The sequence below is a fragment of the Eutrigla gurnardus genome, assembly GCF_963514095.1.
Source record: "Eutrigla gurnardus genome assembly, chromosome: 2".
Taxonomy (NCBI): Eukaryota; Metazoa; Chordata; class Actinopteri; order Perciformes; family Triglidae; genus Eutrigla; species Eutrigla gurnardus.
The window spans coordinates 28715479-28783789 of record NC_139916.1 but is presented as its reverse complement, the minus strand read 5'-3'; the positions used below and the strand labels follow the sequence as shown (position 1 = coordinate 28783789).

At 40.4% G+C, this 68311-nt stretch overlaps 1 protein-coding gene across 2 annotated transcripts; it reads left to right on the top strand.

The window, feature by feature from the left end:
* The first annotated feature begins 8107 nt into the window (after window positions 1-8107).
* sdc4 (syndecan 4) lies at window positions 8108-28280 on the top strand. Of its 2 annotated transcripts, none has more exons than XM_084034854.1 (5): window positions 8108-8399; window positions 23234-23471; window positions 23592-23635; window positions 23954-24146; window positions 24989-28280. In XM_084034854.1, the coding sequence occupies exons 1-5, from the start codon at window positions 8346-8348 to the stop codon at window positions 25138-25140; spliced, it is 681 nt and encodes a 226-aa protein (XP_083890980.1). In that variant the 5' UTR covers window positions 8108-8345; the 3' UTR covers window positions 25141-28280. The 2 variants fall into 2 exon arrangements, with proteins under 2 accessions (XP_083890980.1, XP_083890981.1); XM_084034855.1 differs by having other exon boundaries at window positions 8111-8399; window positions 23237-23471.
* The last annotated feature ends 40031 nt before the right edge of the window (window positions 28281-68311 follow it).

The following is a 68311-nucleotide window of genomic DNA, read 5'->3' as shown; positions in this document are numbered from 1 at the left end:
CACATTAATGCATCAATAGTTAATAGATGTATTTGGATAGCACCCATATTCAACAAAAAGGTGGAATCCAGCAATATTGAGTATAATATGAAATGTTTGGATGGATGGAAAATCCACCTTAACCCCAAAAAGAGACTTTTAAAAGACTTTTAAAAACATAATTAAGTGCTTGTCACAGACAAAGCAAAATATGTTTTTCATTGATTATAATGGGCTGAGGATGAATGTGACTGGTGACAACATTTTGAATGAAATGGTTTTCGGAAAAATAATTAATTACAATGAAAAGGGCTATTTTCAGAAGAATCTGCTCATTTTAAGGGTGATGAACACACTTTGACCAGCAGAGGGCAGTAAAACATCAGCAAACAAAACTCCTGCTTCCTCTCCTCATAATACATTACATTTAACATGAACTCCAGACTGCAGTTTGCCTGCTTTAATCCCATATATACAGTATATATATAAATCTCCTTCTCACCCCTAGTGGGGTGCTATCTGTGTGTCATCCTCAAGCTCGGGTCCTCTACCAGAGGCCTGGGAGTTTGAGGGTTCTGCGCAGTATCTTGGTTGTTCCTAGGACTGCACTCTTCTGGACTGAGGCTTCAGATGTTGTTCCTGGGATCTGTTGGAGCCACTCTCCCAGTTTGGGGGTTACTGCCCAATTCAAATCTCAATGCAAAGAAAACAAGTTAATATTATTTTTTAAACAACACAATACTAATGTGAAGAGTTCAGAAATCAATATTTGGTGGTCTGATTTTTTGAATCACAGCTTTCATGCATCTTGGCGACTCTACACCAGTCTCTCACGTTGCTCCTGGGTAACTTTATGTTGCTCCTGGTGCAAACATGAAACCAGCCTGACTTTGTATGATGGATTATGACCTCCAGCTTCCCCTTGATCACATTCAGGAGGTTTTCAGGGGTTCAGGTCTGGAGATTGGGCTGGCCATGACAGGGTCTTGATCTGGTGGTCCTCCATCCACACCTTGATGGACCTGGCAGTGTGGCATGGAGGCTTGTCCTGCTGGAAGAACCAATCCTGAGTGTTGGGAACATTTCCAGAGCAGAGGGAAACAGCTTTCCTTCCAGGCTGACCTTGTACGAGTCTTGATTCAAGAGTCCTTCACAAAGACAAACCTGCCTGATTCCAGTCTTCCTGAGGACCCCAGATCATCACGATCCTCCAACTAATAACACAGTGGGTGTGAGACAATGTGGCTTGTAGACCTCTCCAGGTCTCCATCTCACCATTAGACCACCAGGTGTTGGACTCATCAGAGAAGATGACCTTCCTCCAGTCGTCTACAGTCCAGTACTGATGGTCTTTGTTAAACCTCAGTCTGCATTCAACAGAGACTAGAATTTAATACCTGCCATACATACAGAGATGCTGATATAAGGAAACATTGGAGCGGTATATCCTGTATAAGGGCACCTTACACTAATGGGTCATGGGGAGTTTTATATAAAAGTTAACCATGGAGTATTAAAGGGTGCTGAGGAAAATTGTACAAAAAGGGTATCAGGGAATATTGCATGAAAAGGGAATATTCTTGTTTTACATGACTTGAAATGGCTGCTCTTTGTGTTGTTTTGGGTGGAGAGCAGGGAGATTAGCGGTCAGTCTGTGGAAGCTAATAGGATCCAAGTGAAGAATAAAGTTTAAAGCCTCAGCTGTATGTATATTTCACGCTTTCTAAAGCATGCTAACACACTAAACCAAGACGGTCAACATGGGAAACATTAGACCTGAAAAGCATCAGCATGCGGATGACCCTGATTACGGCCAGAGGCTGGAAATGAACTTGTCTAGTTCAGTGTTGCTGGAGCTTTGACCTCTGCAAACATCAGCATGCGGGCATGATCATTAGCACGTACACCTCACAGAGCTGCTAGCCTGATAACGTTTTCAGATTCTGCTTGTAGCTCTTCGTCACACGAGAGACCTCAGAGCACATTCTGAAGCTCTCTGTGATTCAGGCATCAGTAAAATGCTTCCTTATCTGTAATTGAGTCATTCGCTCTGATGGATCCCAACCCTCATGATTCAGTTCCTGTTTACACTGGATGCTTTTACCTTGGTCTCGCTCTCATATCTACCACATGCTATTTTTGAAACATGTCAAGTTCAGTTGGTAAATTCCCCGCCTGACTGATGGCCATCTCGACACACTCCGGACGCCTTTCAACCCACAGAAGCCGACCTTGGAGTCCGACTTTGTGGTTTTTGGGCTTTAGGACTTCCTCATACTCATGGGACGATGGATTTCACTTCTGTTTCTCATCTTACTGGTGTCATGGGACCTTCCTAAATGTCATGGAGATATGTGTGCACACTGGCCCCAACCCACACACTTTTACTTTGCCTTTACAGCTTTCACCATCACGGCTCACTGGGATTCCACTTCATACAGGTTTTTTCCCAGCCGGCTTTCACATTTCACTTCCCTGTATAATGCAAACCGCCGCCCGAAAGTACACAAACAACACACAGAAAAGTCCACTGAATCTACATAACAAATAGTTGTGTGCTGGTATATTGTACTCTGAATGTCATACTGAGAACCTCTAACAGTTCAGAGTCATATTTGTGAGTCATATGCGTGAGAAAAACAGACAACACCACGCCACAATGTATCGATCAAAAGCTATACATCCTGCTTAGATCGCCATCAGGTCAACATGTTTATCAAAGCAAAAGACACATAATGCACCAATCAGGAAACAGGCAGCATGACAAAGACAAAGACTTAAATTATTGAGCATGTTAAATCTCTGATGAGAGGGAGGTGATTTAAATAAGCTGTGACTTTCACTTTAAGATCAAACATTTTCTTTAAAACAAATGAGATTTTCTGACAAAATAACACAATAGTTTCGTCATTTCTGATGTTTTCTCATACTGTCTGATTTGTGATGATGATGAATGACGTGAAGTTTGGGGTATGTAGAACCTTTTTTACTTTCCTGAAGTGTTGGTGGACATTTGAACACACCTTGTTTCCTGATTGGTGTGATATGTATAAATCAGGACATGGTTCAGCCCTCGTGCTTCATCGTCCATATTGAATAGTAAATGTCTCCTCAGAAATAAATCAAACAATTCACAGATGAGAAAGTGATTTAACAGTCAGGTGAACAGATTTTTTAAATAACTCAGATATTCACTTGATTTTTTAAACTGAAGTTTTGTAAATTCTATTTTACTCTACTTATATTTTAACATGAATGCTTTAAATGTGATGCAGGTTGTATCTTTCCCTTAGAAAAGTGCCAACTTGGTAAATTTTTACTTATTTACACTGTGTACATTGCCCCAATTTTGCAAAAGCTAAAACATTCAAAGATATTTTCATAGACATTGTCTCTCACATTAATTGGTTTTCAACATGACTTGAACATGAATATTGTATGATGCACTTGGCCCTTTATTATTAGAGAGCCCACAAATGTGATGCTGCATCTCTTCTTTCACACCTGAAAGTCCCGACCAAGGTTGTGTAAATGTTATACATTTGATCCAGTTCAGGCTTCACATTGCAATTTTATGACCATGCATGACCTATCATCACCTACGTGGGCATCTCACTGCATAACCTTTATTGGTTTGTAGACGGCCGTGTGTCTGACGTTGGCGTGGTCTCCATTCTTGTAGTCTATACTTTGTATCAGTGGAGTGTTTTGCATGTCGATATGACAGTAGACATGAGAAACTCTGGAAACACATTTTTGAGCATCTGTTGGGCTGCTCGCCGCTCTCAGAAGTCGAGCCGTCGGTAGACGTTCTTGTTAAAGCTGTGGAGGACTCCGCCACCTTAGCGGGGGAGCTTGTTGGGCGAGTGCCCAGAATGTTATCCGAGTCATCATAAAACGGAAAGCTGTCTTTGCTATTTGTAGACGCTCCGCTTTTACAGATGACATTGCACACCTTGATCTTAACCCTTACTGTTCATTTCATGCCTTCACAGTATTGTTTAAAATAATTCACACATAATAAGAGTTTATACCAACTGTTGAACTGCGGATCTATTTAGAATGCATAAATAGCCTGTCTGGCATGAATAAATGGATGATTAATCCTAATTAATGTTTCAGAGAGCAGGGTGGGTGTATTCTTTGGGTTTTACAACACTCCTTTTTCTTTCAAAAAATCTACTCTGACACAATATCATGTCCCGTTTTTCCTGTTGGCTTCATGTGTGAGTTGTTGATCAGGGCCAGCTGACATATAAGAGAGTGAAAGCAAACTTAGAAGAAAAGACCTCTCTTGTTGCAATCAGAGCGGGTGGCAGTAAGTCTTGCTTCCATAACCTCAGTCACCTCCCACCATGTTGACCTTATTATTTCTCCGACAATAAAAGGTGTTTTTTTTGTTTACCATTGTGCATAACAAAAAAGCCTGTATTGTAACACACCTGGTGGTTCATTCTCACCTGAGCAGGGGTTTTACCTGCCTCCACTGGGAATATTACACAATCCAATCATCTCTCACACACGTCTGGTTTTCCCTCCTCGTCCCCCCGAACAGGGAATTTACCGGCATCGCCGTGTTTAGGCAGCTGCTAATCTGATCGGACTGCAGCGTGAAGACGAGTGGAGCTGCCCGACGGGTGGAACTGCGGACATATACTTAAGAAAGTGTATATTTAAGACCATGTACAGGATTCTCAGCTGAGAACGTTTTCAACCAACTGCTACGTGGCTTGTTGCTAGGACACCGTTGTCATTTGTGAATGTTTTCCATATTAAACAGTGCGACTGGGGGAAGTCCTTTGCTTTCCATTGAGCAGGTGTGACCGACCAGTTAGGAAAACAAAGAGAAGCTGGAAACTCCTTCTTCCTCTTTTATGAATTAACAACACACAGACGATAATTCATTTATGAAGTAACCTCAGCTTCACATTGTGTGCTATGTTAACAAGAAACACACACACACACATACACACAGACACAACCTTTACCTGCAAAATCACTCAAAGAGACACCTACTAACAGGAATAAGCTAAAAATAACCACAAAGGGACAAAAATACCACATAGACACAAAGCAGCTACAGAGAGATATAAAGCAAAGAGACATCAAATAAAACTACAAAGAGAGACAGAATATCTGCAAAGAGACACGAAGCAACTACAAAGAGACACAACAGTACTACAAAGAGATACACAGTGACTACAAAGGGACACAATATGAGACATAAACAAATGCAAAAAGACACAAAAGAACTACAAAGAGACACAAAGCAACTACAACAAGACACAAAACAACTGCAAAGGGACAAAACAACTCCAAGGAGAGGCAAATTAAGTTTGTACATATACGTGAGATTTTGAGTGCAGTACTTTTACTCGTAATCAAGTATTTCTATTTTTTGATACTACAACTTTAACTTTGAATCTCAGTACTTCTTCCACCACAGCATGGTACTCGCAGTACACGGTGACACGCTTAATTTCCTTTCATGAATGTAAACATATCACTCTGCTGATAATGAAAATCTCTGTAAGCATGTACCACAAATAGACAAAGAGTAATTTACACACACACTCATACAGTTTCAGTATGGCTTTGTCTTGGGTTTTTCCAGGTTCACCTTATCTTGTATCTGTATGTGTCTTCTTATCTCTACTTTGTATGTTACATCATCCAGGGCAGAAATCCCCATACTAGCGCCTGAGGCATCTTAATAAAATAGAGAGTAGATAGTAGATATGTATCACAGATAGCTGCCTGACATGCAGCAACGTTGGCCACTTCATTCCACTCTGCTGACACAAACAACATTGAATTTGCATGCACATTTAAATTACAGGCATGTATTAATGAGTCAAAGATGTAGGTTAACCATTAAAACAACTACTTGTCTGTGACCAGTTCATTCAAAATGTAATTTCCCCATTTGCTTTATCTGATTTTATTTGCAAATAAAGCGTAAAGTGGGAATAAATAGAATTGTGAACGTAGACCTTCCTGTCCTGTAATCATCTCGGGATCTCGGATTCCAATGGCTCAAGAATTTTATTTGATTTATCTTATTTAACAATGGTTAAAAATGAATGAGCAATAACTTTGATTAATGAGAAGCGGTTCTTTAAAAGTAAAGTGAAATATTGGAGGTGATTTATAATTACATTAATGTATACCATTGTATGTATACAGGCGGATTAAGAACACGTTTATTTTTCTTCTTTTTTATTATTATTTGTTTGTTTCCTTCCCCCATTTATTACCGTTTTAAATCTAATAGAAAAAAAACTACTAAAAAATATAGATCTTTATAAGATAAATATAAATCAAAGTCTTTCCATTCGAACTTTAGTACAATGTAATTGTCAAATTATGAATATTGCATTTAAATTGAGTAGGACAAGGTGGAGAAGGTGGAGAAGGTCGCCACTGCCCCCGGTCTCCGCTGCACATCAGCGGATCACAGCCAGCGGTCTCGCGCCGACGCCCCTCGCACAGCGCGAGCTTCATCACATTCTGCGTTGAATCCTTCCAGCTGCGCAGGAAACGTGAACACATCGATGATGAAACGCAGTCCAGCGACGGGGAGAGGGGAATGAAAACAGCAACCGTGAGACTGGTGTTGTCACCGGTGAGCTCTGGAAAGTGAAAGCATGTGGGAAGAGAGAGGAACTTTTTACCGGAAGATGTCGTCACGTGAAGAATTTCCATGAAGCAGCAGAAATGCCCGCGAGCATCCAGCTTTCGTTTTACGGAAACGGTAACCTAAGCTGATTTAATGCGCATATTGAAATAGTCCTACATTTACATTTAGGTCATTTAGCAGACGCTTTTGTCCAAAGCCCTTGTGGCAATTTAGACTGTTTGTCTTTTGAGAGTAGTACGCCCTGCTTTATAACTTATAGCTTCATCGGAGATAAGAGACTCATATTTGTTTTATAGCCTGTGTTGTATTTTGATTGGGGAAATAATGTGACAAATGCCGGCTATTGCCCAAAGTAGGATATTTTGTTAGCCATATATGCTTTGGACACCTGCAGTACGGATGACAATGTTTAAACCCATTATTTATCCTCCTCTGGTGGGAAAACATCACCTTTAATCAAAGTCTATAGACATGGAGGGAGATAAGATAACACCCTGTGGCTTATTGGCAAATGGCCTGTAATAAAACGGTCCATAATTATCTCTTTATCAAGTGTTAATGACGACAAACATGAGCATATGTCATTAAAGAAAAATACATCAATCCATCCAATGAAAAACATTACTGAAATAAATATACATGAAATAGATTCAATTCATGGTCAAATCCATCCATCCATCATCTACCGCTTATCCTGTATATAGGGTGGAGCCGATCCCAGCTGTCATTGGGGGAACGCAGGGTACACTCTGGACAGATAACCAGTCTATCACAGGGCTTTATGGTCAAATATCAAATATAAAAAGCTGCGCATATTATGCCAACAACTATTTCGGGAATTATGAATTAATGTTCACCCCAAAGACATTTAATTAGTGTTATAATTCAACCAAGTACAATTTACTCAAGTACTGTACATCCAATTTCAAGGTTCTTGTACTTTCCTAGTGTTTCCATATTCTGCTATAATTTTATACTTCTACTCTATATTTGAGAAGACAATATTGTACTTATTAATCCATTAGATGTATTCGTCATGAACTACTTGTTACATAGCAGATGGAGATGATTAATACAAAATATAAAACAACTAACATATCATTAGGTGTTATTAAGGCCTAGGCAAATGCTAACTTTTACTTGTAATATTTTTACATTGTGTTATTGCTATTCTTACTTGAGCAAATGCATCATGTAATATGCAACGGGCTAAATAACATTTTAAGTTCTAATATTGTGTTGGAAATCAATACATTTCCGGGAAACTGGTTTGTGCTTTTATTTTGCAGCACCAACCGGTGTTTTTCTTGACTGCATCCGGGTAACTTGACTGCGCCATGGGTCCGTGGGCGGGGCCAACCTGTTGAATGTGATGAATTTACCGTAAATTATGAAGAGGCCAGTGAGTGCGTAACGTCATAGCTCGTCGCTGATTGGAGGAGAGTTGGGGGAGAGTGAGCGCGTCCGAAATATAGAGCAGATCAAACCGTGGAGCCCTCAGTAGAAACCGACCAGTCACCGGAGAAGAATAAAGATAGAGAAGACAGTCAATGTGATAAAGTGGACCGTTCCTCAACAACTTCTTGGACTATACTGGGACACAGAAAAAAACCCTGCCCGAAGAACCAGTCATTCACCGCACTGGTTTTAAATCTCTGCGAAGCTAACGCGAAAGCTCAACGACTTAAAACAAAAACAACCGTTAACGCTACCTAAAAGGACAGCCATGCTCAACCTCTGCCTCGTGTTGATTTTGTCTGCATCCGTTTTTTCAGAGTCGGTAAGTTGTTTTACTAAATATTTCTAACTATGACTAAAAGTACAAGTTTGTAAAGTTTGTTTTCCTTCCCTTGGTCAGACTGGCAGCCCGAGATAAAGTAAGGTCCCGCTGCTAGTTTGCCCTGCGAGGATTAGCCGTTAACTCCACTCCGATGTGACCGTTCACACTAACGGCTGGCGCTTTTTCACGTCTGGTGTTGTACGACGTTGATATGGTTACATAGTAGACGTAGCCTCAATGTTGTTAGCCAGCTAGCTTCATGGCAAGAGTCGTGTGTGTGTGTGTTGGGGGAGAAGACTGTGTGTGTGTGTGTGTGTGTGTGTGTGTGTGTGTGTGTGTGTGTGTGTGTGTGTGTGTGTGTGTGTGTGTGTGTGTGTGTGTGTGTGTGTGTGTGTGTGTGTGTGTGTGTGTGTGTGTGTGTGTGTGTGTGTGTGTGTGTGTGTGTGTGTGTGTGTGTGTGTGTGTGTGTGTGTGTGTGTGTGTGTGTGTGTGTGTGTGTGTGGAGAAGACTCGCACACAGGCATCTACAGCCTGCTGCCATTATCCACCATGGGGCCCAGATGGGGGGTAGCTGGCAAGTCACTTTTCCTGATTCTCATGGGCCGATCACTGAGACATTAGGCTTGCTCTTTTAACATGAATGACTCTTTTTGATCAATTAGCCAAAGAAAGCATCTACACACTCGATGTAACCTCCCTCCCCATTCCAGAAAGATGCAGAATGTAGACCTCATGTGTTGTGACTTGAGAGTGTGTGTGTTTTTTCCATAATGTTGTCTACACATGTTATTATCTTTTAAAATCATGGCGACCCAGTCTGGGTTTATTGCCAAGTAGGTTGGCATAAGATAATATTAAAGCAAGTCCTGTGAAAGTTTATATATATATATATATATATATATATATATATATATATATATATATATATATATATATTAGTATCTGTTCAGGAATGTGTATAGTATAAAGAATATGTGGAGATAATAGAAAAATAAAAGTCTAAAAGATGGGTGTTTATGTAACGCATAGAGACAGATGTTGAGGCTCTGTGTTATGTGCACGTTATTCAAAGGATGTCCCACTAAAACTTCCTTCAGGGACCACTAAATGCTTTGGGGATGGGTTAAACAGTGTCTACAAAAAGCTGACTTCATGCTAAGATATTTTTTTTTGTGCCGAGGAACGTCGCACACAAATGTAATTTCCCAAGGACTGGAGTTTCCATGAGTAGTCGCCTGACTTTTAAGAGCCATGCTGTTCAGTTATCATTCAGGAAGTGACCTATTCTGATTATAGAATTCTTATTTGTGTGGGCTTTGACATGTTGTGTCACTTTTATTCTCTTCTCCAGCATTTCTGGATGCATATAGTCTGACTATATACATCTGTATATTATTGACACTTTTATTCAAGCTTGACTTCATTATTAACTATTCATAAAATGTGGGTTATTCAGACACCTGAGAATGTCCTGCTGGACCCAGTCCTGCTCCAACCAAAGGAAAGGAATGCTATGTTAGAATAACATGGGGAGGGGGTGATTACCTTATGTTTTAGTGAGTAATATCTTTGCTATACGTGAAATTAAAATGAACAAAGACAGTAACGTTAACTACTGACCAAATGTCAGTAGTTTCACTTAGATGAAAACAGGACACATTCAATTCAATTTCACATCAACATTTCCTGTATAAAACACATGGATGATTGCAGGAAAATGATTGATGATTTATGCTATGGTGATTACTGTGACTGCTGTCATTTATGTCCTACCTCATCGTCTGCAACCTTTCTAATTGTGTGCATACTTCAGTGCTTATGCAGGCTCTGGATGCCACACACACACACACACACACACACACACACACACACACCATACACACACATCCCCCCTCCCCAGTTAGCCCAGTTGGTCAGTACAAATGGTGTGAATGGCTGCAACGTCATTCCAGGCTGGAGTGCATTCCTTAAATATACCTGAAGGGATTTTAAAAAGGAAGCGCAAGTTCAAACATCTCAATGTTAGACGCTTCACCGGGACATGTTAAAAGTTCCCAACACTCGGGACACTAATCCCCGCTCGGAAAGCTGAGCTGCGTCTGCCTTCAGGCTACTTCTTTCCACCAGCGTGTTGCTGTCATGAGCCAGCGGCTCCCGACGAATCACTCACAGTTGGTTGGATGCACCTCGCCTTTACAATCTGTTACATTCCTCAAAGGCTCGTAGCTTCTGCTTGCTCACTCTGCCTCATCTCGTTGTCACCCCCACCCAACTCCCCTCCCCTGTCCGCTCTTCTTCTTCTTCTTCCCTTTTTTGATTTCCCCACTGGAATGTGACCTTTGGTGACCTTGACCGGCCCTCTTGGGGATTTTGCACACTTGGAGGGATCTCAATAGGGCCCTGGGTCCCTTTCATAAGGGACACTACTTTCCTCTAGTGTAGCTACACCTACAGCTTTCCCACCAAGAAGTGCTATTAGTATTTATGCTCTTTACATGAGCCGTTACTTTCCAGAGTTTGACTGCAGTTTCTGGAGCCGTCACTCTGTCTGTCTGTTCCTTTCAGCCTCTCTGATCAATTGTCACTCTTAGGTCACCCTCGGTGGCTCTCTCTCTCTCTCTCTCTCTCTCTCTCTCTCTCTCTCTCTCTCTCTCTCTCTCTCTCTCTCTCTTGTTGCTGCGCTTCCTTTGATGGATACTTAGCCTCTGAGCTATGACAATCCCTCCCTCCAGCCTTTTCTTCTTCTCTACCCACTGAAGTCATTATTGGTATGTGGGTTTGGCGTTCCCAGCTAATCGATAACAATGTTCTTCTACCTGACAAAAGAACATGCTCTGAAAGCCAAAAAAGCTCTTTGGGGACCCACAGGCATGATTGGAATGTCTTTCTTTTTCAATGGGTCAAGTTATCTGTCTTTCTAAAGAAGATGCCAAGAGACTATAATTTTCTAATCCAGGGAAGTTATTTCTTCACTTAGCAGAGCCTTTTGCAGCCCACGATGGAGCAAGTCGACCATGTTGATCTCTGCAAGATATGCTGACCTGTGGTCAGACTGAGCTCTCGCGGAGTACAGCTTTATCAGTTTGTCCAAGATAGACCAGGCCAAACAAATCCTGTTCTTCATGCCTTTTTTTCTTTTCCATTGACTTCAGCATTTCCTGCCCATGTATGGGAGCACAAGTCACTACAAGTCCTTCATGACAAAGAATCGGGTTAAGGTGAAAGATAGATGTCTTAAACAAAGTAATTCTGTTAGAGTAATTCTCTCTCTGGCAAATGTTTGAGTTTGCATTCAAATTAACTTTGTCAAATCACTTTAATTTACCAAATGCGCTCGTGATTACAACTGTGGTGGTTAATCGGGGTTTAAAAATCCTCTTTACCCAGGTAATCCATGTTGCACCACCAAACCTCAGCTTGTTGCCTTTGGAGACCATTTCTTATATCTTGTTGGAATGTCACTGTTTTTGCTTTTAGCATTTAGCAGTTTTTTGGTGTGTTTTTTTTGCCATGATGGGGTGCATTGAAAGTCCGTGGTGAAAAGAGCACAGGGAAGGAGGGAGGGAAAGCGGGAACATGATAAATGGTATCACAAGGATGTAATAATGGTTCCTGCATTGCTGTCCGCTGGTCTATAAAATCCCTTTGGGCCGAGGAATGTTGGCACAGAAGGAGGAGGTTTTTGTCCTTCCTGCCTGTGATGGAGAGCAGTCGAGAACCTGATTCCCCACCTCCCTCCACCCCCTTCTTACCACCACATATTCTGGCAGTCTTGACGGGAACTATATGAATGCATTTAGGGCAGAAGTTGACCATAAAACCCTCTCTTATTTTGATTATCCAACATTTATGGAATCTTTTGTGCTACAGCCACTTTCTAAACATAGCCTGGACCCTGGAACTATTATTTTCATTATTGATTTTAATCGGTCTTCAAGTTTCTTGCCCAGTACCCAAAGATATTCATTTCATTTATTTACTTTTTGATAATAATCTCAAATTTATGGAGTTCAGTGTTGTCGTTTGAAAAATGGTCATTGAAACTGATCAGTTTTCTGATTGTTTCATGATCAGCAACGATAATGGCTCTCTATCAAAACAAGGGCGTAAGCATTTACTTGCTGAGATCATCGCTATCTTTTTGGACCAATAGACTAATCATTCCAGTTCTGCAGATGTTGGTGTGTATAAACACATTCAGTCCTCATGACTAAATAAACGGTACCTTCTTATTTACGTCGACAGTCTAGGAAACATGCATTGCTTCGGCGCCACCTCCCCTTGTTCTTGACAAGAAAATCTGTTGTGGCTTTGCGGCGGACTAGTGAGAATACAGCGGGCCGTGGCAGAACATGGAATATGAGCCTCGCTGCGTTTCCAATCGGGAAATGTATCGGTGAGCCTGAAGGGAGGCCGTTTGATGTCGGTCCTGCCGTCCCATGACACCCCGTCATACTCTGACAGATGACCGTTCCAGGCCTGAAGCCAGACTGTTAGCAGCTATCAGTGCTGATGCACTCACTGTTTTTTCCCCTTCCTCCCCCCAAGCAGAACACATGTATCTGACATGAAAATTGGAGGGAGGGAGCGTGAAATGTAATAGTCAAAATGCTCCACCCTGGGGCTGGGCAACAAAATCAGATACCTCCAATAATGTGGACTTAATATCCCTCCCTGTAATGTGACAATATTTTAGGGAAGTTTATCGACATTTTCAGTAGACGCCAGTCGTGCCGTTTGCATCCTGTATGGTTGGATGCGTATTGGCATGCTTTTAGTCACGTATCATCTTTAGTTATGTGGACTTCAGCTGCAGTCAAGATTTCACAATACAACTATCATGGCGAAAATAATTCACAAGCCAATATTATCGCAATATCTATTAGAAAAATCAAATTCATCTTTAACTTGGAGAGAGACAGAGAGACGGAGCTTTTGGGTGGTATGAGGGCTTCCCCTTATTCGGGCCTCCTTCCTGACAAATGTCTCCATAATACCACACCTCTTTGATGTGGTGTGTGTACGTGCTTGTACATGTGCCTGTGTCACTCTGTGAATCTGCACTTCTTCTCTATCACCATGTGTGAGGTCAACGTTTCTACATTAGACCACCAGTGGCCCACTGAGCCGGCCAACGTTGGCACCACAGACGCCACACTTTTAGCTATTAAAATGCTAATTTATCACTGCTGAAGCATAACCACAGAGTGTGAGTGCAAGTGTGCGTGTGCATACAATAGCAACTATGTGAACTTTAAGTAAAGTGAAAGGCTATGTATGGGTTCTCCACCTCCAGCAGTGTTGTTGCCACTGCCCATCAGAAAAGATTACAGGGACGTGTGTTAAATAACTTGCTTTTTTAAAAATGCATCAGGAGCCATGCTGCGTCCGTTCGATTCCCTCCCTAGAACTCTGGCTCATTTAAACATACATTAGTCAGAGGGTGGGGCTACTTTGGGTGCTGGCAGATGGTTAAAAACCACTTAACTGCAGGATATCACAGCAGTAGAAGTGGAACCATGAACTTTTTAAAGAACCGTCACAGTGGTGGTTGGTGGCTTGGCCTGAGCTCTTTACTGTGTCTCTCTCTGTGCAGTGAGTGCTATGGCTCCGTTATTGAAAGGAGAGGAATGTGGTGGCTGACTAAGTAGCCAAAGTTTTGGCTACTTAGCTGAGACGCATTCCTCAGTCTGCCAAGCTCAACAGCAGCAAGCACAACTTCACGCAGGCTGCTACAATTGTGAAGTCGCTCGTCTGTTTTCATCTCTCTTTGCATTTATTTATATATGAGAAGTTTGATACTGCTGTCATGTTCGCGCAAGCTACAACCAGGTTAGCATAGCTTAGCTTAGCATAAAGACTTGAAACGACTAATGACCTACAGTCCATCTTGGCCTGCCACAGTTCCATGATGAACTCCTATAGCTTTTCCCTCTGAGTGGGAGGAGCCTCTCCCCAGCAGATGATTTCCCTGTACAGCAGCTATCTTAAGTGGTCAGTAAGGTTATGAATCAATATACTAGAGCACAACATTGTTTTTGTTTTGAAAAAGACAGAAGTTAATATGTAGTTTTTTGTAATTAATCTGTTGTAGAATGGTGGACTCAAGCTTGACAGGAAAAATTCCAGTGCCTCCATCTGTATTGCCGGCTCAACAGTCAAAGTACGCAGCCATCCCCAGTTAATCAGTACCAGAATTTTATACCAAACCATTTCTACGTGTTAAAGTTTTGTCTCTGGCAATCAATCATAATGTGACTTGGCCTGTGTTGTGATTAAGCTGAATATTGAGTTGAGCTGTAACTTAAATTTACATGAGACTTGGTGGTGGTTTGTCTGGCATCTTTCTCCGGAAATACAAAGTCCCTTTTTGTGTCTAAATGAAGCTGATCTGGCGGTTCCTTCCTGGTGTCATGAACTAGAAACTGGGCTGGTCCACAGTTACGACGCATAAAGAGTCGATTTCAGCCTCCTCCTCCTCTTGGACATGAATTGAGCTCTTTGTGACTAATATCACACTATAAATGAATGGGCATCCTCACGTGTCCAAAATCACTATAAAGTATAAATAAGTCTGTTTTACTGGCATGACTCATATATTCATGCTTCTCTTCAGACTTCTAACAAACACTGAGTTGATTTGTCTTAGAAAGCCATTTCCTGTTTCCCTTTTCTTATTATTTCCTGCCATTTAAAGCCCGGAGCTGATCTTTTAGCTGATGATAACTCCTCAGTAGCTTACGTTGAGTCTGTCGGGCTGTAATGTGTTTGATCTAAGGCAGCGATATGCCTGCCTGAGGGAGTAACATCAAAGAGATGGAAGAGTAAGGCAGACATTAGAGAGGCATGGCTTTTTGTAAGAGCTTGACTCGCTGCAGGCATTCGGCTTATTCGTCCATCAGTTATGGATTTGGTAATAACGGGGAATCATCCAGTTGACATGGCAGGATGGCTTCATCGGTGGGCGGAAGAGACCAATAAAGGGCATTACGATAAGGCCGAGGACGTTACCTCAGGAGGCGCTCATCAAAACTCAATTAGGCTTATCAGCGGGAACTGAAGCAACACTGTCCTCTGCACAGCTGGCCCGACTGTACAGCTTCACTGTTATCTGGTCAGGAGAGTAGCCAAATCCTAAAGCCAGTGCTCCAGGTCATTATCAAAGTGGAATCCAACAGTATCACTCACATCACTGAGTAATATTTGTCTTTGTGATAAAGTTAGAAAAGCCCTGATTGACTCGACACGTTCATGACGCGGTGACACGGCGTAGTTCGTAGTTGTTTTGATGCAGCGAGCTAATCAGATTTCTGACGCGCGTTGAATACGTCACATGGACGACGAGTCCATAGACGAGAAGCTGGCCGCAAAGCCGGGTGCTATCTAAACACAGACACCGTTGCGGCGCCACAAACAAAGTTGTATCTAAACGCTCCGGTTGGTGGCACATTTTGACTCACCTTCCCACCATTGCAGCGGAATCGTCTGTCTGAAAGGGGCTATAGATAGAGCGGGCGTAGGTAGAAGGAATCTAGAGCTTGGCTGTCAGAGCAAAAGGCAGAGGTAAGTGTCCTATAATGGAAGTAGTGAATCCGTCGGTTTTCACTACTGTGAGGAATCGTACGTAGGAGCAGCAGCAGGGCTGTGCTCTAAATAAAACACTCAGCTTTATGAGTATAACAAAGTAATGACACCATAATGGATTACTCCTTATGGGGCCCTTTGCATACCATATACTCAGGAAGTGTGTGTGTGTGTGTGTGTGTCAGAGTTACATCAGAGGTCAGAAGTGCGTCTTACAAGCAGATGAGATGACACAATAAATGGTGTGAATCTCGCTTGTTCAAGTATCAGCCGGGAGGGGGGTGAAAGGCAGGATGGGAAATGGAGTGAGTGAAATGTGGAGAGGCAGAGAAGAGGAAGCAGGGGGTTTTATCTTCCAAAACCATATCTTCTCATCATCGGGCCAAAAATGGCAGCTGAATCTCACATGAAATGGGAGGGGGGGAAACAACAACAATTGTCTTTTCTAGAAAAGGTCAAGAGACGTTGGACATCACAAAGAATAAGGAAGCACATTCCTGCGTGCTGGTGTTTCTTTTCTGTCTTTTCATACATTGCACCTCCTCCACGCCGCCGTGTGAATGGACCAGATGCCTCTCTGTGTGCCGGCAGATGGAGGGATTGTTTCCCCAGTTTAATGAAGGGAGGCTGCTGGAGGCTTATCCCCAGTTACCTTGGTCATTGATATGCTCTTGAGGAGTCCACTGGCATTGTTTGGCATCAATGGCAGGGACAGACCCAAAGGCTGGGTGGCGGGTGTCTTGACAGACTGCCTTTCAGTGAATGCGGGCAACTGGGAAACAAGAACGTTTAGGACCTCCATGCTGAGACAGGCAGGATAAACAAGGATGGACAAGAGGCTAGACTGAGGTGTAACGTGTGCAGCAAGACGGGGACACTTTCTAGTGTTTGAGAGCTTTTATGAACTGAAGTCTGACCTGAGAGTTTTAACTGCCAAATATAAGATGCTCTCGAACAAAGGTTCTTGCAGAGTTTATCAAATTACAAGATAAATACTAACATTACCACTCCTTAATTATAATGATGAGAGCTGAAATGGTTGGTTGATCTGCAAAATATTAATCATTTTAATGCCAAACATTCTCTAGTTCTAGCTCCCATTGCTAGATAAAATGCTGCTTTTCTTTATTTTTATTGTGAATACACATTTGAAGACATCTCCTTGTGCTTTTTAGAAAAGGTGTTTATTAATGGAATCAAGTTACAAATCGATTTTTTTTTCATTGTTGTTGGAGAAGAAATAGAAAGTGGTTTGCAACAATTGATTGATTTTCATAGAAAAATACCAACAGTAGAGCTGCTGTAAACGTAAATATGTTGCCTTTCTTTCTTGTATTTTGAACCCCAGTCCAGTGGGGTTCAGCCTGTTTACGGGCCTGCTTGTTATGTCAGATGGAAGGATGTAGAGGTCACATGGTCGACGGTCTCAGGCTGCAGTCTTTTGGGTGTTTGTGCTTCGGCACAGTGAGGCCAGTGAAGCCTGTTATTAAGAGGCTTTAATTAAACAAGGGGAAGCTTTGTTTGAGCTGTTGGATGACTCTGACCTTTTGTGGTAGACCAGGAGTCCCAGAGAAAAGGTCATCTGTGCCGATCATAACTATTTAAAGTCTTTATGAGAGTGGTGATCTCATAAGGAAATGCAAAAAAAAAAAAAAAACTATCACTTTACCCTCGTGAGTTGGAAACGGACTGGTGAGCTCCATTACTGTAGTACAATCAGGGCTCCAGAGTGCGACCATTTTGCGCGGGCCTTCTTCACTGATTGGCTCTGACCCAGTAGTCTTCTTTGCTGAATGTTGGTGGGAAAAATAAATCAGCCGTGTATAAGCCTTAGTATACTGTGTACTCTGTATTTGTTTTGTTGAGATTTAAATGAATAAAAAACATTTATTTAAAAAAAGAAACTTTATTCCTGTTTATAGTAATTTATGTTTTTAAGAAATGACCAGTGTATATGGGAACTGTAAAGAAAAAGTATGTGTATTATTGTGGTGCCATATGGTGCTGTGAAACATTTTGGGTGCACCTAAATTAAGTGCAACCAATGTAAAAAAGTAGGTCTGGAGCCCTCTAAATACTTGATTAAATGCTCAACATGCATCACAACCATAAACGGAAATATTATTTCCCAATTCTCTCCATGAAACCCATTTAGTTTGGCTGTAATCCACATCCGGCTGCACATTAGGCAGATTACATGAGGCTGTGAAACACAGAGGATAAAATGGTGATCTCTAAGTGGCTTTTTAAAGTTTGTGACGAATAATGTGGTCGCGTTAGTTTTTCCTCTGGGGGGAAAAAAATAGAATTTGCTGCAGTGACAGTATTTCAAAGTCTAATGGGCACAATTATGTTTTCCTCTCCCAAAAATGGCGTGCGTTTTAGGAGATCAACATTCTTGGAAATCTTTTGTTAAAAGCATCAACATGACCCTGATGCCTATTTATTGTACATGCAGTATGTTGTTGTTGTTCAGTTGTCCAGGATGTCGTTTGAGCCTTTTGTAGCACCGCAGCTTTAATTACAGCACGTAGCCACTTTGTGTTGCTGAGCCCATTAAGGCTTTGTTTGTTGTCAACGCATTAGGCTCAACATGCGAGGGACCGTTTTTCCTCCGAATGTATTTGGCAGTGATGCACTGGGATGATGATGGTGTTTGATTACACATGCAATCAATGAATGTACATCATTTACAGAGTTAGAGAAGGAATCTTGACATTTCTTTTCTTATATTTTCAGTTTATAAAAAAGAATTAATACTGTTTATTAGATGACACTTGAATCCAATACTAAGCCATCAGGCAGCCATGAATGAATGGATCTGGGTTCAACAAATCTGTCACCCCCTCATTTTAAAATGTGAGCGCTAATTTCCATGTCAACTTGGTTACATAACCGTTCCCTCCTTTCCAGTCTGTGCTGGTTTCGATAATAATATGGACGATAATGCAGGAACACATTACTTCCATCGTTTTGTATGGTTTTTATTTGGTCTTCAGCCCGTGTGTGAAGCAGAGACTTCCTGTTTCATCCTCTGCTCTCTGTTGTGGGTCTGCTGTCTTCCTGAATACTTTCTTGGATTTGGGAACAGTGAGCTTGTTTTCGTCCAGGCAGACTGGGACTTGGCCCGAGTCCCATCCCGGCTTTGCTTCCTGGGAGAACATAGTAAAGATGGAATATCCCCCACATCTGATAGTAAATTTAGCAGCTGCCATCAAAGGAGAAATCCTTCAGGGTTTGATCTGTTTCTTCCTGCTTCTCTTACTGAATCAACCTGGCCTGTTGGGACAGGCCTCAGTCAGCCTGTGAGATGGTATGCTGTTGTTTTAAAGCACACAAGGTCACAATGGTGGAGTTTCTCTCCAGGACACAAATGTACGTCCACATTTCACCGTGGGGGCTTAAAGGTCGGGGGCAGCCAGGAGGAAGGAGTGTATTGACACCCCACCACACCAACAAGGATGAACGTATTGGCTTTCTGTCTTTGCTTATCAGGCGAAATCTGTGTGGAAGTCTTTCACAAATAGGACTTTTGTTTTTAAAACCCTTGAGCTGAACAGAGCGTGTGGTTTGATTAAGATCATCACTTAAAGCAAAAAGCTGATTTACGGGAGGGGTTCCTGGCTTTTGAACCACAAAGTAGTATGCAGTGTAAAACATGCCTCACGGGATGATGTCATGTTTTGTGTTTTGAATGAGCGTGACTCACGCTGACATCCATGATTGAATAAGCCAGACTCCGATGATTCATATTATCATGTGAATGACTTTGATTCCTATAAATTGACTCGGTGGGCTTGGTCCAGCGCGCCGCAGCAGCAGTCGAATGCCATCTGAATGGCAGCGAGGAAATGAGGAGCGAGTAGTCACCATTTTAAGGCTCAGGATTAGGTAGGCACACAGAGGATCACAGCTCCCCTGTGTCCATGTGTAGGGTTTAAATGAGGAAATAATGGAGCACTGATCCCCAACCAGGGGGACTTGTACCCCAGTAGGTTTCTCCTATAGTTGCCAGGGGATACGAGGAAAGAATGTGGAGGACCTCGGCTAAGTTAAAAGAGTTAGAATGATTGTTTTCAGGAGAAAATAAATGCACAAATAGGATTAGTGATTATCTTCTTTTAGTATGTGTCTAATAATTTACCAGCTATGTAAGACTGAATGAACAGTACACCAACCAGTCAGCTGTTCCATGAAAACTAGTTGGCATGCAAACACAGGAGTCCAAATGAGTTGGCTGAACAAAGTAAACAAAGCTTGACCAAACTGAACGAAACATTAAACTGTATGAAACATATTGTAATATGATAAAACAATGTCCGCTGTTATATAATTAATATTGTTAAATAATGCACATTTAGAAGGAATTAAAAAGCAGGTAGGTGACAATATTCTGGGAACCACTGTAATCACGGATATACAGCTACGTTGGATGTTCTTGGTCAGTCTTTGGAAAGAAGAACTCCCAATAATGAAAAGGACTAAAGTCCTGGTCCTTGCTAAGAGGAATCCCAGTAAAATGGCCTCCCTTGTTTGAAGTCCCTGGGCGGCCACAATGGGGCCTTCCCACCCCTCCTCCTTGTCATATAGGCTACTTTTAAAGGCAGAGGGGATTATCTTCAAACACACATCGTTACTATGCCAAGTATTTGAGAGCGCACACATGCATAATGCTTGGAGGCCCACGGAAGGCTTAGCCACCAGCTAACTCTTAAAATGAAGAGTCAGATGGAAGTAATTATGAGAACTCATGATGTCAACACAAGTCCATCTCTGTGTGTGTGTTTGAGGCCGAGGAGACGAGGATGTTGTGGATGGCCAGGCAGCTTTCCAGTCTGATTTGTGGTCAGCATTTGTTCTCAGTTAATGGACGCTTCCATTGAAAAAAAGAAAAGCCTTCCATCTCTCTAGTTTCTTCAGTCTTCTTTCTGTTTGACAATACTTTTTGTCAATCTGTCTGATTGCTTGATTGTAGACAATCAGGCAGTGAGGCCTGCTTCAGTAATGCTTTTCATTCAGAAAGCAGAATCCACTTCATCACATCCTCATGTTGCTAATTATTCGTTTCAATTAATAGCGCGATAATTTAACAATATCTGAAGTTGTACAAATGTCCAAAACTCCCAAGAAGTATCAAATGTTGACATTTAAGAAGCTGAATCCAGACCATATTGGTCATTTCTGCTTTAGAGTAAATCTCTACATTTAAGAAGTGCGACTCATAGAATATCTGCCATTTCTGCCATTTTTTTAAACTACTGAAACTATATACTATATACTGATTTGAAAAACGTATTGCTACCAGCATCCGCATGTTCTGCCAATTTCAGCTCTGCATTGATTGAATTACTTCCTGATTGGATTAAAATGTTTTCGTACCATCTTTACATGTTAACCAGAGAGACACAGCAACATTCTTCTTTCTCAGTTTTACCATTATTTCATCTCAGGTGTCTGATTGGTCATTTTCTCAGAATCCTTGTTTGCTGGTGATTTTCACTCTTACAAAGTAAAAAGCTGCTCTGTTTGTGGTGTGAATGTATGTCAGTATGGATGCAACAACTTGAAAGACTTTAAAGATTTCTGGATGAGCAATTTTCGACCTGATGTTAAGCTTTTTTCGCCTCGTTATATCCCCCCGTCCCTCTGTTTGCCCTAATGGTGTGTGTGTGTGTGCGCGTGTGTGTGTGTCCCACCCATTCAACAGCCCAGTGTTTTAATCCCATTCACACCGCTTACTGAGCAAATGGTCAATGAAATTAAGTGTGCTAATGTGATTAGAGGAGGCTGTCTTCATTATGTTAATCTTCATGGGACTCTCCTATTAATGTGGGGCTGCAACTAACCATTTTCATTATAGCCAGCTCATTTTCACGGTTAATTGTTTCATGTATAGAAAAAAAAAACAATAATTTGCAACGTAACTACTCTTCGCAGCCTTGGATTATTCTGTGGTTTCAACTTCTCAAATATGAATATTTGACAATAGAAATTTAGTTTAAGGGTTGTGTTTTTATTAGGCGTTCGGTTACAGCTTCTACAGTCGATTCCCAGCAGGCCAGTTAACCCTTTCTTTACACATTGTGTCCTATACTGTATATGCTGTGTTTTACATTTCAGGCATTTAACGGACAATCATCCAGTTTGGAAACATACAGGTTTTTATACAACACGGCTTTGTTTCCAATCATAGACGACCTCTACAGTAGTTGCAGCCTCAGCTGTTGCCGAGTAATTGTGGCCTTTTCTTTCCCAAACCTCTGTTTTTGTCTGTGTGTGGCACCTAGATGGCAGCCAGATATGGTTGTGTGTTTTATTTACCCCCACATGTCCGTCTGTTGGTCTTTCACCACATTAATGCATACAAATGAAAGCTGGAGGATCATTTGGCCTTATTTTGATAACCCCATGGTTCTGAATGCTATGGCAGAAACAAATGAAAATCATTTCTTTTAAACTTAAAAAAAAAAAAAAAAAGTGAACGGTGCTCTCTGGTTAGTCTTGTTTTTTCAGGATTTCCGCTTGTCTTGGTCATGTAACCACTATGCAATTGGGAAAAGGTAATCACTGTTTTTCTTCCTTTGGCTGTGTTAGTCGTGTCGTCCAGGGCCTGAGACGTCTCTCTCTCGTCTGTGGTTTAGAGTAGGAAAGGACGTCTAGATGACGCCTGCTTACCTGCCATCATGGCTGGTGGTGAGCAGGTGAACTTTTGGTGGTGAAAAGTCATTTCTCAGTTTGATTATAGAGCCTGGAAAATGGGATTTAAAAAAAAAATCCTCCTTTTGGTTTTAGCTAAAATACTAGCAACTCTTCTATTGGAGTGCAGCCCCCTTAACACATGCACTCCATGTTCAGGAACACTTCCTGCAGGGATCAACACTCAGGGAAATGTTGTCCATGTAAGCTGTAACTTTGTGTGGACAAGCATGTGAAGGATCCGTCTGTTGGGAGACGCTTTCCCGTGTAGAGAGGAAACCAGTCATGTGACGTCTTTGAAACCGCAACCTGAATTGAGACAAAACGTCTCCTCACCTGCCATGCTCTGGAAAAAAATGATGCTGCATTGATATAGACATGTAGATACTGCTGTTTGGATTTGACACACATCTGAACATTTGCAACGGTCAGGTCATCCCAGTAACTTCCCAGCTACTATGCGTGAGGGTGAAGCGTTGGATATCTGAGGTAGAATGTCGGAGCAGCTCCTCCATGTTGCAAACGTCCCCCTGACTCTGTCTCTGGTGTCCCAGCAGGTGAGGGAGACGGAAACATGGATGCCCATGAAGACCACACAGACGGTCGCCATGTCAACACACCGTGACGACCTGGAGTCATCGGGTGACTCCACCAACGGCTCCGACTTCGGCTTCACAGACGACGAAGACAAAGCCGACGGATACGATGGAGACGAAGACGACGACGAAGATGACGACGACGACTACTACGACGAGGACGAGTACGATGAGTTCTCGGGATCCGGCGACGGAGGTCAGTCTCTACAAACATTTCTGAACACTTTTAAATCATTTCAATTGCATCATGTAATTAAGGCTTAAATTTAGATATAAAACGATTAAAATTAAATGAATAATCTGCTTGTTTCCACAGCAACAACTGTGTCACCTGGAAGAGAGTCCAATCCATCCGTTAAGGTGAGAAGTGTTCTTTGATTTAAGCTAAAAATGGAGAATACTGAAGTAGAAAACGATCATTCACCTGATTGCATTTCCATTTTTTTATGTAATTCTGGTTTCAAGTGTTTCATATTTCTCCCCTTCCATTAATCTGCAGCAGAGATCATATTGATAGCAAATCATAGCTTTACCTAAGGTTCACTTCTCACATCATAACTGTGCACTATGCAGCTTTTTTAACATTAAACATTTTTAACATATTGTTGGTAGACTAAATCCAAAGGGTTTAGGGGCAGTGTGATGGTTCTAAGCTTAAATCCCTGTCTTCATCCTTAGCCTGCTGTGAACGACAACAAGATCCCCGAGGAGGAGCGCACAGCGCGGCCAACCATCAACGAGGTGGACCAGAACAGCAACGAAATCCCCCTGCTGACAGCCGAGGCAGAGCCCAGCGACGAGCACCCATCCAACGTCCTCATGTCCCACGCCAGCGAAGACAGCATCTTTAACAAGACGGAGGTCCTCGCAGGTCAGTACCCATCCTGAATGGATGTCCATGTCTTGATGTTTCAAGCAGCGGGGGAAGGAATGGGAAGGGAGCCTCCAAAACATTTTGTGTTTTTAAAGGTGGTTTAAGGACATCAGGCTTCTTATCCAGAATCAAAATAAAACACGCTTATCTAGTGTTTAAAAAGCAAGACAAAAGTCCTTGAGAAATAAGTTCCGAGGGTATCCTGTTATTTACATTTAGGATGAAAACAACCGTATCAAGACGAGAGGAATTTAGAAATCTCTGCAGTTTCTTGTACTTTAATATTAATAGAGATTAAATGCTGTGTGCACATACTTTTCTTCCAACCCAAAGTTATAGTGAGGGATGATCTGATACTTTATATTGGCGGAGTTCATTCCAAAATAAATTCCTTCTGTGCTAAAGGTGTCGTAAAAAATAATGATGTATGTAGCAGCATAAATATGTTTCTGGCACATTGTAATAACAATGGTAGATATGAAATCTGACACTTTCTGAGCTTAAAGTGGAGCTCAAGCATCATCTCCAGAGTCTGTCTTCTGCATGGGGACATTTAATAGTGAAACAGGATAGGAGGCGGGACATAACGTTGATTGGATGGTTGAAAAAATTAGCTCAGCGCCTTCTGTAGCTCTGATTGATCGATGGATGTTATTGGTTGGTACGAGCTGATGTAAGCATGAGTCGTAGTTTGTCTTCCAGGGAGAAAAAGATACTGGATTTTGACATCAAAGTGTTTATAGCCAATATCAATCCATTGATATACGACCACGTCCTCGGGTCACACACCTTAGAACCTCAAGTCACTGAGTATTTTGCATCCTCATTTTCTCTTCCAGCTCTGATCGCGGGCGGCGCCGTCGGCCTGATGTTCGCCATCCTCCTCATCCTCCTCCTCATCTACCGCATGAAGAAGAAGGACGAGGGCAGCTATGAATTGGGGAAGAAGCCCATCTACAAGAAAGCCCCCACCACAGAGATCTACGCATAGATCCTGGACTCCCCACACACACACACACACACACACACACACACACACCTCACCCCCTTAACCCTTAAAAACCCAATCAGGGCCAGCGTCTGGCCTCCCAGTGCCTCATCATCATCATCATCCTCCTCAGACCTCCTCCTCCACTTTTGTTCAGTGGGTTGGCGCTGGCTAACACATCAGGAGAGAAGCCCCGACCACACAATCGATTGACTGACTCCTCCTACCTGATGCATGCTAATATTACTGGTGCTCTCTCAACCAATCCGAGGCATTGTTGGTCCTCTCATCCCTCTTTTGGTTTTGTCAAACATGGAAAAACCGAGCAACAGGAGTGGACTATTTCAGCTGCGGTACACAGTCTTTTGTTTCATATTATTTTGTCCCCATGTCAAGAGAAAAAACAACAACAGAACTTACAACTGAGGACTTGGAGAACTCCTCTTCCTCATTGTTTCCCCTCCTCTTCTTTCCCCACCTTCCAGTTAAAAACACTAACACTGTGCAATGAGTCTTTGTCCAGGTATTTATTTTCCCTCTCCGTTATTCCTCTGAACCCGTTTCTTGGACTGCAGCTTCTCGCATGACTGTAGCAAATGGCTTTTTATGTGAACATTTTTATGAGAATTTTTTTTAAAGAACTCCTTGTAATGCAGAGAGATTTCATTTTTTTTTCTATTAAAGATCCCATCACAATGGGTAAGAATTTAACTCACTTCGTTCAAATTCAGTTTGATTTGAGAAAATGCACGTCACTTGATCGCTGTGTAGATTCATGCTCAGAACGGATGTTGATTTTTATACTTCTGTGATTACAACGAGAGAGAGAGAGAAAGAGAGAGAGGTTGTATTTGCAAATCGTTGTTTTCTGCCTAATTTCGCCTGCACAAAGTACCGAACACCCGTAATATAATTCAGTTCATATTGTGTAAATTCACAGATTCAGTGAGATTTATTAAAACCACCATCAAATACTTTTTTTGTCTTTTAAACCTTCTGGCACGTTTCTTTTTTTTTTTTTTTCGTTCTTTTTTTCATTCTGTGAGTCCCATCGGTCTGTCACGTAGCGCCTGATAAGTAAGCTAAGCTAATCTGGAAAAAGAATTTGCAAATACTGTATGACCCAGGTCACACACACACACACACGGTTGCATTGCAGTGCAGTGTGTTGTCCTTTAAAAACCTGGAGGATGTTTTACCACTATAATGATTACCGCTGTGCCTCCAGGGTCTGTTTTCTGTTATTGTGGTGAACTCGACTGGAGTCGAACCAACATGCTTCTACATGGCGACACACCTACATTCCACACACACACACACACACACACACACACACATACAGTTTGAACACCATGACGCCTGAAGCTGCTGACCCTCAACAACAACACCCGAGCTGAAAGCAATAGTTTGACATTTTGGCGCAGAGTTAAGATGAGACGATATCAATATGACGCTACAGTAAGCAGATGGTTAGCTTAGCAAATGGAGGGGAGCGGCTAACGTGGCTCTGTCCCAACAACCCAAGACAGTTGTATGATCGTCGAGTTAATGATGCGGTATGTTGACAATAGTTAGGAAAATGTTGTTTCCCTTTGAAGTTGTCGTTGTTTGCAAGACGAAAACTTTCAGTCCCGATGCCTCTGATATGACCTTTCTAAGTTAATTAGTAGCACATTTAAAACTTAATAACAAATATAAAAAGCGTTGTAAAAATGACAATTCCCATGATCAAACTATCCATTTCACTCTGCCTCCTATCTGTGAATCTTTCCCCGTCATGGTGCTCACATATTTATCATACATTAACTCTAATATCCATGTATCCAGTAAAGTTTGTGATTATTTTTACAGTGAAAAGACATTTTGCGCTCTGTGATCGGAGAAACTGGTAGTTTTGGTACTTTCTGTTGTTTTGTTGGGTTTTTTTTTTTAAATCATGGGGTTGATTCTTTCTCAATAAGCTAGAGCAGCAGCTTCATAATTCCATGATGGGGTCTGAGCGATCTGAACGCCATGATGAACGGCTTTGATGCTCACATTTCTTCGCTGAAGGCAGCAGCACACAAACTGGTCTACCAAGGATTTGTATATAGTCATTGCATAAAAATAAAACGAAACAAATATGAGCTTGGTACTTAGCCACATCCTGGCAAAAACAGATATCTACCAAATATTTAAAATGCCAAATTGTTTTATTTTGTTTCCCCCCAGCAGTAACGTTCATGTGATTTACTGTAAATGTAAAAACTGTTTTGATACTACCGACGCTAATACTAACGCGCTCCTCTCATTGATCTCCAGTGTTTGTTTGTTTTTTCCTCTAGTAGATCAACTTGTTCCCTTTTTTTTTGTATTAATTTAACTGTCAAATTATTTTATTGCCTTCTTTCAGGTTGGGGTGTTTTCCCCCTTTTTAAGCTGTTGTATATGTGATTTTAAAAGTTTTATATACACTAGTTTGAGATTTTCAGAGGCAAATAGTTTTGAAACTTTTTATTTTGTAAGAGTTTCTATTATCTTTTAGACTGTTTTTTTTTTTGCTTTTGTATTTATGTTTTATTTTGTTTATTTGTAGAAGGATTGCTTATGTGGTTGCCGTTCATCTCGTTGTTCAGGGGATGTGATGAGCCATGTTGTCAAGTAGCAGACCTGAGTTGCTCACTAGCTGGAACAGCTTTTTGGGAGAATGTTGTCTTTGGAGCCAAAATTGATCCTGGTACATTTGCTAATATGTATTTTGAAATTCAACATCTCGATGCTGGAGTTCAAAGCGTTTTACTCCCAAGAAACAAACCGCTTAATCAAGAAAACAGTGCTACTTGTTTCGGCGAGTATCATCTGACCTCAGACAAACGCCGATTAGATTTGGACATGATCTGTCATCGCTGAATCGCTGTCTGTTTTTATGAGGGGTGAACATTTTCAGGAAACAGGGAAAAAAAACTAAGATTTCAGCTGGTAATCATCCGCAGGTCTGGACAGTGAGCATGGAAGAGATACGTATGTTCTGCTGCTTAATGTCACAAACACCACATGTGAATCACCAATGAGTGGAGAAGCCAATGAATCATTGGTTTCTGCATGCAGGTTCTGATTTATTATTGGAAATAAAGCTATTTTTATGCACATTAACATTTCAAAAATGCTGTCTTTGATTTATCTCCTGAGAGACGGGATGCCTCTTGAGTCCTTATCATGTGACTCGTTAACAAAAGTCAACAGAAAATGTCAGGAATTGGAATGGCGACCACTGACCATGTAATTATCAGGCAGAAACCTCTAGTTCTGAAAAGTGAACCCAAAGTGCCTTAAACTTGCTTTCTCCCTTCTGGCCATCAGGGGGCGACTCCTCTGGTTGCCGAAAGATGCTGGACTGCATAGAAGTCTGAGAGAATTATCCTATTTCTCTCTCAACTCAACTCAACTCAAACTTTATTCATAGAGCACATTTTTCATGACCAATGGTTGACCAAAGTGCTGTACAGTTCAGTAAAACAAATACAATACAATACAATGAATAATAAAAATAAATAAATAAAAATATACATAAAATACAGTAGACGGGTGTCATGCTCAGCCTGAATTAAAAGCCATGGAGAACGGGTCTTCAATAGAGACTTAAAAACCTCTAGGGTCTGGGCTTTCAGGAGGAGTTGATCTGCCGACCTCAGCGCTCTGGCTGGATTGTGTAAAAGTTCAGATAAGTATAGTGGTGCCAGTCCATTTAAAGCCTTAAAAAAAAAGGCAAAAGTTTAAAATCAATCCTGAAGCGGACAGGGAGCCAGTGTAGTGAGGCCAAGACTGGTGTAATGTGGTCGCGCGTTCTTTTTCCAGTCAGGAGACGGGCGGCAGCATTTTGCACGAGCTGCAGGCGACGGAGCAACGACTGGTCGACACCAACATACAGAGAATTACAGTAATCTAGCCGTGAAGAAATAAAGGCATGGATCACTCTCTCTAGGTCTTTGGGAGGAAGATAGGCCTTAATCTTGGCTAAGAGTCGAAGCTGGAAGAAACTCGTTTTAACAGAGCTGACCTGCCTGTCAAATTTAAAAGCACTATCTAGTGTTACTCCAAGGTTCGTGACATGAGTGCGGGAGTTAGGAGTAAGTGGGTCCAGAAAACCAGCAGAAAAATCATGAACATTTTGCCCAAACATAATAATCTCAGTTTTGTTTTCGTTAAGATTGAGAAAATTTATGTCCATCTCGATGTATTATCTCAGTAAATATTGTAAACATGAGTTTATGGTCTCAATCTCTAGTTTCAAGTCTTCTTCAATCCAGCATGATGTTCATTTAGTAAATTATGGTCCATTTAGAGTCAAATAAAGCAGGGGATGCATTAGGGCGGGGCTATGCTGTGATTGACAAGTCTCTACCACTACCCACGCTACCAATGCTATTAGCTACTAACATGACTTTAACGCCAAATATGGTCACTTCCTTCACTGGTTGCAAAATTCGTAGATGGTGACAGCCAAAATACTAACTTGAGGATTCAAAACCGTAATCCATAAACCAGTGGGGACAGGGGGGGATTAGCTCAGGAGGTAGAGCGTGTTGGCTGGTAACTGCAAGATTGCCGGTTCGATCCACGATTCGATCCCCGGCTCCTCCTAGCTGAGTGCCTGGTGTCCTAATGGTGATCCTAATTGCTCCTGACGAGCTGGCTGTCGCCCTGCCTGGTTGACTCCACCGTCGGTGTGTGAATGTGTGTGTGAATGTCAGTCATTCCTGTTGTCAGGCTTGGACAAAAGGAGAGGACCCAGATGCAGATAGGAACGGTTTAGACAGGCTTTTATTTCTGAATCAACTTTTGTCTTCTTCAGAAGTAGTGACAAATCAAATACTGCTGCAAAACTCTTGACTCGTCTAGAAGACGAGGGCTTAGAAATTAAAAACCAACAAGAAAGCAATTGAACAGAAAACACTCCAACGGAGGAAAAACTTCTATATCTGCTCTACACTTAGAAAAACACATACGTTATGAAAATTACAAAGAAAGGCGCTCACAAGGAGGATCGAGGTAAACAGGCTACAAACTTAAACTACTCTATTATGCAATATAAAAGGTACAAACAAAAGATCGCTCCACAAGGAGGAAAATCAAAAGGCTGAGAAAAGCTCTACACTGAAACAAAGAAACACTGACCAAAAACTTTATCCAACACAAAATCACTCTTCTTCAGAGGTACAAAAAATGATTACAGAGATACAAACTTGGCGACGAATCTATGGCAAGGCTGTGGTACGTGGCTTGAGGTACTCGACGGGACGAAACACTCTGGCAACGAGACAGGGGAAGACACAGACTATATACACATCAGGAGAGGGAGCACAGGTGAGAACAATCAGGGATTAGGGGAGACATCAGACTGGTGACACAGGAGGAAGGGCAAGTGACCTGAAATGAGAGGAGAGTTACTTTTCAAAATAAAACATAAAATCCACAAGACAGAAAACCCAAGACAGGACGGCCCTCACCGCGGTGTGACACCTGTAAAGTGCTTTGGATAAAAGCACTATTTAAATGAGGACCATTTACAATCACCATGACATACTTCTATTTATATATACAGTCTTCGTAAATATACATTTAATAACACATACAGTAGGTATGATTTCATTAAAAAAAAATCTAATCAATTGCAATGATCAAATATAATAACCTCAGGTGGTGAAAGTAATACTCACTATTTCCACTTTAGTAAAATATCTGAGTTGTGTATTAAAAATGAACTTGAGTTAAGTGATCATTTTACAGAATGGTGCATTTGAGAATAATAAAAAGTGATTATTGGATCGGTCTGTGCTATGGTTTTCTGGGTAGCACTGTGTGGAGTTGGCATGTCTCTACAAGCTGTGATAGACTGGTTACCTGTCTGTCTCTACATGTTGGCCCTGTGATAGACTGGTTACCTGTCTGTCTCTACATGTCGGCCCTGTGATAGACTGGTTACCTGTCTGTCTCTATATATCAGCCCTGTGATAGACTGGTTACCTGTCTGTCTCTACATGTCTCCCTGTGATAGACTGGTTACCTGTCTGTCTCTACATGTTAGCCCTGTGATAGACTGGTTACCTGTCTGTCTCTACATGTCGGCCCTGAGATAGACTGGTTACCTGTCTGTCTCTACATGTCGGCCCTGTGATAGACTGGTTACCTGTCTGTCTCTATATATCAGCCCTGTGATAGACTGGTTACCTGTCTGTCTCTACATGTCTCCCTGTGATAGACTGGTTACCTGTCTGTCTCTACATGTTAGCCCTGTGATAGACTGGTTACCTGTCTGTCTCTACATGTCGGCCCTGAGATAGACTGGTTACCTGTCTGTCTCTACATGTCAGCCATGTGATAGACTGGTTACCTGTCTGTCTCTACATGTTAGTCCTGTGATAGACTGGTTACCTGTCTGTCTCTACATGTCAGCCCTGTGATAGACTGGTTACCTGTCTGTCTCTACCTGTCAGCCCTGTGATAGACTGGTTACCTGTCTGTCTCTACATGTCAGCCATGTGATAGACTGGTTACCTGTCTGTCTCTACATGTCAGCCCTGTGATAGACTGGTTACCTGTCTGTCTCTAAATGTCAGCCCTGTGATAGACTGGTTACCTGTCTGTCTCTACATGTCAGCCCTGTGATAGACTGGTTACCTGTCTGTCTCTACCTGTCAGCCCTGTGATAGACTGGTTACCTGTCTGTCTCTACATGTCAGCCCTGTGATAGACTGGTTACCTGTCTGTCTCTACCTGTCAGCCCTGTGATAGACTGGTTACCTGTCTGTCTCTACATGTCAGTCCTGTGATAGACTGGTTACCTGTCTGTCTCTACATGTCAGTCCTGTGATAGACTGTTTACCTGTCTGTCTCTACATGTTATACAGGATAAGCGGTAGAAGACGGATGGATGGATATTATTGGATCATTATTATTATATCTGCAGCTGGTAAAACTTTTTTCTGATGGTTAGTTTAATCGATTATAATACATTAGTTGATAAGATTTTGTATTGATATTTTGAATCTGCAACGTTTTGAAATGAATGTCGTGGAGTAAATAGTAGGTACACATATGAAATGGAAATACTAATGTATAGGTACCTGGACTTAAGTAACTAGTTATTTTCCACCCCTGAACCTGGGTTTCGTGGTGCATGAGAGTCGCTGCCACATCATGACTTTCCCAGCCCTTTGAGGACATTCCCAGTGTCAGATTTCCTCCATTGTTCCTCGTGGCCAAGACTCACCTGTGTCTTTTTGTCTGAAGTTCGCTGTCACAGACACAAAGGAAGGACAGGAGACGAACTGCAGCAGAAGCATATGGATGTGTTGACAGAAGAAACAGTAAAGAAACTATACCTTGTAGAGATCTTCAGAGATGTACAAAGCTCAGAGGGTGTTGATTTCAACTTATCAGAGCAGCTTTGGGTTACAAACAACACGAAACCCTCCAGTTTCATGAGAAAGACACTGAATCCTGGTCAGCTTCAGGGTCGCTGACCTATGACCTCTACACAAGAGCAAAGTTTCACTTAAAAATGAGACAAGCAATGAAGAAATGAATGTTTTGACAAAAGAAACATTCGTCAAAAAATAACTTTTGGTTATAGGGATCCTCCTGTGATCCTTTGGGACCTTGTTCCATAAAAGAATATGTATGGTAGTCAATGATGAGACACAAATAAAGATTTGGACCTCTTTGAATTTAATTATAAATTACAAATATATTTGTCAATTTAAAGTATTTTCAGAAAGTCCCACAACTTACGTCACCAACACAGCCGTTAGCATGTCTTGCTTGCTAGCTAGCTAGCTAACTTAGCTACGTTCCATCGCTAATTTAACGTTATCTTAGCTGTATTTTATCCGGAGACTCTTTTTATCAGCAGGAAGACAAAGAAGGAGAGACACCTGTTGTTATAGTAACGTTACATCCTGGTACCCAACACACAGAGAGACCTGTTGTTATAGTAACGTTACATCCTGGTACTGAACACACAGAGAGACCTGTTGTTATAGTAACGTTACATCCTGGTACCCACCACACAGAGAGACCTGTTATAGTAACGTTACATCGTGGTGCCCAACACACAGAGAGACCTGTTGTCATAGTAACGTTACATCTTGGTACCCAACACACAGAGAGACCTGTTGTTATAGTAACGTTACATCCTGGTACCCAACACACAGAGAGACCTGTTGTTAGTGTGAGTAACGTTACATCCTGGTACCCAACACACAGAGAGACCTGTTGTTATAGTAACGTTACATCCTGGTACCCAACACACAGAGAGACCTGTTGTTATAGTAACGTCACATCCTGGTACCCAACACACAGAGAGACCTGTTGTTATAGTAACGTTACATCCTGGTACCCAACACACAGAGAGAGACGCCACTCACCTCACTGTTGGTAGAAAGTCTTTAGAATTATGTATTTTCACAGTTTTAGACACTTATATGACTTATTGAGTTGAAAATGTATCTTTTAAATTGACAAACATCATATGTGTATTTCATGGTACAATTCAAACGGGATCAAAAAATTGTTTGTCTCTTGCCACTGACTAAAGTACATATTTCTCCCAAAATAAGGTCCGATGGTGTTTCCATAGGAAGGGGCAGGACTTAACCTCACTACTAGAGGAGGCACTTCTGGTAATGTGTAGGAAACAGTAATAATTATATAATAGTGTATAACCTTAAAGCAGAGATTGAAATAGTTACAGTTAGTGAACAAACATACATCTTGTAGGGACATTTTCTGATCACACTATCAGTGTGGGGACTGGCTTTCCTTTAGGGGACAAAATGTATGTCCCTATAACGTAAATTACCACATTTAAGGCTCAAGGAAATGAATGTAAGTCAATGTAATGTCCCCAAAAGTTATGAAAACACAACTGTGTGTGTGTGTTGGTGTGTGTGTGTGTGTGTGTGTGTGTGTGTGTGTGTGTGTGTGTTATTGACATTCATACAGAGCTAACAGACAAGCTGTGTCCTGTCGTCCTCTTTGCTGCGGGGAAAAACACACTCATAGGTGACGGCAAACACTGACGAATACAACACGCACATACACACACACACACATTCTAGCACAAACATATATTCATACATTGTCTTTCCACACACTCATGCTTTCTTTCATATTAATACACACAAACACACTCAGGTTGAATCAGGTCTGAGGGGCAGACGGGGAAAACTTTGCAGTGGACTTGTTTGTTTGTTCAGACTTTGCCAGAGCCAAAAACAAATAATGACGTAATTTTACATTTTGGTGACATCTTTTTTGGGTGACTTGATTCTCTTTGATCCGGCTCTACCTGGATACGCCTGCACTGCTGCTGTTTGATGCTGAGGAGGTACAGAGCTGAGCAGTACTGTTTGCTCATTCATGTGCATGTTTGCATGTAATTAGTACACTGTATGACAGCAACATTGTCGGGATTCTCCTCCCGTCTGGAAATTTCTTGTCCTCACAAAGTTAATTTGGGGTTTAAGGTTGAGGGCTGTGTTTACAGTTGAGGCAAACAAATTACAAAACATACATGTTCACGGAAAACGCCAGGCAAAATGTTGCCTCACGTTAGGAGGGGATACAGTATTCATTCAAGTATGTATGTACTCTAATTAACAAAAGCTATGCAATGTAACTGCGATAAAAAGGGCTCTCAAATAACTACCTAATGATGGTGATATATAAAAAGGTCTGTCTGAAAGACAACAACCAACTTCCTTGGTGCTAGGCTATGCTAACATTGTAGCTTCTCCATCAACGCTCCAAATAAGGTAATCTGGACATAAATACAGCAGCAACCTTGTTGTTTGGACCACAGACAGTCTCTGGTTTCTCCACATAGTCTGGTCTGGTCTCTGGACTAATGTGAGCTACTATCTAGACCTCTAGGGGACCACAGACAGTCTCTGGTTTCTCCACATAGTCTGGTCTGGTCTGGTCTCTGGACTAGTATGAGCTACTATCATAGCAACAACAAAAATAACAATACAACATGTTAGACAATGTTTGGCAAATATCTGAATTTGCCAAATTCAATTTTACCTTCATGTTCTGAATATTGAAAAAGCAAATCAGAAGTTACACTGCAGTTACTCAGTACATTAGTAGTATTTTTTACTAAATACTTTGTTACTCTTACTCAAGTAACTATTTGGATGACTACTTTTTACTTCAACTTGAGACATATTATTTGAAAGTAACTCTTACTTGAGTACAGTTTTGGTTCCTCTGGGATACTTTGTTGCTGGAGGAACCATCAAAGGATTGTTAAGGATAATCCGATTCATCCCCTGGAGACGATAAATGACCACAACTCATCTAGTGGTTGTTGAGATGTTACAGTTTGAAACAAAGTGGTGGATGCACCAGCGCTGCCGTCCCCAGAGCTGCAGCACCAGCATAGAAACCGTATTGGGTATACTTTGTACGGTTTGTGTTTCGGGCTCTTCACATATAGAATTAACACATTCTTTTCTTATCTCGGTCTGTTTTGACAATCTTTGACAGTAAACACCTTCACACACAATCCCGTGTGTCCTTTTATGGGAATTTCCAAAACATGTCAGAGTGTTGTTTTCTTTTCTTTCTCATGACCTCTTCCATTACTGTGCATCTCAAAGAACATTTCAACATCTCCCCGTCACTTTATCTGCCTCCATCTCTGCTGCTCTCTGCTTTTATAAAGAAGGAAACACGATCCGTCAAGACTCTGCAACTGTTTGATTACACATTGTTTTCCAGAGCCTGGGGCAAACGGAACAAGATGGCAGATCATGAAAACAAATTGCATCAGAATTAATCAAATAATTGTATGTTTTATTGATATTATCTGCAAGATACTTTGTTTAAAATGTTTTTTTTCTTCTTCTCAGCAGTAAAGAGTTACCTCACACTGAACACTAGACGTCTTACTAAACTCACATCTGTGCTTTAGCATTCACATGGACTTATTAGGCTACACATAGCCTAGATTGAGAGCACAGGTTAAATACATCATTAAAAATGTATAAGCCGTTGCAAATAGGTCTTGCCTAAGACTAGACATCTACTAATCCAGAATAACCCATATTCAAACTAAACATATCAAACATAGTTTAGACCTCAAACTTGAAATCAGACTTTAAAATGCTGAAATCTTGTGGCGAGATTCACTTACTTGAATAGAATCTGTGTAGAATACACAGTGGGTCCAAAAAAACACAGGACTTTAACCCAGGAGACCACTGTTCGTGTCCCGTGTGACACAACAAAAAAGTTGATATTTTGTCACGCCAGTTGTGCGTTACATGAATCGTTAACGTTGGTAGTCATGCGACTCGTAAGTCAGTCAAGTTAACATCAACCACGCTCTTTTCCTAATCCAACTAAGTGGTTTCGTCATTTTGTCAACTTCACTTGAAGTTTATTTTAAAAAGACCTTATTCATGTAATGAACGCATATTGACTTAATAAAGTGAAGTGAAAAGGGAATGCAGAGCGTCATAGTTTGAAGCTTTAGAGCTCCGACCAAACTGAAGTATTTGAATCTTTGGAATTGGAGCGTGTTGGATGTAACCCCTGTGATGGGTTGATTATAGGGGTGTGACGATACACTCAGCTCACGAGACGAGACGAGACACGATATTGGGTCCACGAGAACGAGACGAGACGAGATTTTAAGAAAACTACAATGACAAAGTATATGACTGGACTAACAGACTTTAATTTAACAGAGTTGCACATGCATTTTTAAATATTTTATTATAACTCTTTACATGCATCATGTAAGCATGATCTTTTAATAAACTTCTTCTTTCACAAATTTAAACTAAAACTAAAATTTATAAAAGTTAAAATAAAATAAAATATTTCTTTTTCCCAAGTGTAAATATGTGCAAAACCAAATCAAAGTTCTACTTTGTCAATACAGAGTGCAAATAGTGCAAACGGAGTCTGACCAAGTATGTCATGAACAACAGGCTGCAACTACAGCATCTTCAGCATCTCTGACATCACAGCTGTCAAGTGTATCAATGCTTCGGGAGTTTTGTCTTATCTCTGGGCTGGTGATGCTGCTATGGCAGCTTGCTGCTCAAGGTAACGAGCCAGCATATCCAACGTGCCCGTCATTAACTTGTGTGATGGTAATTGTAGCCGTTTCTGCTTGGACATTTTCACCGCGGTAGCCGCTGAACTACGATGAAAAAAAGCAGTCACACGTCTCACCCGCCCGAGTAAACGAGCGACGCGGGGAACACCAAAGCCAGCTTGGGTTGCAAGATTTATAGGGATGCGCAAAACAGATGTGCGACTTCAATCCCGCGTCGCGCACGGCCACGTCCATATTATGTGCATTGTCGGTAACAATAAGCGATGCCGTGGTTGGGTTTTTTAAGCTCCCAGTCAGTAACAGCTGTCTGTAAAACCTCAGCTATGTATAGCTCACAAATCTCGTGAGACAGATTTTTAACGCAACGAGAAATATCGTCGACTTTAATCTCTCACACCCCTAGTTGATTAGCTTACTTAGTCAGGTTTGGGAAAAGAGCCGGGTTGACGTTAACTTGACTGACTAACGAGTCACATGACTATCAATGCTAACGATTCATGTAACTCACGACTAACGTGACTTGACGTAATGTCAACTTTTTTTTCATTTCATACAGGACACTCACGGCGGTCTCTGTCCTGTGTTTGTTTGACCTGCTGTGTGTTAAAGGTCAACAATGTTTACCTTGACATGAAAGGTTTTGCTCTGTTCGTTTTTCCCATGTTCCTCTTGTCTCTTCATGACGTGGATTCGTACAGCTTCCGGATAAGTGCAAAATCTTCACTCCTGTTAAAATATTTCCAGCGCATGCAGACGTGTCCGCTGCCTCAGTTCCTGCCCACCTGGAAGATTTGCATTGTGTTTGTTCTGAACATGCCTCCAGCCACTCTCGTCTCTGACGTCGTCAGCAGGACTGGAGGCCCCTTCTCCGATCGGATGTGTTCTGTCATGTCGGATGTTCTGCAAAGTTTCTGACCTCAGTGAGTTTGACGTCATCTAAAGGGTACCCAGCATGCCCCGATTTGACCGTTATTGATGATTTGCATCTGGGAAAATGACGTCCTTCTTCCTGCTGTGCTAATTTAAATGTGTGGAGGAAGAAAGGGAACAGCTGTTATCACATGTTTATGATAACTTGTTGTCCCTACTGAGGCAAATTCAAGCGTTTTATTATTAACTTTTCCTCATTGCTGGAGATTAAACAGCCTTTCACCTGAAACTGGGACATTCTAGTTTCAGGTTTACAGTTTTGTTCCCACAGACAACCAAACTTAGTAATTTGAACACTTTTGCTGTATTTGTTTCCTCCAGTACACCTTCAATCAGGAGTTCATGTTTCAAACCAAACCCATCAAGAGTAAGCATGGTGATTTTCAAATGGGTCCCTTGACTTCCTTCAGGGGATCTATGGCTTTCCTCATTATTTCTGAGCAGTTTCCACAACAGAATTTCCACAACGTAAAATATGATTTTGTGTTCCTCAACGTCTTGTTGTTTTAATGTGGTATTTGGGGAGATTTTTTTAATTAATTTTCAAGTAGTACAATATTGTTAAATTCAGCACCAAATCAGTGAAATTAATGGTATCATCCCCCAAAAAATGTGCTGCAATTTACGTTTTCAAAATTAATTGTAATTAATTAAATTATTAGTTAGTTTTTTATTTATGATGCGAACAACTTGACAAACATTGCTGCAAGCTGCATCTTAAATTAGGTTCCCAGCTTTCAGATGATGTAGACCACTTCTATGTGGCATCTACTGCTGTCTCCCCCAAAGAAAAAGGCAAAACCAGGTCTATGTGGGTCTGTGTGGGTCTGAAAGGGTCAAAGAGTGAGGAACGTATAGTCGTCTCTTCTCTTCAAAATCAGTGGATGCCGGTGAGAAACGAGAAGCTGCTTTAGTTCACATCTGTCTGCATCAAGGATTGTTTTATAAATTTGAAAAAAATTGCGTACTAATCTCCCTTAGCTCAGCTATCAATTTAAGTCAGATAAAATGTTCCATATCCACAAATTCAAATCAGCAATGACAAAAATATTTGCTGTAAATTGCCACATGTGCAACATCTTAGCCCACATAACTCTGCTTTCTTGTGATAATTAATAAAGCTGTATTAACTTGATGAAAATCGAAATAATCTCTGTAAATGTGTATAAAAGTTACAAAGACCTTCGCTAAAAATATAATTATGGAAATAATTTAGTGCCAATTCAGTTCTGTTCTGTTCAAAACTGCTGCCATGTTTAAAACAACACCTGACAAAAAACAAAACCTGACAGATCTGTTTCACATTACAGCCTCATTACATACATTTTTCCTGCTACATTTGGGGTCACGTAATTTTCCTCAATGAACTTGATCTTACTTTTGAAATTCCCTGCATGTGAAACTAATTCTTTGAAAACCAAGAAATGGAATTTGTGATGTTTTTGTAAGTTTGATTTAATAGTGAGGAGTGAGACCTATTTATGGAGGACATCACACAGACATGGAGGAAGTTGGGGGTCTTAAATCTGTCAACACCCTCTCAGAGGTCAGAGGTCAGGTGACGGGGGATTACAGGAAATGAAGTTGTGTGCAGGCTGAAGGATCAGTGTGTGTGTGTGTGTGTGTTTATATGACTTGATAGCTGCTCCGTAACAACAACATTCAGGCTGAAGAGCAGGGGCCTGTACTACGAAGCGAGTTTAACATACCCAGGGTATCTTTCAGAGATCCAGCTTAAGTAACCCTAACAAAGGCAATCGGAGATAAGCGGTCACATGAAGCTGGTTATCAACTCGTTAAGTCAACCCGGGGTTTACCTGTCCAGCTATGAGCACATGAAAGAGGCGGCGTTTGCAGCATTTGACCAATCACAAACATGGATCAGTCTACAGCAGCGGAGGGGCGTATTTCACGTACGAGGAGCGAACCATAATCTTACAGAAATACGAAGAAGTTAAACATAATACAGGCAAAAGGCAACAGTTTCATCTGCCAAATGCAGGAAGGACAGCTGGCAAAAACTCACCCACTGTGTGAATGCGGAAGTCGTAATAGTATTAGTAGTTGTATAATATGACTGCCCCATCAGAAGGACACTAGAAGATCTGACTGATTGAATGACAACAGTAACTTTGCTGATAGCTTAGTGGTAGAGTTACCACCCCATGTTCTGAGGCTCAATGCAGCGGTCCTGGCTCGAATCCACCCTGCGGCTGTCTTTTAAATCATGTCGTCGCTCTCTCGTCCCTTTAACTCTTATGATGTCCTTCCGCAATAAAATGCCAAACATATAACTTTAAAATAATGAATTTGTTGCTTGGATGTATTCTTATAACGTGGTTTATGACAATATCAGCCTCATTCTTTCAGCTGCAATCCCAGCGGTGTAAAACGGACTTGGGAGCAAATCAAATAAATATAAAAACATAATTCAAAGTGGTAAGTAGGCTGTACGCTGACAAAGAAAAGTATTTCCCTCCGATGAGAATCTGTATCTCTCATATAAAACATCGTCAGACACAGACAAAAGGGTTTTGCCGGTCTCTGTACACTCTATAGTTCTCCTACGAGACCCTCTCACGATCCACCGAGCTTCTTTTTTTTTTTTTTCTTATCCGAGCACCAAGAGAGATGATTGGTCAGTCGGCGGTGTGTTTCTCCACGTTGATTTCTTATCAGGAACATAAGCCGCAGGTTAGCTCCACAGCATAAGTTACCATTGCGATCTACCCCGGTAAAAAGTGAACCAGCGTCGTAGGACGGAAAACCCAGAGTTAACGCTTAAGTTACCTCGCTAAGCCCAAATCCTGCTTCGTAGTACAGGCCCCAGATCTCCATCTACCTTCATTCTCTCAATGCTTTGTTATGAGAATAAGAACAAGAATATAGAGCTGTTTTCTTACCTCATTAAAAGCACAATGTGTAGACAGATGTTAGACCATATAAATAAAATAGGAGTAGAATGGATATTCCCATTCAAATCAATGGTAGTTGGTCACTGTAGCGGGTCACTTTTGTATGAAGTAAACCAACCAAGTAAGTGTTGGACCATCAGTGGAGTAGTAACATAGAGACAACAAAATGTCAAATGACTGACATCATCGTTCTGATCATTTTCTGTAACAAGTGCAACATTTAAGCAGTGGAATAGCAAGCAGCTAGCCAATTGGTGGACAGCTGGCTAGATAGCTATCTTGCTAATTCTTCTACTGTTTCATGCTACACAGGTTACAGAAAATGAGCTGAGCAGCAGGCTGGTGAACAGCAGCAGAGCTGAGTCTAACGGTCCCTCAAACTCACTTCCTGTTGCTCTGGAAGTGGACAGGATACCTAGCCAACTAGCTTCCTAGATAAATAGGTAACTACCGGTAGCTAACTATCAACCTGGCTAACAAGCTACCTAGCTAATGACATACTTAGCTAACTAGCTACCCAGATAACTAGCGATCTAGCTAACTAGCTATAAAGCTAACATGCTAACTATATACTTAGCTAACCAGCTCCCTAGATAAATAGATTAATCTAACAAGCTACCGAGCTAACTAGATACTTAGCTAACTAACTACAGAGATAAATAGCTACTTAGCTAACAAGCTATCTAGCTAACTAGCAACCTAGCTAAAAATCTACCGAGTTAACTAGATACCTAGCTACCTAGCAAACCTCTCCAAAGCTGCGTCCTTTCTTTTCTTTCTTGGTGAGCTTTGACATCACTTTACAGCCTCACCGTTGTGTGTTCTCACCATAACAACTAACAACAATCTAATTTTCTTTTGTACTAGTCACATGGCCACTGGAAAAAGTCCAATGTCCATTCTACTCCTGTTCTAGTTCTGAGTGAGACTGAATAATACCAAAACAATGAACTAAAAGAGGCAAAAAGGCTTTGCAGTATTACACAGTCGGTGACCCCTTAGCCACTTGGCTCATTGTTGATATAACGCATATTACTAAGAGGAGTTTTAAAGATGAGTCAGCTGACTCTAAAGAGTTAGCATGAGGACACATGAATGGAAACAGCTACTGTCAGTCTGTGTGTTGCTTTCTCTCCGTTTCCCTCTCTGTGCCTCATCCTCACTGCCTCTCTTTCCCAGTCATAGGCCACCTTTTGTCTGCATGCAAAAACTCAAATTCCTCCCGGCCTCTGCCCACAGCCACACACACACACACACACACACACACAGACACACATTCACACAGGCATTCCTTTGCCCGGCAACAATGAGGTCTTTGTGTTGCACACCGCCCGTGTTTTCATTTCATTTTTTATTGCTTTTGAACTCCTCGCATGGAGAATTTAATCATCTCTCGGCTGGTTCCTGAGGTTGCTTTTGAAAAGAATTTTTTTCGTTTGACGGCTGGTCGTCAGGGAGGCTGTGCGGTGCATGTTCCCATAATGCACACACACCGATCCCCTCCACAGGGTCCAAGGACAAAAGAAGCTACATGTTTTCAAAGGCACCTGACGTTACTTGTGTTTTTGTTTCACTACTTATCATTAGCGTTCCAAACCAAAAGGTTGAATGCTTTGAAAAGTTGGAGAGGAGAGGAGCGTAGGTTAATTCAAATGTATCAAATACGCTTTCTTGTTGCAAGTTAGATGAGAAGATTGGTAGCATTCTCGTGTGTGTAACGCTAAATATGACACTAGAGCCAGGAGGCAGTTAGCCTAGCTAAAGAATTGAAGCAGGGGGGCAACAGCTAGCCTGGTTTACTGCAAAACTCCACAATTGTGTGAAATTGGTGAATCTGGACTTACCCAGTAAAACAACAAAAAGTTACACAATAGCTGCTTTCCAATTGAGCAGTCGCATCATTTGAAGTGTGCGACATCTTGTCAAGCTATGAACACGAATACAATCGCAACACTTTTGTTTTTGCTACTAATTTTTCATGAGTTGAAATCAAAGATCTCAGACTTTTTCTACGCACTTTTTCTACACAAGTCCTATTTTTCTGAAATGTTGCTCACAAATGTTTGAATCTGTTAGTGAGCGATTCTCCTTCGCCGAGATAATCCATCCACCTGACAGGTGTAGCATATCAAGATGCTGATTGGACAGCATGATTACTGCACAGGTGTGGAGGCTGGTCATGATAAAAGGCCACTCTGATGAGCATATTTCCAAACTGTTCCTTTAAAGGGCGATGTCGAGTTCGAATCTACAGATTGGATTGTTGTAAATGTAAAATCAATGTTTTATGATGTAGTCATTTTTTATTTCAGCTTTAGATGAGACATCCGAAGTTGTACATGTTATATATTGACATTTTACATGTTAAATATTTAAGTTTTACATGTTTTCAACAAAAAATGTACATGTTTAATATTTAAGTTTAATGTCATGTTTTATATTTAATTGTTACATTAATTCAACTAAAATGTTACATGTTTAATATTTAAGTTTAATGTCATGTTTTATATTTAATTGTCACATTAATTCAACTAAAATGTTACATGTTTAATATTTAAGTTTCAAGTCATTTTATACTTTACTATACTATTATTTGTATTGAGTGCTTGCTGGCATATTTTGAGCATATTTCTTAACTGTTCCTTTAAAGGGAGATGTCATGTCAGAAGAACAACAATCTAATCTGTATGTTCCTAATGTAAGATCAGTTTTATAATGTTGTATTTTCTTTTCATTTCAGCATCTGCTGGGAATCCGTGGAGACACGCAAAAAAACCCTGCTAATCTGCAACAATGAGAGCAGCTCATTTTATCATCTATACAAAATGTCTTCCATGAAATGATATTTATAAAGAAACATGCCAATTTTGTCTTCTGGCGATAACTTTATTGTTAATTCTTCTTAAAGGGATAGTTCGGAACTTTGGACATAAGACCTATTTTCCAAGTGAGCCGGTGTGTTTGAGACGTCTGGAGACGTTTTCAAGACATTTCATTCAGTTCTTCTAGTTGCCGAGTTCGCTTATGCTATGGCTAGCGCAAGTCAATGGTTCTTAGCTGGACAGGCATTAAAAACAGTCTAGCCCACTCCACAGTGCACCCGAGGCAAAATCAATTAAAACACTAGACTGTCGATGTACATATCTGTGTTGATAGAATAATATTTGAAACAAAACTAACCTCGCATTGCATGAATCATCCATTTTTTGAGGAACTAGTTTCTCAGCAGCAGCGGAACTTTACTTTGCTCCGTCGGACTCAAAACTCTAAGACGCGCCGCCCGAAATACTGCCCGTAAATAGGGAATCGAACCGGGCCAAACTGTCGGCACTTATACCCCCAAGGCTGTCTGAAAAGCCCTCGGAGCTCACTCAAACACCGGGCAGCCCACGGCCACGCAAAGCCACAATTACGCACCGCGAACCCGGACCACTGCTCCGTCCGGAGAACCATAAACCCTCGGACGCGTTGCGGGGATTCCCTCCGGTAAATAGACACATGAACACAGCCGCATATTCGGGCCTCCTGCCCTCAGAGCTGGGTGAAAAGCCCTTGGACCGCAGACCAACACCGAGCAGCGGGCGGCTCCGCGAATCCACACATGCGGACTCTCCGTCGGACTCAAAACTCTAAGACGCGCCGCCCGGAATACTGCCCGTAAATAGGCAATCGAACCGGGGCGAATTGTCGGGACTCATGCCCTCAGACCTGGGTGAAAAGCGCTTGGACCTCACGCAAACACCGGGCAGCACACGGCCACGCGAACCCACAATTACGCACCGCGAACCCGGACCTCTGCTCCGTCCGTAGACCCGTAAACCCTCGGACACGTTGCAGGGTATTCTCTCCTGGCACCACCAGTCTCCGTTTGTTCGGTCCTGGTTCTCAGCTCCAGCGGGGGCTCTCTCGGTCTCCACAGACGCTCGTTCACGTTCTGTCCTTTGAGCATCCCTCTCGCGCAATTCTTCCTCTGTATATTCAGGCTCGTACAGGTACGGTTGGGTTTGGGTGAAAAAAAACTCCTCATCAGAGTCTTCAAATGTTTCAGTATATTCTCCAAAAGTGTCCATTTCTGTGAGATTGAAGAAACTAGCACTGCAGGCTACTCTGCGTCTGTAGCAATGACAGCAGGTAAACAAACTATTATAGAACCGGTAACTTATAAGTGCTAGGTGATATCACTCCGCCGCTGCCATAGCCTACTAGGAAGAATGACACGCTGCTGCTGCTGCTGAGACATAAATCCTTAAAAATGCAAGGTTGGTTTTATTTCAAACATTCTATCAACACATATGTACATCGATAGTCTGCCGTTACAATGGATTTGCCTCGGGTGCACTGTGGAGTGGGCAAGACTTTTTAATGTCTGTCTACCTAAGAACCATTGACTTGCGCTAGCCATAGCATAAGCGAACTCAGCAACTAGAAGAACTGAATGAAATTTTTTGAAAACGTCTCCAGACGTCTCGAACACACCGGCTGAGTTGGAAAATAGGTCTTATGTCCAAAATACTGAACTATACCTTTAAAGCCCCACCTGCAGTTACACATTTCTCGTTTACAGCAGCAGAGAACAAAGGCAGGTATTTTGATGACAGCTCACCAGTCATTTGGCATTTGGAATTTTAGCATCTACTCAAATAAAGCTCTTTGAGAGATGAGCGCTCGCTCCGTTAATCCGGTTTCTGAGGCGCTGCATATCTGTGGAACTGGTCTTTATGGTCTAAGTCAGACTGTCTTTGACATGATTCAAAAATAATAACAATGAATGAAAATCTTTTCAAAAACATTTTCACTCTGATGAGCTTTTTTCAAGCTGACTGTTGACTTCTATTCTAAAACATGATGTACCATCAACAGACTCACTGAACCTGAACGAACTTCACCATGAACGTGTTTTTCATGTATCACAGAGGAAGTTACATTTTATTCTCATTCCTGACAGAACAGAGATTCACAAGGTCCTGTAGAATTCTTAGGGAACAATGAGTGCTTATTAATGTGGCGTATTTGTAATAAACCTCAGCTACACAGTTTCTCTTCTTTTCACACATTTATGTCTTTATTTGTTCAATCACACGTTTCGCTTTGAAAGAAGATCAGAAATAATGTCCACCCTAGTTTGTGTAATTTGCAGACTGTGAGTCACAATAAAGTACATTTGTCAGGATTTATTCTGAGCTTTAAGTGAGATGGAATAAAAATAAAAGTATACAGTATAATGATTTTAGTTCATTTTGTGTGAAAGGTTTTATGTTGTTTTATTAAAGTTTTATGTCATGTTTTATACTAAACTTCTACATCATGTTTTATATTAAACTTCTACATCACATTTTATAGTAAAGTTGTATGTAATGTTTTATACTTAACTTCTACATCATGTTTTATATTATACTTCTACATCATGTTATATATTAAACTTCTAAATCATGTTTTTTACTAAACTTCAACATCATGTTTTATAGTAAAGTTGTATGTAATGTTTTATAATTAGGTTGTACATCAACTTTTGTACTGTTTGACATGTTTTGGGTCACATCATGCACATCAGGTCATCAGTGTGATGGAGACTCTCTGTGAGGAATTAGAAACAACTGAGACTCCAAACAGGCAACCAGCCAAAACAGAGTCTCAGAGACACGTTGACCTTGAAGACTTCCTCGAGTTTGTAAAGCTGCTTATCTGGATTAAAGAGACACGGCGAGGACCTGGGCGCCTCTCTGTACCAGACAGTGAAAGTGTGCATGTAATTAGCCTACTGCCTGTGTGCACGTGATCGTGTGTGCGACTGAGCATGTGAGTGTAGGTTTAAGGATTTATGTGTGGATCTGCATGCGTGTGAGGGAGTGAAGTGAAGGCGAGTCGAGTCAGCGGGCCTCCAGCAGCAGCTTCACCTCATAATGGTGGAAAGAATGACGAAGCGTCTGCAATAACACGTTATACAGTCTACAATAACACCGTCAGCCTTCTGCTCCACCTGAGGGACTCACCACCTGCTCCTCCTCTACACCCTGCGTGTTCCACATCGCTACATGAAAATACATTCCTCTGTCTGTCTTCCTATGAGCTTTCACACTGGCACTTTCACCATGTGGGAATGAGTTTAATTTAAAAACATGTCCGATTTAAATGCTTCCTTTTTATCAAACCTTTAGCGCTTCTATTATGTGTTGATCACCATTATTGGAAAGTTGTTTTTTGAATACTATTTAATCTGTTAACAAAAATATATTGTGTGGTTGATAATAATAATAATAACAACAACAACAATAATAATAATGGCTAGTTAAAAAGCACTTATGACAGATAACAATAAATGACAGAATACGATGACAGACAGTCAAACATTTGCACATACTGTATGTGTATATGACATTACAAACAACCTGAAGTATGCATTTTAAATCATTTGCCTGCACTCTAACTCCCTTCCTCCCGGCAGTAAGCCCTGTTCCCGCCATCACCGGCTTGCCCCGCCCACCTGCTCACCTGATCCCACTTCCCTCATTTTATCCCTGCAGGATAAATACCAGCTCATTTCCAGCTGCTATAAATATTTCTAGCTCTTGGGTTTGCTTGCAGGCGCTGCAGCCGACTGCACATGCTCAGTAGTGTTTCTCTTCCACATCCAAAGTCATGCCATCACACGCATAATGTGATGGCATATAAAACAGAAACAATTGGTCTCATCTGCACTTCAAGGTCTCTTATATAATGGAGGTTTATGGGGGAGATGTTTTGCAGGCTGCAGCCTGCTCTCCTAAAAGTAACATTCACACATTGTGAATTACAGTTTGAGGTATTTTGTCCTTGATTATGTTTGCTCTTGACGTATCACAAATAAGTTTCAAAGGATTCTGCGGAGGTCCAGGTAGGGAGGAGGTCTCGGTGGTGGATGGGTCAAAAACACTTGATTTTCAACTGTGACTGATGTTACTGTCCTGTTAGAACCAAGAAGTTTTGAGGTGTTTTTGTTTTGTTTGAATTTCAGAGTAATTTTAATCTAAACCATGATGTTTCTTACTAAACCTAACCAAGTAGTTTTGCTGCCTGAACCTTAATTCAGTTTTGTAGCTTATTTAGTTTAGTTTTGTTCATTAGTGTTTCAAACTGTTTAAAGCAGTTTAGTTGTATGGGAATGTCATGTCGTGAGAGACGGGGTTGTTTTTGTGTTACGGTATCATTAGTGGAAGAAATCGTCTTTCAATTTAATACTATTTAATGTATAATTAACATAGTCTGTATATAAGAAGTGGGTGTAGTCATGGTGACACCAGCAATTCGTTTTGAACACTCAAGGTCAGCAATTTGGCTGTCGCCATCTTGAATTCTGGCCGTCGCCATTTTGGATTGTTTCAACCAGTGAAGGAAGTGACCATATTTGGACTGTAGACAACACAAGCAGCAGAGCAGAACGCTTACTGGATCTGGATCCATCTGGATTCTGGTGTGAAGCTGCTAACAAAGTTAGCTTCATAATTCAAGGTCAACTTTACAGTGTTAAAGTCATCTTAGTAGCTAACTGCATTGGTAGCGTGGTAACGACCTGTCAATCAGCAGGTAGCCCCGCCCTAAAGCATCCCCTGCTTTCTGGTCTGTTGGACTCTAAATGGACCATAATGTACTAAATGAACATCATGCTGGATTGAAGAAGACTTGAAACTAGAGATAGACATAAACTCATGTTTACAATGTTTACTGAGATAATAAATCAAGAGTGAAGTAGGACCATTTTCTCATAGGCTTCTATACAAACAGAGTGTAGTCGCCCCCTGATGGTCAGTAATGAGAATGCAGGTTTAAGGCATTTCAAAATTGGCTTCACTTTACAGAACTGTAGGCTACCCACAATGCTGTTTACCAGCTCAGTGCAGCAGTAAGGTTTAGTATTTGAAGTTCTGGTACCAGTATTTGTATACCTCATTGGCAATATTCCTTTTCATTTGACTTATTTTACTCAATGTTATTAATTTCCCTTACTTTTAAAGTTATTGTATAAGGTGTTAGTACTTCTTATACAGTTTATATTTTTAATGTTGTTATATTTTGAGGTTGTTGTAATTTACTTTAATTTACGGGTTATCTTAATTTACCATGTGTGCTACATTTTGATTACTCTTACTGCTATTCTACTTTGCATGTGTTCGTACTATGTCTTATCCACTTTATTTTTCTTTATATGTTTATATTGTTGTAGTGATTTTTCTTATTGTTCTGTTGCAATTTTTGATCAATTAGAATATCCTTGCTCTTCCTGATCCAGGATCAATAAAATGATCTCATAAGCGATTCACAGATGTTCAGGTCGTAGCATGCATTGATTTTATTGCTTTGTAACTTGGTATTATTTAACATATGACACCATCAAACATTCAAATAAAATCAAGTAGATTCTAGCACAGCTGTGTCAGTACTAACCATTTGCGGGTCAATTAGCGATTAAAAAGTAGAATAATCTTTTCTTCATGAATGTGTGGATTTTACATATTTCATCTAAATGAATGATTTTGATTTAGTTAGTATAACAGCCTATAAATAAATACATTTTTTATATAAAAACATTCAGTTTTACTTACTAATTTTATGTTCAATTCATTAATTTTACCATGTTTTTCTCTTGAAACTGCAGATTTCTTACAGCTGTTCTGTGGAATGTGCACATCTCCCTTTTTCCCACTTTCAGGTCCTTTTGTCTCACCCACCCTTTTCCCGTAACTGTGCCTACTTTGCTTCAAGGGCTGCTCTTTCTTTTCTTTTAAATGAGTCACTGACAAATGGGAGGGGGAGGGTGAGGGGGGAGGACAGGGGAGGAGGGGTGAGTCAGGTTGAGAAGGTGAATGTCACACCCACCTGAACTTTGGACTGGCTCCCTGCAAACACGCTGCAACATTTTCTCTCCAACGTGCTAAATAAACACAGTGTAGCACACGAAGATTTAACAAAGATTATGGGTCTTTAAAGAAGGTCTCTGCGTTTATCAAATTAGAGATAATTGCATAATTACAGAAAAACAATGATTGTCTACTACAGCAAAACCATGTCAGCAGTAAATTAGTAGGATGTCTTAAAGTACGCGCTCTATGCACGAATGAAACAGTGTCTGTTTGTTTGACTTTCAATGAAAGGACAAAGTACATCGTTGTTGTGTATGTTTAATAGATGGCCTGAGGATCAAACATCTCAAAAGTGACATCACTGATTGGTGCATGGCCAGAAGAAAAACAGGCTCAAAAATGAAACATATTACAGTGAAGAAGTGTAGCTGCAGTCAAACTAGCAGATAAAATACGTACAAACAAGTAGTATGTTAGTATGCAGTACATAAGTGTGCATTATGTTAGCCTGCAGCAATATGTTAATATGCCTTATGTTAGCGTGCATTATGCTAGTGTGCAGTACATTAGAGGTTAATATGCATTTCATCAGTAGTACATTAGTGTGCAGTATGTGAGAATGCATTATGTCTGTATCTAGTATGCCATATGCTAGTATGCATGATATTAGTAGTAAGTATGCAGTGTGTTAGTATGATTTGTGTTAATACTTAGTATGCATGTTAGTAGTTAGTATGCATTACATTAGTAGTTAGTATGCAGTATGTTAGTAGTTAGTGCATAACATTTGTAGTTAGTATGCAGTAAGTTAGTTGTTAGTATGCGTCACATTAGTAGTAAGTATGCATTACATTAGTAGTTAGTGATCAGTATGTTATTAGTTAGTATGCATTACATAAGTACTTAGTATGCAGTAAGTTAGTAGTTAGTATGCAGTAACTTAATAGTTAGTATGCATTACATAAGTAGTTACTATGCAGTAAGTTAGTATTTAGTATTCATTACATTAGTAGTTAGTGTTCAGTATGTTATTAGTTAGTATGCATTACATAAGTAGTTAGTATGCAGTAAGTTAGTAGTTGGTATGCATTACATTAGTAGTTAGTATGCAGTAAGTTAGTAGTTAGTATGCATTACATATTTAGTATGCAGTAAGTTAGTTGTTAGGAGGCATTACATTAGTAGTTAGTATGCATTACATTATTAGTTAGTATGCAGTATGTTAGTAGTTAGTGCATTACATTTGTAGTTAGTATGCAGTAAGTTCATTGTTATTACATTAGTAGTTAGTATGCATCACATTAGTAGTTAGTATGCATTACATTAGTAGTTAGTGTTCAGTATGTTATTAGTTAGTATGCATTACATTATTAGTTAGTATGCATTACATTGGTAGTTAGTATGCAGTAAGTTAGTAGTTAGTAGGCAGTAACTTAGTAGTTAGTATGCATTACATTAGTAGTTAGTATGCAGTAAGTTAATAGTTAGAATGCATTACATTGGTAGTTAGTATGTAGTTACTTAGTATTTAGCATGCATTACGTTAGTAGTTAGTATGCAGTAAGATAGTAGTTTGTATGCATTACATTAGTAGTTAGTATGCATTACATTAGTAGTTAGTATGCAGTAAGTTAGTAGTTGGTATGCATTACATTAGTAGTTAGTATGCAGTATGTTAGTAGTTAGGAGGCATTACATTAGTAGTTAGCATTCATCTTGTCTCCTTGCGTCTCCCCTGCTCACATCTCTTGTGGGCAGGACGCGAGGAGAGGAATTAAAGACATACAAACTGGGATATAAAAAGACTCAGGAGTCAAATTTGTGATTTGTGACATTGGGCTACAAGATTAAAAGTGACTGGACTTAAAAGTAAACTATCCCAATCACAAAAATAGTGCTGGAGGCTGTGCGGAAACGCAAACGCCAATCACTCCCATATTTTTTGGTTATGCCCAAAAATTCAAATATTTTGGGAAAAAGTTTGTCAAACTTTAGGAGAGATTCTGGGATATAAAATACCTAAAAATGTCCTGGTCCTGTACTTTTGTGTCTTGAGAAATGAAATTATTAATAAGAAAGACTGGTATCTGTGTAAAACATTGTTAATGGCCTGTAAAAAAACAATCACTAAGAACTGGTATAATTCAGAGGCACCAAGCATCAATCAGTGGATGGATAAAATTAAAGAAATCCATACAATGGAATGGATTACTTTTTGTTTGAGATCCAGGGGACCGAACTTTGCCATGAAATTGGAGAAGTGGACTGCCACATCAAAAGAACAGAGGACGCTACTAGTTAAGCTAAGGACAATTAAAGACACTGGACATGATATAATTAAATTGTTCAACTGAGGAGCCCCCCAATTTGTTTTGTGTTTTTATTTTTTTTTTGTGGTTTGGTATTTCTCTTGTCGGCTTGTTGTTTTTCTTTTCTGTCTTAAGTGGAAAACACTAAATAAAAAGTAATTACAATTTTAAAAAAAAAGTGACTGGACATGCTACCGGCATTTCAGCAGTGGTTGTTTGGGACTTCCATCTGTTCCTTTGTGTGACATCAGTTGCCAATGACGACGCTGTCCTCGTCTCATTTTACTTCCCACAGCAGCAGGGAGTCGATCACTTCCTGTTATTAAGTCTGGTTGATGGTCAAAGGTTAAGGGTGAGAGGTGGAAGACAGACGTAGTGTTGACAGGGAGGAGGGGATGGACAGACGGGGGAGAGAGTGTGTGTGTGTGTGTGTGTGTGTGTGTGAGTGTGAGAGAGAGAGAGAGAGAGAGAGAGAGAGAGAGAGAGAGAGAGAGAGAGCAGCAGCAACTGCAGAGAGAGACATGAGCAATGAGAGGAGGAATCACTGAGGAATGACTGGAATTTCCTGAATGATAGTGATGGAGTCTCTCTATCGCTCCAGAAACTAAACGTCCACCGTCATTTTAATGCGGATGTAATTTATTAGTGTAAATATTTAGTCTGTTCTCCCCGCTGTTGCTTTAGTAAGCTGTGTCAAGTCAAGATTTATTTAGTATAGCACATTTAAAAACAACCAAGGAAACAGAAACATCATATATATACTAAGACAAACTGGCATCAGACACATAAATAGAACTACATTTATATAGAGCTTTTCTAGTCTTTTAGCACTTTATATCACAAGTCAACATTGACACACATTCATCTAATCTAATCTTACTCGGTGTCGTTGGTAACATCAAGCGTTAGTGGTGCTGGTCAGGTGACTCGTTAATTACGTCCAGGACAAGAATGTGGTTCACGTTAACTTGACTGAATAAGTGTTTTTTTTTGTTTTTTTTTTGCCTAAACCTAACTTCCTGTGAAGATAACCTAACTAGGTAACTAGGAGATAAGGCAGACATCTCTAGACAACTCACACCCAAACAATAACACGGCAGGCGGAGTTTGGCTCCTCTGATCACACATCTTTGCTTTGTGGCTTTTGGTTCTTTTCTCTTGTTTGTACTGTGCAACACCCAGCAGGCATAATATTGTTTGCCTTGTTTTCAATGTTTTTTTGTTAATAAACTGTGTTCAGACAACACAATATTAGTGTGGCTACGATGGTCACTGTCAGATCAGGTGATCATAGTCATAAAGACCAATCAGGGCTGCTTGTCTTTCACCATGTGTGTGATGTCATCCTGCTCTGCTATTTCTCTCCAGCTTTTTTCTTTCTTCACACTGTTGTGATGACTTGATAATAAAATAATAAACAGCATTAGCATCGTTCTGAGTTTAAAATTATCTAATTTTAGTGTTATTCCTGAAAGGAAAAACATTGTTTCGCCTTTTCGAAAAGTGAAACCAAAGCTGAAGTGTTTTAAACCTGCATTATCTCTACTAGCCTTTTGGGGGGCGACTCCTCTGGTTGGAAAAATACGTCTATGAGAAAATGACCCTACTTCTCTCTTGATGTATTATCTCAGTAAACACTGTAAACATGAGTTTATGGTCTCAATCTCTAGTTTCAAGTTCTTCAATCCAGTATGATGTTCATTTAGTACATGATGGTCCATTTAGAGTCCAACAGACCAGAAGGGGGCGGGGCTCCCTGCTGATTGACAGGTTGTTACCACGCTACCAGTGCAGTTAGATACTAAGATGACTTTAACACTTAGCTGTAAAGTTGACCTTGAATTATGAAGCTAACTTTGTTAGCAGCTTCACACCAGAATCCATATGGATCCAGATCCAGTGTGACAAATCCATCGAGCTTGACTGGAATCATTGTCTCACATAACATCTATTTATGTCATTGTATTTACACTTGGTCTGCAGAAGGTTCCAGGTTCCAGTTGTTGTTCTCTTCCTCTGTGTGAGTTTCATCTGTAAGTGAGTCAATGTGAGCCGGTGTGCAGGAATAAGGATCATATTATCGCTGACTGAGCTCCACTCCAGCAGCATGTTCAGGCCGTAAAAAACGCCGTGGATGAGTTACACCTCCTGCATTGTTCTCCGTATCAGCTCTGGGAGGATCCGGTTCCATGGCGGTTGTGACCTGCCAAGCAAAGCACAATGAAGAGAGCACAAACACATATACAGTAATGCACACGGTTCAACACGACTATACATCATTCTCACCGATGCAACAACATCCAGAAGGCCACGTTTTTCCTGCAGACCAGATGGTTCTCCAGTTCACTGTGGAAGCATTCGTTACTCTGCACAGTTTACTACCACAAAGAAAAACACTTTACAAGAGAGGAGGTGAGAATTCAGGCAGGATTTAAACTTCTTTGCCAAGTTCTCAATTTTCACTTTTCACACAATAGATTGGTTTCATTTACAAGCAATTGACGGGGTAGAAAAGGTAATACATGGATCATCTCACTGTTTATAAAGCAAGTGGAAAATAATTGTGTTTGCAGCAGACTGGTCTTGTAAAAACCTAACCAAGTAGTTTTGTTGTCTAAACCCAAGTATTTACTTTTGTATTGTTTTTGTTTTGTTTGTTGCGAATAAAACTGAGACCGTTAGATTCAGAAAAAATAACTATTGAGTGCAGTTTAGTTTGTAAGAAACAGTGTTGGCTTGGATGCACATTCGTTTCTGAAACTCACATGCATACCTTTCACTTTAATAGACATCTGTCAGCTCTGATTAGCTACTACGACACATATTTCATTTACAAACAGCAGCCAGCGGTGATCTTCCCAAACCATCTACTGGCAGCATGTGTTAGAAGAACAGAAGCCAAACCTCAAACAAGTAATGTATGAAAACCCAACTTACGAGCAAAAATGTTGTTCATTTCTGCAAACCACGAGAGATGTTGATCGTCAACGTTTCTGAATCACACAATGTGTTAATGAGGTGATATTAGCATAACATTACATATGTAATGTAGTCTAACAAAGTAATGAAGTAACGTAGCAGCGTAATATAATAATGTAATGTAACAATGTAAAGTAACTCATGTCAATAATTAACAACAGCCATGAGTGGATTTTAAGCACGTAATGTTACGAAACAAATGTAAACATTTGGTAACAAGCATAAAGTCAGTGTTTTGGTTTAGTGGTCTGCTGGGTGAAAGACCTGTGTGTTTGACCCATCAACCGCCGTTAGTGGCCTTTCTCACTTCTTATCCTCGTTGTTGCACCACGTTACTTTCGGTGGCTCGTTGTACTGCATCACTTCCTCTTGACAACATTTTAAAATGTTGACATTCAACGTATCATTAATCATACCCAAGAGCAACTGAAAACTTTACTGATATCACAAATAATAATATTTAATTTGTATTTATTCGTATGATTTCAGTTTGTTGATTTCTATGACTACATTTAACTTGACACAGATCCTCCTGGAGAGAAGAGGCTTTGAGGTGTATTTGACAGGCTGTGAAGAGGAATTAGACGTTTGGGGGTTTTGTGTATAGATCAAGCTAAATCAGCACCATGTGTGTTTGAAGGTACAGTAAATCCCCCCCCAGTTCATTCTAGGGAGGGTGGGATAAAAGCTAAGCTGACTAAAGGCTGTTTGAGAGTCGCCGGCCTCAGGGGAGACATCAAGAGGTAAAGTCAGCATACTTTATGTATGGAGTAAAGAAATCTGATTCCCTCTCTTTCACTCCCTCCCTCTCTTTGTGTATATGCGTGTGAACATGTGTGAAAATGTAACTGCCTCCCTCTGTGTGTGTGATGAGACAGTTTCACTTGCAGAAAGATTCAACATTTGGCTGAGGTGGAATAGTTTGTGTTTTCATAAAAGTATTTTCATCATTTTCTCCACATGGTTTTCCATTGGTTGAGTTTTGTTTTGTTTTGTTCATTTAAGTTTCTATTAAAAGATAAGCGGCTCCCCATTTCCAGTTCCGAAGGTTAAACGAGCAGAACCACATGCCGACTCTAGCACCGCAACAAACACACAAACATTGAACTCTCCTTATCCCGCTTATGGAAAGAAAGCAAGTATGTGTGTTTCTCCAAAAATCATACTTAACTGCTAATGAATGCATTATAAAGTATACAGTATATTAATATTAATAGAACAACAAAACAGCATAATAAATGTAAACATTATGGTACTTTAAAAGCTTGTGGCTATTCTTAAACTACATTCTCTGTTTGCTATTCCCTAAGCATTGTAACAATAACTGTGTTTATGATGCCATTATTTACACTTATATAGCCTTATGAACACACAGTCATGTTAATAAGCATCTTATAAGGGTATTATTACCTATTCCTTATTATTACAAGGACTTAGTCAGGTTATCAGGAATCACGAACTCTGCTGAAATGCTTTTGCAGCACAAAGGGAGATTTATGCACAAAACAAGAATGCTCAACGGCAGATGGGGATTTTGGGCCAGTAAGAAAAATGGCTTCTTTATGCTAATGAGAAAGTAAAGGCCTTTTGTAGCCGTGAGGAAGGATATTCTTAACTGATATTCATATATAATTCCACAAAACCAAATTAAACTGAAAGAAAATAACAAATCAGCTTTCTGTCCTTCTGTAATTCTGTGTGATCGTGTTTGAGTGAGGATGAAGATTAACCCGAACCTGAAGCTCTTCAATCCCTCAGCCTGCGAACGCACCCATCAAAGCGCCTGTTCAAACCTGAGCAAATATCACCAGCGCCAGGCAGGAAATCCAGCCTCACCGTCAGGAAGTGGCTGCAGACTATGGTGACGCGTTGAGAGACCTTACCCTATTTTTCCCCTCAATGTAGCTTATTCCCTTCAAATGGGTCAAGATGTGTGTCCGTTGTGATTTTAGTCTATTGCGTCGATTATAATTCCTTAATACTGTATTATATATTATGGTACTTTTACAGCATTTATGGCGACTTGTGAAAGTTGCTTCCACCTGTGAGTCCCTAAGTTACTTAAACCAAAACCTGCTTGTTTTATTTATTATTTTAATTAACCTTTATATTACCAGGAAATCCCATTGAGATAAAAAAAAAAAAACATTTGTAAAAACTGTACAAAATCCCAGCACATTAAAATACAACATGATGTACAATAACAGGGTCAGGTGGTATCTCAAGTAAAACAACTGCTCTCTTAACTTCGTCAATCAAAATAAGTGTTTCTAATTTGAAATCATTTTGCAGATTTTTCTGCCCAAAGTGCATAATTCCAGGTTTTCCAGCAAAACCCGGTTACATTTAGAAGAAAAAATAAAAAATGGAGAAAAAATGTGTAAAATATGAGCACTGTACCTCTGTTGTAATTGCATTACATGTAATCTCTTTAGTTGTTGCTCAATAAAACATATATACATATAAAAATAAATAAATAAAAATAAATACTTGCTACGTAACGGTGTAACATTGTTCCACGCAACGTTGTTACACTTGCTTTGTAAAAGTCTGCTTTAAAGGTTATTTATTTGTGCTAATTATGTTGTTAAATTATAATATTAACTCAAACCAATCATCTTATTTCTAACCTTAACTCAGTAGTTATGTTGCCTAAACCAATTGTTCTACAACATTCAACAGGTGCATTGTGTCTTTTGTGGTTTGCAGAAGTACCATCATTTATTCTGGTGACTGTGTTTGGAGGAGCGTAGATGTATAACTACTAGAGCTGGGAGTTTCCTGAGTATTGCTCTGTAGATACAGATATATGCTGTTGTCTATGAGTCAATGATGTCCAACACAATGGTGAGTGAAGGAATTTTGCATTTGTGATAAAACATAGGGATGCATGCTACACTGAATCAAGGCTCTGTAAAATGATGCATTCAGTGCATCTTAGTGAATTTAGTGTTCAGCACAATTCAATATTAATCACATTTTTAGACAAAGACAGAAATGTGTCTGAGACACAACATTTCAAAGCTCTTTAAAGAGTGTATTTATATTACATGCTTGGACATACTCTTATTTTTTTTATAATATTACAGATGAAATAGCTTTTTGGACAAGGTCTAACTGTTTGGCTGTAAATACTAACAGTATGAAATGTATCTGGCCATGGAAGTAACACTGGGCTCACAAACTTCATTTCCGTGTTTACCCAGCTTCTTCTTCTTCTTTGTTGGTGTTTAATGGCAGTCGGTGTTTACCCAGCTGTTTCCGTGACGCCAGTTTCATGCCAGAGTATAAAAAAGTTTCACTGATTTTTTATAAATGCTTGTATTATCACGTCAACACTTGTCAACACTTGTCGACCTGATAATAGGAACTTTTAGCGAAACTTTTTCATACTCTCGCTTGAAACTCGCGTCACGGAAACAGCTGGGTAAATGCCGACTCCCATTAAACACCAACGAAGAAGAAGAAGAAGCTGGGTAAACACAGAAGTGCCGTCTACGCAACAGCGGTAGCTTTAGCAGTAGAAGCTATCAGGCAAGTGTTCTTTTAAATAAACTCCTGCTGTACTTACAAACTTTAAAATGCCTCGTTTTGTACTGACCCTATCTGTACTACTGCAGAAGTTTGGTAACATTCCATGCATTATTAGTAGGGAAATTTACGAGATATACACTATGTACCCTCTCGCTATTACTAAGCCATTCGGCTGATAGCCCTATCTTGACCAATGCTGACCATCGCTAAAAATGCTTCCGAGGGGGTGTTTGGCTGGATGTCATGGTGGAAATTACCTCGGGTGCATTTTACTCCGAACCATCACTTTAACTAGTTAGCAGGACATGCTTTGGGTCCCGACCCTGTCTTTGGGAATTATTTAATGGTTAAATACAATGCTTACACTTTGACTCTCCATGCTACCCCTCGTTATACCATACTTTCAAAACTCTTTTTTTCAAATTCAGTCGGTCCCTTTGTGAGAAAAACATAGTTGGACACCATCTTTACAAGTGCACCAATCTGCATGTGACAAAGACTTAAAACTTTGGCCAAAAAAAGGTAAGTGGACCTTGAGTTGTTGTTTCCAAGGTGAGGAATAAGCATAGAATATGTACAGTATTTCATTTGAGCTGTCAAAGCAAATGGCACCTTGAATTGATATTTAAACGTACTGAATCGCTGAAATAAGCTGCAATTACTTTCTTTATTTTATTTGCCAGCAATTATTTTGTTGTTTGTTTAATTACTTGCTTATAAAATGCTTGCTTATAAAATGTTACAACATGGAGACAAATGTACTTATTGTAAGTCGCTTTGGACAAAAGCGTCTGCTAAATGACCTAAATGTAAATGTAAATGAGACAAATGTCCATCACAGTTTCTTAACATCTCAAAACAGCCACAAACATAAGATGATGTCAAACAAAAACAAAATTTACCAGATTCGCCTGGATTCAGATTTATTGGCATTTCTATTTGCATTTCTACTTTTGCTTTAAATGTTACTTAAATTATTATTGAAAAATCAAAATTGGTGCCAATTTGTTTTTAAGGTGAATATTTTGGGGCAAAAGCGTTTAAATAAATCTCATTAAATAAAACATTCCTTTCCTCAGATAAGATGTGAATTGAAACAGACACCTACAGTAACTACACACAGGACCTATTCATTGCAAAGCAGGGCTCTGTCTAATTCCTGGCAGTCATCAGCATAATATTTACTTCTAATGAGGCGGATGTGGATAAAAGGGTTGGTGGACCCAGTTCCTCTGTGTGCAGGAGAGACCCTGAAGAAACAGAAGGAATGTGTTGGATCAGGAAAATGAAATGAGTCTGAGGTAAACAACTATTATTGGATAGATTAAGATTAAATGTGGTTCAGACGTTTATGGTCCTATATCAGTATTAATAACAACAACATTGGCGATTCTCTGACTTTTTCATCTAAGGCAGTCAAGTCAATGTTTTCATGAGTCCAAAACTTTGGTTTATGACCAAATACCTGCAGAACTAATAACATTCCCATCAGCCTCAGCTGTACGTGGGTGTTCACTGTTAATGTTAGCATGCTATAGAAAGAAGTTACATCAGCAAAGTTTAAAAAACTGTTGTGTCTCTGTAAGATCAGTTATTTTAATAAATCACATCATTCCTGTTATGTAGCAACATTTCTGTCCAACCTATTACTCATATTTTCTTTAAAATGTGTCAGATATTTATAACAAATGTCTTAAGTTATAGGTTACAGTCTTGATAACCACATAGTAATGCACATTATAAATAGGTTTATATAATTGAATGGGCCTGATTTAACCATGGCCCCAGTGAATTTATAATAATACATTTATATATGAGTCATTTTATATCTCGTTGGAGTTTCTCGCCTTCCAAAATTAGAGACTATAATCCCATTGAGACCATTTTCAGAAAATTACTTGTTTTTGTTGAGGGAACTCAAATGAGCAAAGTAGCATTTTTATTTGTCATATATTTATACTTATCCTGTATTCAGGGTCGCGGGGGGCTGGAGCCGATCCCAGCTGACATTGGGCGAAGGCAGGGTTCACCATGGACAGGACGCCGGTCTATCACAGGACTGACATGTAGAGACAGACAGGGAACCAGTCTATCACAGGGAGACATGTAGAGACAGACAGGTAACCAGTCTATCACAGGGCTGACATGAGACAGACAGGTAACCAGTAATAATAATAATAATAATAATAATAATAATAATAATAATAATAATAATAATAATAATATATTTCCCGACAGTTAAACTATGTCACTATTCTTATATAATGCAAAATAACATGAAAAATCCATCTTTTCCCTGAACGAGGCTGAAATGTTGCTGCAGACACACGTTACACTCAGACAGGCGTTTAATAAGGTGCAGAGATATTAAGCACAACAGAGTAACAGGTTCACTAACAAATGAAACATGTTGTTAGTGAACATTTTATTGATGCGTTCAGTATGAACTAGGGCCGGGACTCGATTAAAAACATTTATCTAATTAATTAGAGGCTTTGTAATTAATTAATCGAAATTAATCACATTTAAATCGCATATAAATATTTGACCTGAGAACAGTGACAAGTCATTTTTTTCACATGGATTTTTGGTATACCATTGAATAATGACTGAATACATAAGCTTAAGGAACAAAACATTATTTATTTTTGTTCAACCAAGTCCAACAGACCAGTGACATTTTTGCCATTAAGTGTAGCAATAGCATATTTAGAAATATAGTATATTTCAGAAATTCAGGTAGCCTATGGGTAGGTAGACCTTTGTTTTTTTTAAGTAAAACACAATACTTTCAAGTACATTCAGAACATTGGAAACCCTGACTATTAGAAAACATCTCTCTATTGGCGAGGGTTAACCCTCTGACGCTAGCTACCACGCTAGCGTCCACGCTAGCTGTTATATGTTTTGCATTGAGGTGATACTTGAGGCTCGATGTGCTGCGGTGATATGCAAATTCCTTGTTGCATAGCTTGCACACAACCATGCTCTTATCGACGCTTCCATCCGTTCGTTTTTTATAACAAAATTTCCCATCCACAGGGCTCATCAGCTTCGTCGTTCATGTTCACTGTGTGTTGTTGTCTGAAGTCATGAACGCTAGTTGGTGCTCCAGTATAATCGGTCCACCTGAAACTCAGTGAGAAACGTTCCGCGGTGCAAAAATAAGTGCGATTAAAATGCGTAAATTTTTTTAACGCGTTAATGTTTGTGTAATTAATTAATCTTAATTAACGCTTTATTAACGTTAAAGTCCCGGCCCTAGTATGAACATTTTGCATCAGGCAAATGCATTAATTTGCTATGATAATAAAAAATGGAAGTCAGCACTGCATTTGTTTCAAAACACATTTGTTGTTGCTAATTAGTAGATGAGGGTAATACTTTACTGGTAATGTTATGTTAGGAGACCGTAAAAGTAGATTTTCTGTTTTTGTTTTGTTTTTTTCAAAAGGACAGGCACAGCGGTCCCCACTAAGTAGTATAGAACACTGTGTGTGTGTGTGTGTGTGTGTGTGTGTGTGTGTGTGTGTGTGTGTTTACCTGCTGGTTGAAGATGCCGGACTTGACACTCACAGATTTGGCTTTGCTTGTTTTCATAAAGGTATTTGACTTTCAGAGAGCCTCTGATTGGGCAGAAACTTGGGTTAATTACCGTCTTCCCGTCCGTGTTGACTTATGAGAGGTCAACCAGGCGGCAGCAGAGAGGTCAAATAAGGGCTCGACCGTCACTTCACTCTGTCAGAGCAGATCTGTCCAGATTTGATTTCAATTTAAACGGCATGTTTACATTTAGCTTCCAGCCCACAATAGTTCTAAACTTGCAGCAGATTTTCCCGTCCCGTGTTTTGGAGATTTTGTTTTGTCACCAGCTTCAGTGCTGAGACATGCAGATATGAGGACACAATGAGACACCGACAGTAAGTCTGGTCCACTGTGGGTGGATCTGTGTTATCGGAGTCATCAGGCAGTCATCAATGCACATAAAGGAACACATTCCTGTTATGCAGCAACATTTCGGACATTAGGACCTCTCCCACCCTCAACACCACCTGTTCAGCCTGCTGTCCTCAGGAAGGTGATACAGGAGCATAAAAGGCCTCACAAACTGTTCAAAATAAAGCTTTCATTTCATTCACACTTCACTTTGACTCCTGCACATTGTTGTGTTGCTCTCCTCCTTTTCTTTTTAAAGAGGGGATGTAATGATATATAGAAATCCCCCACTTGGTCTTGTCTACACACTCAGGTCCTATACCAGAGGCCTGGGAGCCTGAGGGTTCTTCAGTATCTTATACTCTTCTGGACAGAGATCTGGGATGTTGATCCTGGACTCTGCTGGACCCACTGTCCCAGTTTGAGGGTTACAGCCCCGAGTGCTCCCATTATCAAATTGCTCATTTGGTCCATTGTCCTTCCATACAGCCATTTTGCCAAATTTGTATTACTTACTCACAAAATGTTGTCTAAGAATGACATTTGAAAAAGGGGCAATGCATTCCCCTAATAAAGAAATACTATAATAGTAGCCTGATGTCAAATGTTTCCTGGAGGATTCTGCTTTCCCACAGATTTGGTTCTCACACACCCAAAGCCACGAACATACGAGCGGAAGCATGTGGAAGCATTTAGAGTTGGCAGCTTCAAATCACCGTGTCCACCGTCACCCTCAAACGCCACCCTGAAAGGGCTTTGAACTCAGTCACAGAGGTCAGAGGTCGAATGAGAGGGGTGATCACCCCGATGGAGGCCAGGCCTCCCAGAAACCAGCAGCAGCCCGGCACAACATTATCAATACATTTCCATATGTGGGTCTTTATGAGAAAGTGTTTTTTTTAAACCGTGAACCATTGTGATTTGTATCATAACGTTTTTGGATTAATTAACTTCTAATAAGTAATTTAAACCCAATTAATTCCTGTTAAGGCTTTTGACTTCTCAACAACTGTTTGTTGACATCTATGTTCCCCCCGGGATGAATGAAAATGACTTTAGTGATCTTCTGACCTTTCATATAGCGCCATCTTCAGGTCAACATTTTAATACCAATACTTTGGTTTATGGCGAAATACCTGCAGAACTCAAGAAATTCCCATCAGCTTGAGCTCTCGGCTGTTTTTACTGCTAAGATGGTAAAACACCCAAAAAATGTGGATGTGTATTTCTGCAAGCAACAGATACATTGAATGTTAAAATATTTATTTCATATTAGCCTTTTATGGAAAAACTACTCGGTTAAAGTTAGATCATGGTAACTAGTGTGAAGTACAATCACCTTTCTTATGGGCATAAAGTCAACGTTAACTTTTGGTTTCACACAGGACACTGACTGTCCGAGGTCAACAGATATTCAACAATAGTAACAACCTAAGCAAAGTGTGCGATTTGGTTTCACACAGGACGTGACAGTGGTCTCCTGGGTGAAAGTCCTGTGTTTGTTTGACCCGTCTTTTTATGTGGGTTATTGTACCATATAACTTTCAACTTTTCAAGGGTCACTCATTCACTTTAACCAAATGCAAAAACGTCGACATTCAACGTCTCCATGGTTGGCAAAACATGTACAACTATGCTTGTTAGCATGCTGATGTTAGCATTTAGCTCCGAGCTGGTCCTAAGTGCAGACTCACAGAGCTGCTGGCATCGCTGTAGACTTGGGTTGTTAAGAATTCAATAGAGACTTGAAAGAAGAAAATGAAAGAAGGAAACAATAAAGAGTGTTGAGCGTAAGACCTAGAGGAAAAGTGTTCTGGGAGGGGATCCCTATCAAAGCATGTGTGACAATTTATTACAGAAGCCTTTTTGTTGTATTTGTTGAACTTCTCTTGACATGTCAACACCAATCAATAAATTAAATGCTCTGACACAAACATGTTGCCCTGCTTTATGTGCAAAGTGTCCTGGGATAACTTTTGTTGTAATATGACGCTATAAATAAAATGTTAATGTAGAGCAGTAATGTTGCTGTAAAGATTCAAGTCATGTGACATCCTTGGGTCCAAATTGCCTATGAAGCATAGCCTACTGCTATGAAACTATAAAGAAAGCTGCTTTAACATCGCACATCTTTAAAAAAGAATTGAAATCAGGATTGTTTGCATCACTCGACTCACAGCTTCAGAGGTTAAAGCAGTCGATGTTTGACTCCATGCCTTAAAACTTAAACACCTCTCCGGTATGTCAAAACAACACCCTAATTATCAGAACAAACTCCAAATATTCCTAAACTTTTGACTCATAACTTCGATCAGGTCTGTTCCTCGTTTCTGTCTTTGCTGTTCTCGGTGAAAAAGTATCTCTCTCCCTTTTCATCCGTTCCACATTACAGGAACCTGATCTGACGCCCTGCATTCCTTCAGACAAAAAGGAAGGCGGTGTTACCAAGAAAAGCCAAGAGGCAACAACATAAATCTATCAGAATTAATATTAAAAAGTAACTAACATTCCCTTACCATCTGCCAAATGATATCCAGGTTTATGAATTCAGAAACATTTCTGTGCAACATGTGTGACTATGATTGGACTTTTCTCTTGATGTTTTCGGGGAGTAATCTCAGAATGACATCTGTTTTCCAATTATCCTATCAGGACACGCCCCGAATGAAAGCATGAAAAGGTCCTACTCAGCTTTGGTTTCCTCACTTGAACCCTGATGAAACTTTTAACTGTTGTCTGAACATTAAACTCATTAAAAAAAAGGAAACTCTACACACTCCGGTGCCTGACGTTTGATCTTGATGTTTCCGTGATGAAGATTGTTTAAGGTTGTTGAAATAAGAGCAGCCAAGAGGAAACAAGTAAAGCAGGTGACCTGAAGAAATCACATCATATGATGAGGAAACTTGAGAGAATTTTCTGTTTGCAGAATGTAAAAGAGGCCTTTCTGTTCTCTCAACTTCTCTTTCATCTCCCTGTATTTGCTACACTCGCAGACAGAAATAACCTCTCGCACACTCATTTGTACTTTCTGTTTGCCATTGTGACCATTGGGATCGTGAAACGAGTCTTGAGTAAACTTGACTATTTATACATGAGAAGAGCGGAGAAACACAGTACTTAGGAAAACGTATGGTGAACGTTTGTGTAACTAAGGGACAAAATGAACCGTGTGCAATGTTTTGTTGTAGCCAGAAACCTTTAGTGAGCTTAAATGTGGGGAATCAAAGGACTTATTGAAAGAAAGTAAATGTGCTTGATGATGCTCTTTACACACCAGCCGTCTTTATTTCATAGACCGGATGACAAATCTAAACGTTAAATGTTAGCAACCACCACATGTAAAGTGCAGCAGCAGTAAAAGGTATTAAAAGTATCTGGGTGTATAGTTGATGCCTTTTGGACAGGTGAGGTTTGAAACAAAAAATAAAAGCACACTTTCAGGAAGTAGAAGAAGTTACAGGTAGGTTTTTAGTCAGCAGAAAAATACATGAAAGAAAACTTATTTAATCATTTATTCTAAATTTGTAGCGTAACTTTAGCTCTGTTTATGGTCTCCATCAATTCCTGAGGGAAACATCTGACTTGTGAAAATTGCAGGCTACAAAAATAAAACAATGAGCTGAAGGACACAAAAAAAAGCTCAATACTGCTGAGGGGAGGAGGCAGAGTCAGGTGATCATTCTCAGGTGAGAGACAGCCACACAGTCATGTGATACATTGTTGATAGCTGGTTAAATAAGAATTGAATAGTGGAAGAAAGTTTCGAAGCCTCAAGTTCAGCATTTTGGTCAACACCATCCTGGATTTTTGCAACCAGTAAAGGAAGTGACCATATTCGGACTGTGGAGGAGCGAGGGGTGGATATGAGGTAAACAAGCAGCAACGTTACTGGATCTGGACCCATTGGGATTCTGGTGTTAACAAAGTTTGCTTCTTGGTAGCGACCTGTCAACCACAAGATAGCCCCGCCCTGAAGCATCCCCTGCTTTCTGGTCTATTTCACTCTAAATGGACCATCATTTACTAAATGAACATCATGCTGGATTGAAGACGACTTAAATCTAGAGATTGAGACCATAAACTTATGTTTAATATGTTTACTGAGGGGACTGCACGGTGGTGTAGTGGGTAGCACTCTTTCCTCACAGCGAGAGGATCCCGGGTTCGATTCCCCAGGTCGTCCCGGGTTCCTTCTGTGTGGAGTTTGCATGTTCTCCCCGTGTACGCGTGGGTTCTCTACGGGTTCTCCGGCTTCCTCCCACAGTCTAAAGACATGCAGGATGGGGATAGGTTAATTGTTGACTCTAAATTGCCCGTATGTGAGTGTGAGTGTGAATGTGAGCGTGAATGGTTGTCTGTCTCTACATGTCAGCCCTGTGATAGACTGGCGTCCTATCCAGGGTGTACCCTGCCTTCGCCCAATGACAGCTGGGATTGGCTCCAGCCCCCCCGCAACCCTGAATACAGGATAAGCGGTAGACAATGGATGGATGGATGGATGTTTACTGAGATAATACATCAAGAGCGAATCAGGGTCATTTTGTCATTGACTTCTATACAATCAGACTTATTTTTGCAACCAGAGAAGTTGCCCCCTGATGGCAAGTAGAAAGAATGCAAGTTTAAGGCATTTCGGACTTGGCTTCACTTTTCAGAACACAAGGTTGCCTCCTGGTTAAAGCTACTATGAGGAACTTACTATTTGTGTTGGTTTTGGTGGTCCTTGTGGACAAATGTGGTAGTGTTTCCAAAAAACAGTCCCTTTAGAACCCCTTTCATTTTACTGCAGGGTCTGACAGTCTGTCTTGCTCAGTCCTGGTTCTGGTTCTCTTTCCCCCCTTCCCTCCAGCGGGCCCAGCAACATGGCCTCGTCCTCCAGCAGAATGGTTCATGGTTACAGTCTGTTCATGGTGGACCATTCACTTTTCTAATATTTTCTAATTTACCTGTATGATTTTGTTGGAATCTGACATGGTGACAATGATGACACGCATTGAGAATAAAGAGATAACTATTAAAAATGTCCTCACTTTAACTTTAACGAATTGACATTGAAAGCAACTAACTCAACTAATGTGATTTAATAATGAATGACATTGCTTCCTACTAGCCCCAAAATAATTAATTTGCATACTGAGATCCTGGTAGTAATAAGTATTATTACTACCAATTAAGATGTACATTGTGGGTACATCTTAATTGTACCCACAATGTGGGTACAATTAAGATGACAACAATACTTATTACTACCAGGTGTATCGTGGATCATGTCTCAGATACACATCACAGGTTTGTTTCTTATTCTTACAGTATCGCATTATGATAAGTGGGAGGCAGCATGAGCTGCTGCAGCTGCAGGGTGTTTCCAGAGAGCTTGTGAGGCACTTGGTGGTTTTGGTTTCACACTTATTCTTCTGGCTTTTTCTCATCAGTGAGGTTTGATTTAGATGTTGTTTGCGCTTCGCCGAGTTCCATTGTGGATTTCCCCCCCTTCATCTTGATCTCAGAGAAACAGGCATGGGAGGACACCAACCTTCATCAGGTCATCTGCGTTTACAGTCGGGTGTTTTCCTGAGTCTCTTGTGACGGGAAAATAATATCTGACTGTAAATCTTTGTGAAT

Coding starts and splice junctions, on each gene's coding strand:
- sdc4 (XM_084034854.1), top strand. CDS start 8,346: ATGCTCAACCTCTGCCTCGTGTTGATTTTGTCTGCATCCGTTTTTTCA. Junction 23,472..23,591: donor CTCGGGATCCGGCGACGGAG/GTCAGTCTCTAC, acceptor TTGTTTCCACAG/CAACAACTGTGTCACCTGGA. Junction 23,636..23,953: donor AGTCCAATCCATCCGTTAAG/GTGAGAAGTGTT, acceptor CTTCATCCTTAG/CCTGCTGTGAACGACAACAA.